The sequence below is a fragment of the Syzygium oleosum genome, unplaced genomic scaffold (genome assembly GCF_021117445.2).
Source record: "Syzygium oleosum isolate NSW1041296 unplaced genomic scaffold, Sole_v2.1 Sole_v2.38, whole genome shotgun sequence".
NCBI classification, from domain to species: Eukaryota; Viridiplantae; Streptophyta; class Magnoliopsida; order Myrtales; family Myrtaceae; genus Syzygium; species Syzygium oleosum.
Genome location: NW_026607522.1, coordinates 2,544,266 through 2,616,354, shown reverse-complemented (window position 1 = coordinate 2,616,354; position 72,089 = coordinate 2,544,266). Strand labels below are relative to the sequence as shown.

At 40.0% G+C, this 72,089-nt stretch overlaps 4 protein-coding genes and 1 pseudogene across 4 annotated transcripts; 2 read left to right on the top strand and 3 right to left on the bottom strand.

The window, feature by feature from the left end:
- Positions 1–2,628: 2,628 nt before the first annotated feature.
- On the top strand, positions 2,629–6,085 carry LOC130135823 (mitochondrial pyruvate carrier 1-like). The gene is made up of 5 exons (XM_056305604.1): positions 2,629–2,789; positions 5,237–5,345; positions 5,446–5,500; positions 5,593–5,728; positions 5,911–6,085. The coding sequence occupies exons 2-5, from the start codon at positions 5,253–5,255 to the stop codon at positions 5,948–5,950; spliced, it is 324 nt and encodes a 107-aa protein (XP_056161579.1). The 5' UTR covers positions 2,629–2,789; positions 5,237–5,252; the 3' UTR covers positions 5,951–6,085.
- A 3,231-nt stretch (positions 6,086–9,316) lies between these two features.
- On the top strand, positions 9,317–13,716 carry LOC130135814 (peroxisomal adenine nucleotide carrier 1-like). The gene is made up of 5 exons (XM_056305591.1): positions 9,317–9,724; positions 11,158–11,389; positions 11,734–11,880; positions 12,351–12,511; positions 13,145–13,716. The coding sequence occupies exons 1-5, from the start codon at positions 9,504–9,506 to the stop codon at positions 13,422–13,424; spliced, it is 1,041 nt and encodes a 346-aa protein (XP_056161566.1). The 5' UTR covers positions 9,317–9,503; the 3' UTR covers positions 13,425–13,716.
- A 22,814-nt stretch (positions 13,717–36,530) lies between these two features.
- On the bottom strand, positions 36,531–37,574 carry LOC115663123 (cytosolic sulfotransferase 15-like). The gene has a single exon (XM_030585168.2). It carries the CDS (start codon positions 37,467–37,469, stop codon positions 37,026–37,028), a length of 444 nt encoding a protein of 147 aa, XP_030441028.1. The 5' UTR covers positions 37,470–37,574; the 3' UTR covers positions 36,531–37,025.
- Positions 37,575–44,589: 7,015 nt separating this feature from the next.
- Positions 44,590–45,969, bottom strand: LOC115667534 (cytosolic sulfotransferase 15-like). Its single transcript, XM_030589098.2, has one exon. The coding sequence runs from the start codon at positions 45,915–45,917 to the stop codon at positions 44,907–44,909; it is 1,011 nt and encodes a 336-aa protein (XP_030444958.2). The 5' UTR covers positions 45,918–45,969; the 3' UTR covers positions 44,590–44,906.
- A 3,237-nt stretch (positions 45,970–49,206) lies between these two features.
- Positions 49,207–54,044, bottom strand: LOC115664060 (F-box/LRR-repeat protein 17-like; annotated as a pseudogene).
- Between the last annotated feature and the right edge of the window lie 18,045 nt (positions 54,045–72,089).

The window sequence follows — 72,089 nt, the reverse complement described above, 5'->3', positions numbered from 1 at the left end:
ACTGCGTTAGGACACTTAATTGAACCAATCGAAACATTTAGGATCCAATTGCATTCCGTCGTAAGGTTTAGGACTTTCATTACACTTGTCCAATTAGTAACTAAATAGATATCTTATGGATCTAATATTTACTTAATTAATAATGGCTTCCTCGTCTTAGGAAAAAAAATGCAAAATGATAAATGCTCAACTCACCTTTGAATGAAAGAATATCCATGAGAATATTAAACTGAAGGCGTGAATGATAACCATTATATTTCTTTATTTTTTTACTTTTCTGTTGCCGAGAATAGGTTTGGAACAGAAATTCGTTTGGCAACGCAATTTCATTTTTTTTATTTCCAAGACATAAATTTGAAACAGAAAAAGAAGTAGATTTTTTTTACTTTTCTATTTCTAGAATAGAAATAGAAATAGAAATAATAACTCTATTTTATTGCTTGCCTTTGCCGCCCTTGTCGCCCCCCGCCACCACCCAACTGCTGGCCGTCCCCTGCTAGCCATTCGTCGCCTCCCGTGCCTACCGCTCGCCGCCCGTCCCCCGCTGCCACCCGCTGGTTAACCATTGCTATCGCCCATAGTTGTCAGCCTCCGCCGGCCGTCGAGAACATAAATTAAAGAATAATCTATCGAACGAATTTATATTCCGAGAACAGAAATTTAGGAATAATCTATCAAATGAATTTATATTCCGAGAACAGAAATTTTGTGTCATTATCAAACATTACTTTTTGATCAAAAGCTTGTCCTAGGAATATAACTAGATTTTTCTATTTCTAGCCAAAAATAGAGTCGGGAAAGAGAAATTTTATCATTCGCGCCCTAATTTGTCTCTCTTTTTTTGTTTTATTTTATTCTATTACTTCTCCATGACGACTTCTACATAACTACGTCGCTCTAGGATTGAAGAGAGCTTCATTATAACAGTTATAACTTTTTCTTGTGATTTTACTTATGCAAAATCCCCATTTGTCTCCGATGATATATTGCTTTAGTTAACATTATTGAATTAGTAGAATTTTTGTTAAGTTCAATTTTCATTCATCTATCTATAATTTGAAAAAAAAAGTAATTTGGAAGAAAAAGCAAAATGTTCTTAATAAAATAAATTTTGAACAGTCTTAGCAAAACTATGTAAATTTACTTGATTGTCACCCTTTTTCTTTATCGGGCGCGCATAATAATTATTTTGTTTCTCTATTTTTCTATTCCTAAGAACATATTTGGAACAAAAATCCGTTTAGAGCGCGAATGATAACCATTTTGTTTCCGTGTTTTTCTATTTTTTTGTTCCTCGGAACAGGTTTGGAACAAAAATCCATTTGGTGAAATAATTTCATTTTTTTATTTCTTCGACAAATTTTGGCCTAGAAATAGAGTTGGAACAGATAAGTTAAAATTTTCTACTTTTCTATTTTTGGAACATAAACAGAAATAATAACTCTCTTTTATTGCTCACTCTTGCTGTCCAACTCCGCCCACTCGCTGCCGGCTGCTCACCACCGGCCGTCCATTGCCGTTGCCCACCGCCGTCTGCCGTCGCTTACCGGCCGTATGTCGCTGCCCACCATCACTTGCTGGCCGTGCGTCACCACCCACCGCCGCTCACCGGCCGGCCGCCGGAAACAAAAATTTAAGAATAAATTATCAAATGAATTTTTACTCCGGGAATAGAATTTTGTGTCTTTATCAAACGCTAATTTTTGCTCAGAAACTCGTTCGGAGAAGACTATTTCTAGCTAGAAATAGGGTCGGGGAAAAGAAATGTTGTCATTCGCGCTTTAAGGGCGCGCAATTTCATTTTTCTATTTCTGGAACAAATTTTTAGTCTAGAAATAGGCTTGGAATAGAAATGAAAAGTAAAATTTTTATACTTTTATGTTTCTGGAACAAAAAAAGAAATAAAACATCTTCTCATCGCTCGCCCTCACGTCCCATTGCATGCGGCCGCTGCCTCCCACTGTCGCCTACCTGCTAGCCGCCGCCCCCTGCTGGCCACCGCCCGTCCCTTCCTATTGCCCACCGGCCTCTACTTGCCCCTTCCTGTCGCCACCCTCGTCAGCCACCACAACTCTCGCTAGCCGCCGCCCATCGATGAATGGAAAAGAGTGTAAGTGGGAGAAATTTTGTGTCGTCGTCAAAGGAATATCTATTTCGGGAAGAGAAATTTGGTATCGTTATCAAACACCTCTGTTCAAAAACACATACAAGGAATAAAAATAGAATAGTTTTTATTCGCACCCAAATGATATAACTAGTGCCTGAATTTTGGTCCAATGCACAATATAATGCCTAAACTTTAAATTTTATTTAATGTGATCTCCGAACCTTAGCCCAATATGCAATGTCATCACTGAACTTTTAATTTGTTCAATGTGGTCTGAATTATATGAAAATATTCAGCATTGCCCTTGAACTTGAATTAATGGAAAGTCAACATTGAATATTTTCACAAAAACTTGAAATAAATTGAAAATACATCAAAATTTTAAAGATCACATTACACATTAAATTAAAATTCAGGAATCATCTATGTCATTATCAAATTTTTTTTTTATCTTAGCAAGTTAAGAACATTTACTAAAATTAAAATATAATTACGAGTATTATATTTTAGCCAGCTTCTTCTTCTTCTCCCTCACACCTCAAAGTCAAACGATCGGTCGCTCGCTCGCTCGCAGCTTTCGAGCTTTGCTTGTCCCCGCGATCGAATTCTCAACGCGCGGCGACGCCGCACCGACGCAACCCTGGTAGCCATCGTCGCCGTCGCCGTCGCCGTCGGACCTCAGGTACCCCAGAAATCTGATCGTCTCTCTCTTTCTCGTGCCCTAGCTCGCCGATTCTCTCTGTGTGTCTAGTGCGCGTGTGCTGGCCGATTCTATCTGTATGTCTAGTTTGTGCGTGTGCGCACGTCGAAACTTGGTGAATTTGAATTTGTGGCAAAGATCGATGCTTGGCATGTGGATGTGCGATTTGTCTCTCTGAAGTTTGAGAGATTATAATTATGGGTCCGTGTTTTGAGGGGTATTCATTTGTGTATTTGGTTTCTGGGTCTAGACGGGTGTGTGAAAGGAAAGGCTAGAAATATAATTATGGGGCATCGATGAAGCAAAGGAGCTTCCATGGCTGAATAAGACTTGTGGTTGGAATTTTGCTCGAATGGGGCGGGCCACCGTTGCCTAATGACAGCTGCCCCGTGGGCGAGTTCTCCCGCTGTGGGGCAGGGCGGCCCCGTTGAAGTGATGCCCTTCGCCCCGTTTTCTTGGAACATTTGTATTTCATCAGAAGTACTCTCTGGCATGATACTAAAACATGTCTGATACATCCCCGAAAGCTCTAATGTTATAAGGAAGAATTGAATCATATGGATTTGGCAAAAACGATTCTTGCTTTTCTTGGTTTTGTATTTGAAAAGGACTCATAGTTGGAGTATCCCTTTGAAGGTGTAGCTGTTAAACCTTTCTACATTTTTTAAATCCTGAGTGTTTCAATGGACAATTCTTCTATGAAGCTTCTCGTTTCTTGCCTAATGGTGTTTTTTTAAGGAATTAACTTATCACGAGATTGTCAACATCCCGTGACCCGTTGGCAAAGAAAAGAAGTTCACATAAGAAGAACACTTTAAACCCTCCTCCATTTTTAACCTCATACCTCTTTGCATCCTCTATTTTATACAGCTTGTTCCGCATAGGCTACACAAGCCTTGCTCGAATGAATCGAAGAAGTTCTCAAGAAGCAGAATGCTTTGTAATTGAAGTTGAAGATAAAGAGTCAGTGAAGGGAGAAAGATTTGAAACCTACCATTTGGACTCGGTTCCTAGAGTCTAGTTCTCAAGGAGAAAGGAGAGGCATTCCGTGAATGTCTTGGTATGGTTAGCATCAATAGAGTTAGGGGTTTTTGAGCAAGGTCACCCAGTAGGCATCTCGCTGGCAAAGAATTTCCTCACGCAATTTGTCTCTAGTAGGAACCTGACTTCAACCTTCTGCCCACCGTAATTACCACTTTGTATCTTGAGTTTTCATCTTGGAGACCAAATTACACCTGACAAATAGTTGACATCTTCGATTTATTTACAAATTCACCATTTCTTCCTAAATTACCCCCGTTATAGTTCTGAAATTTCCCACACTCCATGAAAATCCTCCCTATTAAAAAATCATAACCCTAACCTCCCAACCTAGCTTATGCCGCCACTTCTGCAGCCACCACACCACCCACTGGCCCAATCATCTTTATTGACTGGCTGGTGGATTTCTGAAAGTTGTGCATTACTAGGACTTTAGCATCTATTCCTAGGTTTGAACCAGTGTCGCCACCGATGACAGAGTCTTCAGCCCTTCTCTTGTGGATTCCAGTTGGTCCTAGGATTTATTGAGATGCTCTGTGCCAGGTCTGGTTAAAATTCTGCAGTTGAATGAAGTCGTGAAGCTAATTTTGAGTCAATTAAAACACATGATAATGGAGTTGGAGTTTCAGTGAAGTTCTGCTGGGAAATTCTAATCTCGAAGTCTTCACCTTTTGTTTAATTGAACAAGCCATGTTTTTTGTTTGCCTTAGAACTGTTATCATCCAAGGACATTACTTGTAGAATGATGTAGTATTCTTTTATTGCTTGTTGTTTTGGCGATCTTTACACCATGTTTTTATGCCATTTTCTTTCATGATATTGCCTTGCTATCGTACATTAGTTTGTATTAGTGACGAACTGGCATCAATCGCCAAAACTCGATTAATGCTACTGATTCAAATATTTTGCATGATTAGCATAGGTCCTACACTACCTGTGGACTAGGGAAAGGCTATGCTTGCCCTTTTTCTTCGACCAGTAAATATGCTAGCCCTTTGTCCATGTAGTTGTTGCCTATGTAAAAGCTAGATTGTTTATGAGAAATCTATGCTTCTGTCGCCTGTGTAGCTGTTTCTTTATCTGAACTTAAATGAAAATAGTGGGCTTAACAATTGCTTTTGGAGACTCACTATGACATAGCCGTACAAACAAAGGTAGCCTTCCATAAGCACCTGATGAGCAATAGATGGCGATTTGTATAAGATTCACTGGTTTTAGATCTATGGTTATCTTCTGTCATTCAGAAATTTGAGCTAAGAGTTGTAAGATTATTATTCCAAGATAACCTTTGTATCGTGGTTGACCTTACTCCAAGTTTTGCATAAGAGTTATGTCTACATATAATTCAGAGGCATGCTTCTTATGAGCCCAATGTGCTTTTTCTGTAGGAATTACTTGCAGTAAATGGCTTCTTTCCGAGCTTTCCTGAACAGTCCTGTTGGCCCCAAAACTACTCATTTTTGGGGACCTGTTGCAAACTGGGGATTTGTGGTCGCTGTATGCTTCTCTTCTACTGTCTATTTCTATGTGCCCCAATGAAACATCTTATAGTTTTAGCTTTTCTACTGGTGATTTATTTATTTGGTGCTTCCAATAGGGATTGGTTGACATGCAAAAACCGCCAGAGATGATATCAGGCAACATGACAGCAGGTTAGCGATTTCTGATCCAAGAAAATGCATCAATTTTATCTTCTTTTCATGTCCTGCTAGACACAGTTTTCACCTCCTAGTCTTTGTTGCAGCTATGTGCATATACTCAGCACTGTTTATGAGGTTTGCATGGATGGTGCAACCACGCAACTATCTGCTTCTTGCATGCCACGCTTCAAATGAAACCGTCCAGCTCTATCAACTCTCCCGTTGGGCGAAGGGTCAGGGGTAAGTACCAACCACAATATTGGTTTAATAACTCTTTGGATGTTACCTCCAGTATACAATGAAAATTTCTTTGGCCTATTCATCATTATTGTTTTTATCTGATGTCAATTATTGTAGTGCACATGACTGGGAGATGCGTAAACAGATGAACATCATTTTACTTTGCTGTTTTCTCTATCTAGGTACTTGTCAGAGAAGAAAGATGAAGCCTCGTCACAATGATATGTTGCTGGGTCTATCTTTCCTCGTTCCATTTGTCTTGTGATTTTTTCACAGAAGTTCCTCAAAACAGTCTGCTTTTTATGCTATCAAAACCGCAATAGGCATGACTTGAGCGATCAAAACTGGATTTGCATATTTTGGTGTTGCAATTTACAATTTATGTTCAACAAATGATGCTTACAAGTTACGAGTGCACGTACGTGAATGGATAGGATCACGCTGTCTATTTGTGCTTGCAGTGAAAAATGACATCATACAATCTATGAATGTACTCTGCAATCAATTAGTCAAAGATTATTTACTTGTGGGGAGAGGAGTCAGGAAGCAATCTCTGTGGTTTAATGGTGAAATTTCCCCCATCCGGTTTAGTTTGGCATTTGGGTTATTGGGTCTGTCGTATAATTAGCAAAATCGATTCTCGTGGTCCCGCATTGATATCGATCTAGTCATCCTGATATCATTTGCTTGGAAAAATAGTGATTCATGTATTTCTCCAGATTTATAGACTTATAATGCATTGAATAGGCTTCTCGAGATTCTTCGGAAGAACAATCTTAGGTAAAAGAACAATCTTCTGTTTCCTATTTGAAATAAATTCAATGTACAAGTCCTAGATTCTAAGGGTGCGTTTGTGTCACGGAAAACTCAAAATTTGAAAAATATTTTTTAAAAAATAATTGGTTATATCATTTAGAAAAATTAGTTAATGGTAAATGTTATCATTATTAACAACAATTTATGATTAACTATGCTCGTGGGAAAATATTTTTCTTTTTATCATTTTTGTAAACTTCACAAGCTATTATTTTTCGAAAAATATTTTTCAAAATTTGAATTCACCCCCTCAAAATCTTTTGTAGCGTAGCTAGATTGAAAGCTTTCACTCTAGAATATAACCTAACAAATTTATCTCCATAAAAAACCCAAAATTATTACATTTATGACAAATTTGCTCTCTGTTAGTTTCCGTTAAATTTTACCATCAAATTACTGAGTTGGATGACACGTGACAGATGTACCAGTTTAGGGTTTTACCTTTCATTTGTCACAGATATACCAGTTTGTCATTTTTCGTTGTATTAATTCAATTTAACGGAAATTAACGAATGGTAAATTTGTCACAAATGTATCAATTTAGGGTTTTTGGCAGTAAATTTGTCACGGGTGTACCTGGATTGATGGTGGTCAAAAAATTAGTTTGGGATAAATTTGAAACAAATGTACCAGTTTTGGGTTCTTATATGATATTAACCCTATAATTTATCCAAGGCTAGTGATTTCAAATTAAAAACAAATAATTCGAAATGGGTTGTCGATTTATTGGTTGGTTTCGGTTGGGGTAAGTCAACAAATTGAATTCCAACTTTAGTTCTAAAATTTGAGTAAACTCCATTTTTTAGACAATTAACTAACATGAAAGAAGCGAAAGAGAAGTTGCACAAAGAGAAGCGTCTCATTCAGATTTTGTATCTTTAATGCTATCCTCGTAATCAGTCAAAATGCAATTTTCTTTTTCATGTAAAAGCACATGGGCTAATTAAAATTTCTTTAACTTGTTTGGATGCATATCGATTGGAAATGAAGAAAGGTTGTTCAATTTGTGAATGGACTCAATTATCTTTTGTCTTATTTATTCAATAAGTCATTATGAAAGAAAAGGGCAACATTTGCATTTTTTATTTCCATTTTCTATTTGTTTTTGGAAGGAAATAGAAGGTCAACTATAAGGATATTTTTCTTTCTGTTCAAAATAAATTTGGGATAGTGGTACCACTTTAGAGGTTTTTGTGGGTCCAAAAATGGTTTGGGATAAATGCGTCTAAACAATATCCATTTAGAATTTTCTGTAGTATTAGCCCTAAAAATAATAATTCATATTCCACTTTGTGAATTGAGAATTGAAATATTTCTTACTTAGTTATTTAATAAGTGTTGCGGATACTCTCATGAATTCCTTGATAAAAACACTAATTGAAATAAAATCACAAAGATATCAAATAAGATTTTCTTCAAACGACATCTTTTTAGTTATTTTAGGAAATTGAAATGGCTTTTGATGCATTCAAATGGTAATCATTTCATGCCCGGAAACTAATGCTAGGACATTAATTGTGTGTTTGGTATGGCTTTTTTTTGCAAATGCTATGGTTGTGAAATGAGGTGTTTTGGCTTTTCAAGGCGTTGCGTAATAACCACGCAACTGAAGTACTTTCACAGCAGCTTCCACAAAGGTGTATATAGTAGTTTTGGGTGTCGTAACTTTCAATCTTTTTAAAGATTACTTTATTAGGACAACAATATTGTGAATATCTCTCCATAGGACTGCCAATGATCTTTCCAAAGTGAAACTGACTTTCCGTTTCCAACAATACATTTGACACAAGACTTTAGAATTGTTAGAATATGTCTTAAGTTTGAGCAATAAAAAAAACCCCATTTTAGCAGATTTCCTTATCTGAGTAGGTTTCTTAATTTGAGATTGAATAGATCTTTTAAAAGGATTTTCTATTTTAGATATAAATATTATGCATATGTAAGATATAGAATTCTACTCGGTGAACACACACTAGAACATACAAAATGAGTGTTAGGTTTTCGTTCTGTGAGTTGTTCAATTGAGTTTTTCTTGAGAGATTGTGACACGCTTGTGGGTTTGATTTGGGTGCAATCTAGAGCTGAGAAAACTTTACCGATTGAGTAATTATAAACTAGTCCCTAAACTATATGAAAATATTCAATATTGTTCCTGAACTTAAATTAACGGAAGGATAAAATTAAACATTTTCATGTAGTCTAGATAATAACTTGAACATGTACAAAAAGTCTGAGGATTACATTAAACAAATTAAAAGTTCATGGACCACATTGCATATTAAATCAAAATTGAAGGACCAGTCATTTTCCCTTTCAACTAATACTTTCAAAATTAATGAGAGAACATGGTTAATGGCTATTCGAAAAATTTCATATTACGGGGACGAGACAATAAATTCTAAATAAGGGGCCACGACCATTGCCATCAGCCGTAGGTCCGCCAATGCACATGGTAGAAAGAATATTTTTAGGGTATTTATGAATTGAGGTCACACATTTTGTATAATCTCCCTCAAATAAAGTTAATCGCGGATAAATGTTCCGTCCTTGTTCGCCCGCACCTAATTTCACTTTGTCTAATTTTTACATCTAAAATGTCATATTTTATAAATAATTTAGGACATCTCATTTTTTTTTGTTGAAAGGTCATATCATTTGAAAATTACGATATATATATATATATATGTATATAAATCTATACATGGTAATAATAACGGTATCTCGACATCAATGGAACAAAAGGGAAACCCATTTGCTGACGTTCACGTTTTCGATTCCCAAGAAGAAGCATTGTCGCACGGCACACTCTCTCTGTAACCCAAGCCCAGCACTTCACTCCTCCATCACTGTCGCTCTCTCTCTCTCTCTCTCCTCTGTAATCTCTTCCTTGAAGCAGCTGCTAACCTCCCGAAAGACGACGGATGTCCTTCTATACCGAGTTCTTGAACTGGGCTGATGGATGCGGCACGTGAAGTGCGGCAGTAGCTCGGTTCTCCCTTTTCCCATCGGCAAGAACTCGCAAGACTTTTCTTGGATCATGGCGTTTAACCTGGAGTCCATCGCGGAGGCCACGTCCGGAGCCGTCGGAGCTCTGGTCAGCACCACCGTGCTCTACCCGCTCGATACCTGCAAGACCAAGTATCAGGCCGAGATTCGATCCCGCAACCATCAAAAGTACAGGTGATGAGATATTTCTCCCTCCTGGGTCCCGCTCATGAGCACGAATTTTTGATGTTGTTGTGTTTTATTTGAGCATAGTTTCATTTTAATCATGATGGTTAGCGTTGCTTTCTTGATGTTTTTGGATCAGGGTCTTGTGTTAACAATGATAGTTTAGCTTGAGAAGATGCTCTTGCGTGAATTTCTTTTAAGTAGTATTATGTGTAGTTTTCTGATTCAAATGGTGCGTGTGTTTTCAGTAATGTGATGTTGTTGGTATATAACAATGGAATGAGTCAGAATCAGCAATGGAGATATCAAAATTGCAGTTCATCTCACTGTTCTGTTTCTGCTTTTGACGCGAGTCGAGATGCTATATAGATAGAATGGTCGTCGGCGACTTCAATGAGATTTTTCAAAGTTAATGAGTGTCTAGATGGATCCTTGTACCATGGACATAGAAATGGCGCAATTGGCGTGGCCTTGGATTCGCCTGAGGAATTGTTTCGAGTTTCAACTGAAGGTTTTAAGAGCACAGACATCCGCTGGATGCTAGACTTTGAGGAAGCCTTCATTGTGTCAGGCAACTGTTTTTGCCGAGAAACGTCAGGTTGTATGCAGGAATCATGAATTCAAACTCAGTCCCTTATATCTCATGCTTCTTATAGCTTTCAGAAATCCACTGTCCATTTATTCTTTGATTTCTGCTGGAATTATTCCTCCAAGTACTCCATTGTACTCTTGCCGATGAATGAATCTGAAAAGTGCACCGTGGAGAACGTTCATCATTGATGGGATAATCTAGGACCAGGTCACATGCAAATACTAGGGGATTGTTTTGTTCAGAGCATATAGTCAAAGTGGGTAAGTGACAGTTCTCACACGGCTGAAATATCACAATCTATGCTTGCTGGACTTTGATTCCCAACTTGTGGGACTCTTTGGAGGTTTCTGTGTGGTTGACTATAAAACCCAGTTGTTCATTGTCCTTTAGTTTTCAGCATGTCAGTGTTTTTTTGTTTAAAACATGTTTGGTTGTTTATATATGTATCATGCAAGATAACTTGATGCTGTGCATTTCCTGGTTTCTGCTAAAACTGATTTGGTAGGTGTCTAGTGTTTATGTTAAGTGTTGATTGTACATTGCTTTTGCAATGTCCTTTGTAGTTGGATGGGTTTGAATTGTCATCAAGTCTGTAGAATAGCAAAAACAAGGTTATTGCTGACAAGATGTGAAGCCAGGGTATATGTGTTTTTATTACACCAAGGACTAACTAACTTGGAATTTTCGAACTAGTTGGAGTCAATGTTGCTGGTTCCTTCATGTTATTTCAAATTTCTAGACCTTCCATGCTTATGGAGATGCCTGACCTGTTTCAGTGTTCATATCCTCATCCAAGTTGCTGACATGGAACTTCTGAAGATAGCTTGTATTCTGTGTTTTGCTTCTTCAGAAACATTTCAGATGTCCTATGGGAGGCACTATCTACTCGTCAGATTCTTTCATTGTACCAGGGACTTGGGACGAAGAATCTCCAATCTTTCATTTCACAATTTGTCTACTTTTATGGATATAGCTTCTTTAAGAGACTTTACTTGAAAAAGAGCGGCAATAAAAGTATTGGAACGAGAGCAAACCTGATTATTGCAGCGGCAGCTGGAGCTTGTACTGTCATTGTGACACAGGTAGTTAACATGGGCTGTTCTCGTGTCTAAAATGATAGACAATATGAGAGGAAGGGATTGGTATTATTTATCTTGAAAACACAAGGGAAATATGGAGAGGTGTCACAAGTAGAATGCTAACAAAGGAGTCAAACCATTAGGTTAATGTCTAATGCGATGCCTACAACATCTGCTAATCTTTTTGTACCATTGATGAACTCACAGACATTGAGACGACTGAAAAGGCACTTTTTCGCCAATTTGTTTAAAATTCACTTCTTCCATAATAGTGTTAATGTCAAGAGTGAATAGATCTGTTTCCATTTGATCTTTTTCAGTAGTCTAATATCAAAAGCATGATGCAGCCTTTGGACACAGCATCATCCAAGATGCAGACAAGCGAATTTGGTAAATCTAAAGGACTTTGGAAGACCTTTTCAGATTTCACATGGGGGGAAGCATTTGATGGTCTTGGCATTTCTCTCCTCCTAACAATAAATCCATCTATTCAGGTAGGTGATTCTCTTTTAATATGTAGTCACATGTAGAGAGCACCTACTTTACAGGGCTGTGAGAATCTCGAGGTTATCATGTATAAAGATGACTATGGGCGTTCTGTCCTAAAGACAAAAAATTGGCATCTAATGCATTCTCACATCCCCAAGATCCGTCTTAATACATGATGTTACTGGAATAGCTGATTTCAGGAACTTATTGCTGTTGTATAATTTAATGTTATTTGATTCCAATTCTGCAACTTTTTGAGAGAGGGTTAAACTGCATATCAACTGTTACATCCCAAGGAAACAACCTGATGGCAGCTAGTAGAAATTAAAATCCACCTGATAGAATCATTCCAAAAATGAAAAAAGAATCCACCTACTGGAACTATAGATATATGTTTTTCTTATTTTTATGTCTAGTTGAAAAGGTTAAATGCAGACAGCATAGTTAATAATGGAAGTACTTTTGTATTCTACAGTACACTGTATTTGATCAGTTGAAACAGAGATTGTTGAAGACAAACCAGAGCAGAAGTAGTGGCACAGGGTCATCTCCTGAGTCTCTTTCTGCCTTTTCAGCTTTCGTCCTGGGTGCAGCTTCCAAGTGTGTTGCGACCTGCATAACATACCCAGCTATCAGGTGAACTTATTAATTTTTTCTTTTCCTGACACATGGTCTAGTTTAACCTAATTCTTGAATACATAGTTATGTTACAATAGTCAGTTGGGATGAACGAATGGTAATAATTACAGATTTTTTCTTCGTCTTGTCTGCTGATTCAGTTTATGCAAAATACGTTGATAGGAGGCCTTTCATAAAAAAAGTTTGATGGAAAGATACTGCAATCGCAATACTGATCTGTATAGATCACTCCAATTTTCTATAGAAACCAAATACTTTGATATTGTGATAAGTTGTCGACCTAAATACGAGCTTAATAACTACTATCTGCTTGGAATAGTTTTCCAGAAGCTTGATAGAAGATATTTTGATGATGCCTTGTAAGTGATGGTTCATTGAGCGATGTTAGTCTAAAAATGAGGGGCTTCTTTGGTAATACATGCTTGTTCACATGCTATCAGTCAACCTTAATTAAAGGAGCAGTAGTAAATCTATGAGATACTTAATTCCACATATTTTCCAGCCCTTTATGAGGTTTAGAACTTCAAGACTCTAATTGTGTGTTCCTTGGTTGTCCTCAACTCCCTTTTGTTTTTCTGTGACTTCTACAGTACCGTCGACAAAACTAACTTCTATCTAATTTTGAGACAGGTGTAAGGTCACGATTCAGGCCGCGGAATCAGATGAAGACGAGACAAAGGAATCTCAGCCTAAAGCCGAGAAGACAGTTTCTGGTGCAATGTACGCGATTTGGAGACGAGAAGGCTTGCTGGGTTTCTTCAAAGGGCTGCAAGCTCAGATCCTGAAGACAGTGCTAAGTTCAGCATTACTCTTGATGGTTAAGGAGAAGATCACAAAGAGCACGTGGGTTTTACTGCTTGCACTTCAAAGGTATATTTTGGTCAATCGTATCAAATTAAAGAATGCTTGATGATTAGTGCATGTCATCAAAGTAGCCGGTTGTAGAACGTCGGGATCCCGAGGTTGTGATTGAGGGCCTGTTCCGGGGGAAAGGGAAGATAAATCAAATTTCTAGCCAATGGCAACGTCGACCGTTTCCCCTTGTTTAATAATGTGGGAATGGTTTAGGTTTGTTAAAGGATCATAAGTAGATATCTTGCTAGCTTTCTCTTAATGCATATGTGATGTTACTTTCCTGATCGGATGTGATTTGCTTGCGTGCTAGAAAATCAAGTCCAGAAATTCTTTCTTTGTGGAGAAAATGAGCTCTGTCAGCCAAAGAAAAGAATTCATATTGCCTCGCATCCCCCAATTTCCCCCGTATCTTTGTCTTCGCTGGGGGGAGGGAATACTCTCTTGTTGCTTTACATCCTAGGGATCCCGAGATACGGACGAGCCTAGGATGAAGCAGTTTAAGGACATATTTACATCCAAGAGAAAATGAGCTCTGTAAGCCAAAGAAAATAATTCATATTGCCCGTATGAATGCTGATACTGATCCAACCGGGTATTTGCACTTTTAGATTGATGCCATTGGCATCTCCCTCGTGTGATTTTTTCTTAAACAGGTTCTCTTCTCTTGTTTAAAATGTTTGAGGTAACTTTCGGCTCACCATATGTATTATATGTTGTGATATAACGCGAAAGCTAATGGGATCTTGCAATTAAATTAATACGAAAATCACTAGAGAAATAAATGAGGAATAATAAAGGACACTTAGAAATTTACGTGGTTCGATTCGGGTATCGGTACTTATTCTACGGGGAGAGTTAGTAACAAATAATTCATTGATCAAATCGAAAAGTCAGAGTTACAGTCGCTCACGTGCTTGAATGTTTTCCCACACTTAAGTTATATACAAAACCACAGTGTTTAGCCTTACGGAGAATTATTTCGCAGCTCGAAACACTCGCGTCTCCATCAAGGAAACGTCACAACAGGGCGTAGGATCTCTGCACAAATCACCATGTGTTTATGGTCAAGAAAGGAGAAAATTATCTAAAAAATTCTAAATCTATTACATTTTTATCAATTTAGTCTTAAATTTTTTAATTTTATCAATATAACTAAACATTTTCACGTTTTGCAAAATAAATAATAAGAGAAAAGAAAGGAAAAAAAGAAAATTAATAAAAAATTCGAAAAAATATTAAAAAATGTCCACGTCAGCAGCCATATCACGTAGGACGGATTTCCAATCAACATTGGTCGGATTGACTCAATTGGCAAAACATAAAAAGACTTAGGACTTAATCGATATAATTAAAATGTTTAAGATTAAATTGACAAAAGTATAAAAAAAAATTTAAGATTTTTTGGATAATTTTCCCGCTTAAAATGTCCCTGCTTGAAAACTTCACCGGGCGTGACCTTGAACGATGAATGATTTTTCGGTTTTTAGTAAAGACGTCTGTTTTTACGCGGCCATAAGGTGATGATCCCCTTCTTTTCTCCTCTTGCGGCTTTCTTCAGTCTCCTGCGCGGCTTCGTAAAATGAGAGCCCACTGTTCGGCAATCAACAAAGAAAGTCAAAGCTCAAGTTGGGATCCTTCTTTTATCCGGTCAACCTTGGAGATTAATCTCCAATAGATAACAAACCCTCATGTGACTTTGTGTCTAATTCAATTACGAAAGTGATCCGTTGGGATTTCTTTTATTTTCTAACGAATTCGGTTTAGCAAAACGACCTACATTCTCCAACCGGATCGGGTTTCGTACACGGGGCTCAAACTCGACATAATATTAGCAATCTTCATCTTGACGCAACGTTTGCAGCCCAAGTCACGGTGTTTATCAATCATGGTAGCTCTCCCCACGCACCGATGGTGCACTCAATTACCATGGACGTTTATCAAGCCCAAGCAGAGCTTGAACTTGTCTGGAGGAATGAACTCGGTCCACAGGATTCTTTGACGCAAGAAACTTCTTTGTGGTCACATTCTCTCTTGACATGTTATATCCGACACAGAAATTTCGATCACCAATAAACTCGATACTCAAGTGATATCCCTGATTTCTATCGAACACCACATCAACCGGATGTCTCACATCAACATTATTAACCAAGTCATTAGACTACACCACATCTTCAACTCCTTCCATTGTTACCACATTTCAAGTCTCAATTGTCAACGAATCCATTGTGTCTCCCAATGACGCCTTCCAACTCAACTCATAGCACAACTAACATAAGTAGAGGCATAGCTGCTCAGTAGTTGACCATCTTTCAAGTTCCTTGTGTGACCCTGGTTCACAAATCTAGTTACAGCCACACTGCCAAAACAACATCCTCCAAAAGGTACCCCAACGTCTATCATCCTCATAAATCAAGAGAATCCACTTGACACCATCAAAATGCATACGTAGATTAATCGTCTAACTTCTCCTGACTGCATGTGATAGATCAAGCTTAGTACTATCCATGGCATAACTCAGACAACCAACAGTACTAACATTGAAGCATGGGACAAATGCTCCACCTCCGTCCAAGTACACAATGACACATTAAACAATTTATAAGATGTAGCGAAAGGGGTACTTACAGAATTTTGAAACTGCATGTTGAAGTGCCTCGACGCTTTTCTGACGTAACTCTTCTGAGTCACTCGCAACATTTCAGCATTCTCTCTCTACATCTCCATACCCAAAGTTGTCTATATTGCACCCAAATTATCTATTTTAATATCTGCATACAATTGTCGTCCTATCTCATCCACTTCTGCCGACCACCTCGAAGCTTCATCAACTACGACCTCGAAACAACCATCAACTACTATGAAATCTAGTGACTTTGCAGACACTGTCACGTATATTGTACTCTGAACATCTAGGCTCTATCTGAAGTTCCACTTGTCTAAACACTGTCTAGATCTTTCTCCAGAATTGATCTCTCACTCCTCTTTGAAACAGAGCAGATTCGTCAAAGATGATATCTTTGCTAAATATAAAAGTGGGTGAATCCTCTTCAATACACCGTAGCTTGTATCCCTTCACCTCACTTTCTTATGCATAGTTACAATGCACCATCACTCACGCGAGCATAAGTAGGGCAAACGAACACGATCAATTTGGTCTCAGGAGTTTCCAATCAATTGTTGGAGATGGTGAATTGTTCAATAACCAACAAATGGTATTTATTGCTTCAGTTCAGAAATCTTCATCTAATCCAATATTGAAGGGTAAAGGGCGAGCTCTTTCCAATATAATTCTATTTGTTAGTTTTGCCACTCCGTTTAGCTGTGGTGTGTTGGTAATAATGTAATGTTTCACTATGCCTTCCTCTGTGTAAAATTGGCCAATCTCATCAGTTAAGAATTCCAACCCTTTATTAGTCCTTAAGCACATGATCTTTCTTCATATAAGCTTTTCAATTATTGCCTTCCACGACTTGACCAAGCACCTCACTCTTGTGCTTAAGAAAACAAATGCAGAATTTCCTCGAAATGTCATCAACAAAAGACAACACATACCAGGCACTCCCCTAGGACAAAACTTGAGAGGGTCCGTATAAGTCTGAGTGTACACAGCCTACAATCTTCTAGGTCCAGTGAGCTGCAGTAATGAACTTCACTCTCCGCTGACTACCCATGTTAGAGTATTCACAAAAGTTTAGTTTCTCAATGTATGGCCTCCTAATAAACCCCTATGACTTAGAACAATCATCTCCCTCTCACTCATGTGTCCAAGTCTCTTATGCCACAACTGTTGTATCTTGACCTAAAGCATAAAACAATCTAGTAGATTAGCCAATTACTGCCTTTCCCTCGAGGCTACACAACCAATAGTCTATCTCTCCCGCATCACAAAAAGCACGACTTGAGAAACCTTCAAAACTCCAATTTCAGTAGGAATTCGGTATTCAAACTTGTTAAGAGCACTCAATGAGATAAAATTCTTTCTCAGCTCCAGTAAATGCCTTATGTTAGTCAATGTTCTCACCACTCCATGGTGCATCTTAATATGAATTGTTCCAAGCCTTACCACTTTACAACCAGCACCATTTCCCATAAGCATCTTACCACCCTCTGTGTATTTATAGGTAGTAAACCAGTGTCTATAAGAAGTCACATGATAAGAACATCCATAGTCAAGTACCAATCATCACCTGACGAACTCGTGGTGATTATTAACACAACATCAGCATCACTAGAACTATTATCTGCTGTGGTAACATTATTATTATCGGCTACAAACTTTACCTTAACTCCTTTACCGTTGTACTTTGGGCATTCTTACCTGTAGTGCCCTACCTCATCATAGTGATAACATCCACGATATTGGACCTCGCTGTAGAACGGCTGTTCTTGCTACCTCCAGACTCTTTTTGTTCGTCTCTACCTTGGATAACCAAACCTCACGCCGTATTTTGGGCTAAGTTATCTTCTCATAGTCTCTTTTGCCACACTTTAGAAAACAATAATCCAATAATCGTAGTGAGCCCGTTTAGCAGTGAATCTATTAAGTGCTCAAAAGAATTCGGTATAGATGCCAACAATATAATACATTGTTTCTCATCAGGCAAAGCTTCACTGACATTCTTCAAGTCCATGAGTTTATTAAACTCATCTAAGTGGGCCCTGAAAGCAACCGTCCATAATCGAAACATCCTTTTCAACATATACAAGCGATTATTCAAATCCTTCATCAGATAAAGTGCCTCAAGTTTTGTCCACAATGCTGCAACATCCTTCTCTTCGGCCACTTCAACCAATATCTCATCCGATAGGTTCAACATGATTATACTCCTTGTCGTCCTCATTAGCACGTCCTTTTTGGCATTTTTCAACGTTTCATGCAACTTAGGTACTGCATGATAACCATTCTGGTTCAGTCCAGAACTGATTTTTTGTTCCCGGAATCAGTTTTGGACCAAAAACCCGTTTGGTAACGCAAATTTATTTTTCTATTTCTGGGACAAATTTTTGTCCCAAAACCGGTTCTGAACCAGAAATTAGAACAAAAAAAAAGTTGGTTTTCAATTTCTTGAACAAAACTCAGAACCATTTCTGAGGAACTCGTTCACTGAGATCTGCTGCCCGTCTCTCTTGTCTGGAACAAAACTTAGAATCACCCGCCTGTCTCTCGTCTCCGGAAGACTCTCCGTCTCTCTCTGTAGTCTCTGTCGCCGTCGAGAAGCCAGCCGCTCGTTCGCTTGCTCCGACCGAGAGGAAGCCATGGCCGCTCGCTCGCTCGCTCCTGCTCCACGTAAGCTCCGATCTCCCCTCATCTCTCTCTTTTCTGGATTTTCCAGTCGCCTTCATCGGGGTCGGGTTCGGCCTCGCCATGGCCGGCGGTCGACCTCGCCGTCGCCCGGATCGGGCGACGGTGAGGTCGACCGCCAAACTCGGGCGAGGCGCTCGGCTCCCTCCCCCTCCTCTCTCTCTCTCTCTCTCTCTCTCTCTCTCTCTCTCTCTCTCTCTCTCTCTCTCTCTCTCTCTCTCTGGCGTTTGTCTCCCATTTGGGCGAGCCCCCTTTCGCGTTTCCGGCGGCCAATTCACCTGCGAAGGACGAGGACTTTGTGGCGGCGCGGGCTTCGGCGTCCGGGGTACGCGGGTTGGGTTGGGCCGGGGCGGGCGTGGGTCTCCGCGTCGCCGCCTGGGTCCGCCGCCTAATTCCTAGGGTTTCGGCTTCCGGCGCCCCGACGAATCGGGATTTCTTTGTGGGGGCGGAGAGAGGTACCCGCGGCTGTTATAGGTTTCTTTGTGCTGCTCGTGGGCGAGCAGCACGCCCTCAAGTTCAGCCAGGTCTCACTTTCCGTGTCTCCCCCTTCTCCCTTCTCTCTCCGTCGGTTGATTTCGCGTGGATCTGATTCGATGCGTGTCGAAAGAACTGCTGTTATTTGTCAGCGTTAGGCTCGTCGGTTTGTGGAAGCTAGCGTTTTGTTTCCTGTCTCCCTGGCTAGATTTACGGCGTGATCGGCGCATGTGGTGGTGATTCGACCGATGAATTGAATCCTTTGCTCTGATTTGCTGGTATCATGTTGGCTTGACTATTTTGCATCAACGATTTTCTCGCCTTTAATTTGTTGCGCTTTGCAGTGTGTCTGGGTTAAATGACATTGGATGCGATTCTCTGGTAGTAATTAGCATGGATTTGTTTCTTTGCTTGCTGTCCCATCTCTGTTTGATTGTGGACGAGCCAGTGATCTTGCATATTGTAATTTCTTCTGTTTATTCATAGAGATCCATTTGTATTTTATTAAATTGTTTTTGAGTGTCAAAGGGTGGTTTGGATGATGATCATTAATTGATTGAATATCACCTAATGTGATCCGTTCATTCATTGTTAACGGATTACATGTTTATAAGATTTATAGCGAACAGAATTGTTGCTTTGATGAGCTTTCAGAAAAAGGCTATCGTTGCTATTTCTTTAGGGGCATCGAGATCTGGCCGTTCTAGTATGTTGCCACTTCTGTTAATATGCACATATTTTGGTCTTTGCTCTGGCATGCCAATTGACTCCTCTTGTTTATGCGGTTCGGTTACTGGGATGAAAAGTTGTAACTGATATGATATGATAAGATCTTTTATATTCCAATCTCTTGTTTATAAAGTGGCTTTATGTAGGACTGTATATGGCTCTACTAGGACCCACCCTTTGTTTCATTTATGGGCTTGTTTTGACTTATGCTACTTAGGAGAGTGAGAGTTAAGAATAACAAATATAAGCTTGGCACCGGTTGGCAACTAGTGATGGCATATTGGCGGAAAACACCAGCAGGATGCTCATTGCCTCCGGAACTTTAAAGAACTGAAGAATTTCGGCATGCATATTTTCTGGTTGGACGAGATTGGAAAAATCAGATTTAATTGTTGCTGCTTCCTAGTTTGGGAATTAGACATGGTCCAATCTCTAGTGTACATGACTGGACAATGAGACTATGTTTGAAAGAAAGTTGGGAGGGAAAGAGGGATGATGAGAGCGCATCAGCAAGATGGAGGGCTCACAATGTCAACGGCATCCTTCGATGAGAGCATCTCCAGTGTAGCCCACAACATTGAATGAGTTTCATTTTCCGAATATCAGCCTCAGTTCTTTGGCTGCAGTTTCATTTTCCGAATATCTTTGGATTTGCATTTGTTTTTGTGCTGTCCTAGCATAATGTTTTACTTTGTGGGAGTGGTAGTGTTTCCTTCTGTATTGGCATCTTTGGAGGATACATGCCCTTTGTTATTCTATTTTTTGGCGCTGGAGGAAGGGAAATATTATAATGTAGTTTTTGCAATAGTGTCTGTATTTGTTATTCTTCACTAAGGAATGTTATTGAGAGATCATTTGCGGTGTTAAAGAATCGCTTTTTCATTTTGAGACACATGCCTTCATTTTCAATTCAAAAGGAGTCATGTATTGTAATTGCGTGTTGTGCTATTCATAATTACATCCGTGATCAAGACAAGATGGATAAGAACTTTTCCCAATATGGTGATTCAGAGTACCCGTTTGGAAGTGCACAAGATGAGTTTATTGACGATACATCGACTGAGGAGGATATGGAGATCAACATGCTTAGGAAAAGAATTGCCAATCAATTGGCAATTGATAATAATATGGCGGAGATTCCATGAAAATGTGTTTCCAACTTTTCTAATGTATTTCCATTATTTTGTATTTGAGGATTTTTTATGTTGGCTCTTGTAATGTGACGTGGTATTTTGGGATCTCCTACTATATTGGCTCTTGTAATGTGATGTGCTTGGTTTACTTTTCTCCATAAGCATTTGGGATATTATGAGGAACGATGGATACTCACAAATATTGAGAGCAAATATCGAGAGCGATGGTGGTTGAATGCTAAAGACCCGTTCCAATGCTTGACCATTTGCATTAATTTGACTGGAATTTGTGTGCGGGCGTACATAACGTTACGAATCCAATGTAAAATTTAATTTCAAAACTTCATAGAATGGCTTAGAATACATGTGGCCACCCACTTTGAGGAAATTTAAAATTTTTAGGTGTCGAAAAAAATAAAAAAATTAAAAATTTTAAAACTTTACAGAATGGCTTAGAATACTTGTGGCCACCCATTTCGAGAGAAATTTAATTTTTTTGAGATTTCGCAAAAAAATTAAAAAAAATCAGAAATTTCAAAACTTCACAGAATGTCTTAGAATACATGTGGCCACCCGCTTTAAGCGAAATTTTAATTTTTTTAGATGCCAAAAAAAATTAAAAAATGAAAAATTTCAAAACTTCACAGAATGGCTTGGAATACCTGTGGCCACCCACTTTGAGTGAAATTTAATGTTTTTTTAGGTGACAAAATAAAAATTAGAAAAGAAAAAAATCAAAAATACCATTTGGGCACCTCAAAAATTTTATATTTAACTCAAAGTGAGTGGCTACAAGTATTCTAAGCCATTATGTGAAGTTTTGAAATTGTTGATTTTTTAATTTTTTTTTGCACCTAAAAAAATTTAAATTTCGCTCAAAGTGGGTGGCTACAGGTATTCTATAAGCCATTCTATGAAGTTTTGAAATTTCTAATTTTTTTTAATTTTTTTTGAAATCTCAAAAAAATTAAATTTCTCTTGAAATGGTTGGCCACGGGTATTCTAAGCCATTCTGTGAAGTTTTGAAATTTTAAATTTTTTTAAATTTTTTTGGGCATCTCAAAAAAATTAAAATTTACTCAAAAAGTGGATGGCCACTGGTATTCTAAGTCATTTAATGCAATTTTGAATTATTTTTTTATTTTTTTATATTTTTGGGCACCTCAAAAAATTTAAATTTTACTCAAAGTGGGTGGTTACAGATATTCTAAGCAATTCTGTGAAGTTTTGAACTTTTTTATTTCTTGATTTTTTTTGAAAAAAGTCAACAAAATTCATATTATCCAGAAATCTGAATTTTTTTTTATTTTCTCGACATTTTGATGATTTTTTCTGGAATTTTTCAATTTTTTGGGATTTTCTGAATTTTTTGGAGATTTTTATGAATTTTTCGGATTTTTTAATTATTTTAATACAATTTCTAAAAAAATGGATTTCTGTTCCTGGAAATAGAATTTTCTGTTGTTTATCAAACGGGTTTTTGTTTCAGGAAATAGAAATTTTGTGCTGTTATCAAACGGGTTTCTGTTCTAGAAATAGAAATTTTTGGTCGTTATCAAACGGGTTTTTTTTCTCAGAAACTCATCCAGGAACCAGAAATAGAAAAATCTATTCCTGGTTCAGGAACTCATTCCGGAACAGAATGGTTATCATTCGCTACCTTAGTCTTGCTCTCCAATGCTTTAACCAAACCTTGAGTCCTTAACAGCGCCTCCATCAAATGATGCTTCATAACCTAAAGTTGTTCCTCTCGTTAAATTTCTAAATTTGTACTTTTGCTTGAGAGATAATTGCAACAACAAAATTTCCAAATAATAATTAGACAGGTAAAAGCCCTTAATCAAAATTCAGAAAATCCCATCCTCAATATGATCTTGCAATTAAATCAATGCGAAAAATTACCAGAGAAATAAACGAGGAATAATAAAGTACACTAGATATTTACTGGTTTGATCTGAGTGTCGATACCTACTTTACGGGAAGAGCCAGCCATAAATAATTCATTTATCAAATTGGAAAATCAAAATTATAATTGCTTACGCACTCGAGTGTTTCCCATGCTTCTATAATACCCAAAATCAGAGTGTTTAGGCTAACGAAGAATTACCTTGCAAGTCGAAACGCTCACGTCTCCGTAAGGGAAATGTCTCAACTGGACGTAGGATCCCTGCACAAATCATCGTGTGTACAAGGCCAAGAAAGTTCGGCTCGAAAACTTCACCGGACGTGACCTTGAACACATAGTTTTTGTGCGGCCATAAGTTTATGATCCCCTTCTTTTGTCCTCTTGCGGCTTTCTTCAGAGAGCTCACTGTTTTGTTCTGGCTTCATAAAGGAGAGCCCACTGTGCGGCAATCAATAAAGAAAGTCAAAGCTCAAGTTGGGATTCTTCTTTATCCGGTCTAACCTTGGAGACTTATCTCCAGCAAATAACAAACCCTTAAGTGAATTTGTGTGAAATTCTAATTCAATTAAGAAGGTGATCCGTTGGGATTTCTTTCATTTTCTAACGGATTTGGTTTAACTAACCGATCTTCATTCTCCAATGGGATGGGGTTTTGTACGCGGGTTCAAACTTGAGACATAATATTAACAATATAAATGAAGAATGGATTTCAGCTCTAGTTTTGATCAATAAATTCGAACGTCTATTGTAAAGTTGGTGTCCTTTTAATTGTTTCCGATATGTCAAATCCTATTCTTGGATTGCTCTAGTAGTTCTTGCGCACACAAAAAGTAACTTGGATGTGCAAGAACCAATACAAAGAGATGAATCACTCAGCAAGATAAGAAGGCGAAATATATTAAAAGTCTTTTATGTTTCGTTGACATTTGCTACACATAATAAAAAACTCATTACGATTCTAAACATATAATAATGTAGCAGAGTTGAGCTCCTGTTTCGGCAGTCGATACTTTGGAAAATGATTTCTTAATGCCCGGTCAAGATTAGGTCGATAAGTCCAATTGTTTTGACCAAAAAGAGAGGGTAGTCATCAAACGGACCGAGCTATCTGGTGAATGAGAGCTGCTCCTCAAATGATCGTTCTTGCCATAAGCTTTTCTTAGTCCAAAATTTAAACTGTCAGGATAACAGGGTAGGTTAAAATTATTCAAAAACGAGTAACATGAAGTATGACCGGCCTCATATGAACTCTTTCTTCTAAATGACATCATTATTCATCATTTTATATGCCCAATTGTTACAAATTTTGGTTAACGTTGACATAGGGAAAGCAGAAAGAAAACCAAATGGGAAGACCTTCACGTTGTTTCTCAAGCAAGCTTGAATTCAATGATCGTCTCCTGCGAACCGCCAAGAATTCCTTCGGCAATGATTCACGGCAGCATCGCCTTCTCTTTCTCTACCTTTCGAATCTTCTCTTTCACCCTCGTATTGGTTTTCGGGTTATTACAGTTTTCTTACTAAAGTTTCTGTTATATCCTCAGCCAATAGAGTTGTTTTTTCCATTGATCTGCCATTTGAACATCTTTGATCTAATTAGCATCATAATTAGTTACCCAAGTGCGTGTGCACACATGACAAATCTTTACCATTGTTGATCACATTCGTATTATCAAATTCTTCAAAAAATCCAGGCTTAGAAAGATGGATGGTATAAATGTGTGCAAGAGCGACTTTATCTCTCGACCGGGGTTATTAGCAAGATATACATTCTGAAGTATCTAATTGGAAGAGCTTGGCAATTGCTTCGGTTGACATTCAAAATATAAAAAATACACTTTAAACTTCAAAGCAGTGCATTACATTGATACAGACACAGACGAGAAAATGCATTTATTTGCCCCAAAACCAAAGTTAGCTACTTGCTACTTTTGGTTAGGAGCCACATTATTGTTTCTTATTCTTTCACAAAACCAAAAATTTCGAACACACAAGCACACAGCATTATTGCACACAAAGGCTCTTGTTTCTTTGAGGGCCACACCAACTTAAACAGATCCCATCAAGGTTTAACTGTGAAGTCGAAGTTGGCGCAAGTAGTGGTGTAGCCCAGCAGCGAGGAACTGAACCCCAACGTCGATTGAGCCAGATCGAACACGAGGAAGTTGTCCTCCATTTGGTGAGACCCGATCGCCACTGCATGCTTGGCCTCCTTCCCTCCGTCTACGAAGGCCAGGCAGGCCATATCCTTGTTCACTTGCTTCATCGAGTTCGCTCCATAGATTGTCCAGGTCTTCCCACCCGCCACTTGCAGACTGATCTGGGGAACCTGTAAACCTAACCGAGTCGACGCAATCGTGCTTGACTCGAGACAATACTCAAAAGGCTTCACCTTTTTCGTTTCAGGAATGCCCTTGGTGGCTATCTTGAACTCCTTGACGAAGACATCGAAGATATCGCTCCTGAGAATAGTGTAAGGAATCACTGTGCTCAGCACCATGCCTCCTCGGCCAACAGAATCAATGGAAAATGCTTTTCCCGGGATACGGACCGCCTTCCCAGCAATTGATATGCTGTCAAGGCCGATGTAGTAGTCAGATGATTTAGGGTTCTTTATCAATGGGGTGTAGGAGAGAAATCTGGATACATCAACCAAGGCAGGGCTCCTAAAGAAATATGGACCGCTTCCAAAGAAAAGCGTGCCCTTACCATTAGGAACACTAGGAAGACACATTGCGAATCTCTTGGTTATTCCCAGCTGAGGAGGGGTTAGTTGTGTAGAAAGAGCGAGAGGAGCCCACGAAAGGGAAGCCCAACCGGTAGTGCCTGAAGGAAGAGACTTCAAAAGGTACCCAGGAGCACAAGACATGTATATGTCATTCAAATTTATAGAACTTGTCGGGTTTCCGCCATTTGTTAGATAAAGCGTGATGTTCTGGTACGTGAGGTCGGAGAGACCGCAGGTTTTGGTAAGTGGGTTGACGGGAGTCGTGATGCAATTTTGGCAAAGGTTGTTGGTGGAGCTGCTGGATGGAGGGCAAAGCGGGGAGAGGTAAGGCCTCGCCGACACACATGGCAGAGCCTTGCAAGTCACGAGAGGGTGCTTGTACGGGCAAGTGTACCACGAGAATGGAGCGCCGAGATCGACGATGTAGTTCTCCCGGAAGTTGAGGGTCGTGGAGTAGAGAGAAGTGGTGGTGTCTTTGGTTATAGGTGCAACTAGGGTTTTGTAGGGCTGAAATGCTGAAACATGAGAGCCAGCAAGGGCAAGTGCAAGGAGCACTAAAGCTTGAACTAGATACATTTTTTCTCTCTTCTTGGATTGGATTAGTGTTCAGGCCTTGAGGGATGATTTTGCGTGATTGGAGCAGGTGGCTACTTATAGGGAAAGATAAGCTTTGACTTCTTGAGATCGATCAAGGAAAGTATCGGTGGGACTAGAGAGCATATCCTCATGATAAACAGTGTGCTTACGCGAGCACAAGACTTCTACTGATTCTGACCAAAGCTACTAAATACGGGCAATTGCTGTTATCTAGCTGCAGCTGTATTGACTTCTTCATTATTCGAAGAGAGAACTAATCTCTGTACGTTGATGAGATGAGTGTATTAAATAATTCAAAAGAATTTGCTTGTTAACCATACTTAATCATAAAAATTCAATTTGCAAAATATTGTTCACTCGTAAAATGAGAAAAGTACTGCATTGAAAATCAAGAATTTTACTAAATTGATTGCTTAACAATTGCCCGGTAATCCCTTAATAGACTCCTAATAAAAAATGAATTATTAATTTTGCAATTATGAGAGTAGGCTTTCAAAAAGCTGTTGGCCAGCCCGTATGCCTCGGCCGAGCGCCCTAGGATCACCATAGCGAGATATTAACGGTACGGTAAAAAGATGGATTGAATTTGTGTACCTGTTTTGGATTCCATCGGCCTGGATGCGGAAATGACGATGAACCGGTGCCGTAGGTCTTCTCCCCTGTCACCCCCGAAGTCCCGGCGCTATGAGACCGCCTCAGCCAACTCACGGAAGCCGTAGGTGAGTTTGAGAGCGATTGGAGAGAGTTAGGTGCAGAGGAGGGACCTGAAGCTCTATTTATAGAGTTTCCAGCCAGGCCCTCTCATAACGGGCCGGGCCGAACTCGGCCCACACAAGCCGGGCCCATATCTGACCAATTAAGAATCCTTGTATCCAAACTTATTAGACCAGACCCGTAAGCGGGTAATAACAATCTCAATTAATGTAACCCACATTAGGAAAACGTTACATTCTCCCACTTGGGCTATATTAATTGAAATCGTACCTTATGTGCACCTTTATTTGGTCTATGGATAATTCTTAATAGTCAATCCGATCCCATAAAGTTTCAACCACCGAATCATGGCGGTAACTGCATGTAATCACGCAGAGCCTTCCATGGTCACAAGTGTCTTGGACTTTACTGATATGGATTCGATATGGTTGTGTGGCAAACGGATGACACCTCATTAAGAGTGATACCTCATGCGTCATCCCCTTTGTCAGTCCTCATTCTCTTTCCTTAAGTGTCACAAAAAACCTGATGTGTCACTAGAGAATATCTTTATGGTTCCAATGAACCTACATGTCTTATCCTTATTGTTAACATTACTTTATGTGTAATAAGACATATCCTTAAGGCCAATAACTGAATGCCCATAGCCTTTACTCAAGGTTTACACAGTACCTTAAGATTTTCACCTTATATGTGTATTTAACATGACAACAATGCATTCAGAAACACCTTATTGAATGCAAATGAGTTGAAACACATCCAAAATGTTACAAAGAGTAACAAAACACAGATGTAAACTTTATTAGAGCATAAATAAAAGCAGCTCCCACTAAACAACAGTATCCCATGATACTCCTAAGCCCATGCTAACGACATGTCGTTCAAAAATACAGGGGCGAAGGCCTTTAGTTAGTGGATCTGCTACCATATCATCTGTGGAAATGTGCTCTACTGTAATGTCACCATCCCTGACTTTTTCCTTTATGGTCAAGTACTTGACCTCCATATGCTTAGACCCCTTGAGACCTCTGTTGTTGTTAACAAACAACACTGCAGAGTTATTGTCACAATACAACTGTATGGGCCGATCCACAAAATCAAATACGGTCAACTCTCTAATGAGGTTCCGGAGCCAAATTGCCTGAGTAGCGGCCGAAAAGCATGCTACAAACTCCGCTTGCATGGTAGAGGATGTCATTGATTTCTGTTTCTCACTTTTCCATGATACTGCACCTCCTGCTAACTTAAAGATGTAACCCGTTGTCGACTTCCTTTCATCCTGACAGCCAGCAAAGTCTGAATCCGAATACCCTACCAGCTGAAGGTCTTGAACATGTCTGTAGATCAGCATATAGTCTTTTGTCCTCTTTAAGTACCTCAAAACCTTCTTGGCAGCAACCCAGTGATCGTGTCCTGGATTTGACTGATATCTGCCTAGAAGTCCTGTTGCAAAAGCAATGTCTGGCCTAGTGCAAACTTGAGCATACATGATACTTCCAAGTGCACTAGCATAAGGTACATCCTTCATTTGGGTTTTCTCAACATCCGTATGAGAACACTGTGACAGACTCAGTTTATCACCCTTTATGACAGGAGCAATTCCTGGCTTGCAGTCCTGCATACTGAATCTTTCCAGAATACGATTAACATATGTTCTCTGAGACAAATCCAATACTCGGCGAGAACGATCCCTATGGATCTCAATGCCTAGGACAAAAGACGCCTTATCAAGGTCCTTCATGTCAAAATCCTTCGACAACATTCGCTTTGTCTCATGTAGTAATCCAATATCACTACTCGCAAGCAAGATGTCATCTACATAGAGTATGAGAAAAATAAATTTCCTCCCACTGACCTTGCTGTATATACACTGATCCAACTTGTTCTCAACAAAACCTAATAAAGTGACAACACTATGAAACTTCAAATACCATTGCCTAGAAGCTTGCTTAAGGCCATAAATAGATTTCTTCAATCTACACACAAGCTCACCTGAATCATCAGCTGCAAAACCTTCGGGTTGCACCATATAGACTTCCTCATCAAGGTCTCCATTCAGAAAGGCAGTCTTAACATCCATCTGGTGTAACTCCATGTCAAAATGAGCTACTAATGCCATAATCACTCTGAAAGAATCTTTAGAAGAGACTGGAGAAAAAGTCGCCTCATAGTCTACTCCTTCTCTTTGAGTGAAACCCTTAGCTACCAGTCTGGCTTTGAACTTCTCAATCTTTCCTTTGGAGTCCCTTTTAGTCTTGTATACCCATTTGCAACCGATGGGCTTGTAACCTTTAGGCAATTCAACAAGCTCCCAAACATCATTATATTTCATAGACTGAATCTCGTCTTTCATTGCATCCACCCACATATCTGATTGAGGACAAGAAATTGCATCTGAATGAGTTACTGGATCAACCACGCAGCCTATATCATAGTCATGCTCTCCCAGATAGACCATATAATCCGGTGGTATAGCCGATCGTCTCTGCCTGATAGATCTCCTGAGTGGAGCTACTACTTCCTCATCCTGCACCTGAGGGGTTTGAAGTACTTCATCAGGAGCTGTTTCAATAATAGGATCCTGGACCACAACATGCTCAGTCTGTGGTGTAGGGGTCTCCATTATCGTCTGTACAGGTAGAGAAATCGACACTGTAGTACCTACCATATTATTATCCTCAATGGTCTGAGAGCAACTACCTCCTTCGGCCACATCAAATTCCAGAAACTTCGCTGTCTGTGATTCGACAATTCTTGTGCCTCCATGGGGACTGTAAAACCGATACCCCTTTGAATGATCTGGGTAAGATACGAAGTAATATCGAGTGGTTCTGGATTCCAACTTGCTCAATGTTGGATTGTATAACCTTACTTCTGCAGGACACCCCCAAACTTTAAGATGATTTAGGCTAGGTTTACGTCCGGTCCATAATTCAAAAGGAGTCTTCGGAACAGCCTTGGTAGGAACACGATTTAGAATGAAGAGAGCTGTCCTCAAAGCTTCACCCCACAGAAAATCAGGTAAGTTCGTCCTGTTAATCATACTCCTCATCATGTCCATAAGGGTGCGATTTCGTCTTTCGGCCACACCGTTTTGTTCAGGACTCCCGGGCATAGTAAATTGAGCCACTATTCCAGAATCTTCCAAGTATTTGGCAAATGGCCCTTTCAGCTGTCCAGCATCGCCATGCCTGCCATAATACTCACCACCTCGGTCAGACCTGACAACCTTTATGACTTTTCCCAGCTGTTTCTCGACTTCAGTCCGAAAAATCTTGAACTTGTCAAGAGACTCAGACTTCTCCTTAATCAAGAACAGATAACCATATCGGGAATAGTCGTCCGTAAATGTGATGAAATAGAAATTTCTACACAACGTTGCCGTATAGGGTCCACTGATGTCAGTGTGAATGACTTTCAACAGGTCAGAACTACGGACTGCGGTTTTCTTCTTTATCTTGGTCATCTTACCCCTACAACAGTCTACGCAAGTATCTAGATCACTTTCAAGAGTAGGCAGGATGTTTGTCTTTATCAGCCTTTCCACTCTTTCCTTAGAAATGTGACCAAGTCGTTTATGCCACAATACATAAGACTGTTCCTTAGGTAGAGGTCTTTTGGAAACAACCATTTCAGCTGTATAAGCGACATATATATCATTGGGAGATAAACACAATCTGTACAATCCATTCGATATGTTGCAGCACCCAATCTTATTTGAATCAAAGAACATAGAAACCATATTGTTCTTTATTTCAAAAGAGTAGCCACAGACATCCAAACTTGATACGGAAACTAAGTTCCGTCTGAAGGAAGGCACATAAAAAGTGTTTCTTAACATCATATTAAAACCAGAATCCAAAATTAATATGACATCTCTCACGAACTCAACGTCGACTCTTTTGTTGTTCCCTACAGTGAGCTTTAATTCATCCTGATTTGGCTTCCTTCTGTTTGTGAATCCCTGTATGGTATACGCAATATGATTAGTTGCACCGCTATCTAGTCACCAAGAACTGGATGGAGCTTCTAATAGGTTGGATTCACAGACAAGTGCCAAAAAATTAATACCTGACTGCTTACGCTTGGACAACCAAGCTTTATATCTATTGCAGTCTTTCTTCATGTGACCCTTCCTCCTACAAAAGTAGCAGTGAACACCATTCTTCTTCAAGGGTGTTTTCTCAGGACCCAGATGGTCCAAATGACCGGTGGTTTCAGGAGTTCCTTTCTGAGTACGATTCTTGAACTTACTACTCTTCCTGCTACTGGAACTAGAGGCATAGAAAGCATGATTTCCTTTATCTTTCTTCAGTTTCTCTTCCTCTGCCACAACCCTAACTATCAGGTCATTGACCGACTACTTTTCATCTTAGGAATTATAGTTGGTCTTTATAATTCCAAACTCAGTAGGAAGGGTATTCAGGGCTTGATGCACAATGAAGGCATCAGAAAGGATGATCTCATGAACCTTTAGTTTTGTCTGGAGGTCTACCATCCTAAGGACGTAATCCCTAACCCCACTTGAACCATCATACCTCATATTATTGAGTAACTGCATGTATGTCCCAGCCTCAGCATTAGACGAGTCACGGTTCCTTGCTTGCAAGGTTTCCATCATTTCTTTAGCAGTGCAGTCAGCTGGCAAACTACTTTTCAAATGGTCCTTAATGGATCGCTTCATCAGTAACAAGCAAATCCTATTGCTCTTTGCCCAGGCGGCACTCAGTGCCTTTTCCATATCCGTACTTTCAGCAGTGACATCTGCTGGCTTATCCTCAGTAAGAGCAATATGAATATCTGCCAGCTCCATACCAAACAGAAAATCATCTTTCCATTTCTTAAAGTTTGAACCAGTAAGAACCTCAATACTTATGGAGTTGCCGTTCAGGGAGAAGGTGACTGTTAAAAACAAGCAATATCTATAATCAGTATCATGTGAGTACTTTCCTGAGAGTTACACATATCATCATATAATCACCTTTGGGCAGAATACATGACATGCAATTGTATACCCTCTACATGACAACGGCCATGAGAATGTATTCCAATCTTTTATGAATTCACCACCTTTGGGTGTATGAACCACTAGGATCAGTCATTCCTCACGCATGCTGTACATGCATCCCTCCATGAACCAATACATAATCACCTCCTTTGGGAGTATGACAACACATTAGAACAGGAGACATCCTAACAATACGAGACTGATATTTCTCAAACTCAATTAAGTGTGCCACTTTGGCGGTCACTACCAAATTGAATCATTGAAACTCTCTCATACTAAGGATATAAACTTTATGTCTCACATATACTATATAGATGTAATTCTAGACTGGAAGACATGGGCAATGTCTCTAAAATTACATACCATGCTAATTACATTGCTCTATACATTGATATATGTCGAACCTTATACATACTATCAATGATACATGATCTACATGTCCTTATGTCATCATATACATGTAAGCTTTAATCTGTATCTCTTAAACCAACAGGAAAATACGAAAATATACCCTAAAAATACGCGTATATAGGGTTCCATATGTATTTTCACATCCTTAAAAGTATCAAACATGTAAAATAAATATACCACAGTGTAGATAATCCTTATACGAGCACGCCGGTACCTTTCACGCTCCAAACGGAGGCCGGACGCACCCTCACGCGCCTCCTGAAGGTGCGGCGCGTGGGCCTCACGCGCCGGCGCCTAAACCGGCCAAAAAGGCCGGTCCGACCGGTCTGACCGCCGACTGGTCTGACCGCTTACCGGTCCGACCGGTTGACCGGTTTGGTCAATCGGTCGGATCCGGGTCGGGTCAATCCCCGGGTCGGGGTCAACGGGTCGGACCCTGGGTTGGGTCAACGGGTCGGGTCTGGGTCGGGTCCGGAGTCGGGTCGGGTCAGCCGGATCAACCCGGCTCGCGGAAACCCTAGCGCGTGCCTTGCACGCGCCTGGGAACACCCGCGCGTGTGCCGCCAGGGCTCTCCGACGCCCCGGCGCGTGGCGGCGCGTGCGGCCACTCCCGGCGGCCCCTGGTGGCCGGCGACCACTCAAAATGCTCGTCTCGCGACGATCTATCCATCTATGTGATTTATTCTAACATTTATCCGATGAAAAAATCGAAATCACATACGAACAGTTCCGGCCCGTTTCTCGACTATGGCGGCTCTGATACCACATGTTGGCCGGCCCGTATGGCTCGGCCGAGCGCCCTAGGATCACCATAGCGAGATATTAACGGTACGGTAAAAGGATGGATTGAATTTGTGCACCTGTTTTGGATTCCATCGGCCTGGATGCGGAAATGACGATGAACCGGTGCCGTAGGTCTTCTCCCCTGTCACCCCCGAAGTCCCGGCGCTATGAGACCGCCTCAGCCAACTCACGTAAGCCGTAGGTGAGTTTGAGAGCGATTGGAGAGAGTTAGGTGCAGAGGAGGGACCTGCAGCTCTATTTATAGAGTTTCCAGCCAGGCCCTCTCATAACGGGCCGGGCCGAACTCGGCCCACACAAGCCGAGCCCATATCTGACCAATTAAGAATCCTTGTATCCAAACTTATTAGACCAGACCCGTAAGCGGGTAATAACAATCTCAATTAATGTAACCCACATTAGGAAAATGTTACAAAAGCATCATCAGAGCATTAATAAAGAATTACACAAACTTCTTTTTAGAACAAAAATAATAAGTAAAATATGAGCAGGTATTTATATGATAATATCAAAAGTATGATTAAGACATAACAAAATGATGAAGAGTATCAACCTATTGAGAATTACCTCGCAGCATGAAACACTCACGTTTATGTAAAGCAAACGTCTCAATCGGACGTCGGATCTTTGCACAAATCACCATGTGTTTGTGGCCAAGAAAGGAGAAAATTATCCAAACAAATCTTAAACTTATTGCACTTTTATCAATTCAGTCTTAAACTTATTAACTTTTCCAATTGAGTCATAAACATTTTTACATTTTGCAAAAAAAAAAGGAAAAAATTGAAAAAATATTAAATTATTATTAAAAATTATCTACGTCAGCGCCGGCCGTGTCACATAAGACGCCCGATATCCACGTCAGTGGTTTCCGGCCAAATTAGCCAAATTGACTCAATTGGAAAAACGTAAAAATGTTTAGGACTCAATTGAAAAAATTAAAAGGTTTAGGGTCGATACCACGAAAAATCTTAAACTGATACACGTGATAAATTTACTTAAAACTAATTTTTTAGCACGAAAAACCCCAAACTGGTACACCTGTGACAATTTTACCCTCCATTAGTTTCCGTTAAATTTTACCGTCCAATTTCTGAGTTGAATGACAAATGACGGTTGACGAGTGTACTAATTTGGGGTTTTACCCTACGTTTATCACAGGTGTACCGGTTTGGGGATTTTTCGTGGTATTAATTCAATTTAATGGAGGGTAAATTTGTCACAAATGTAATAGTTTAGGGTTTTTTGTGATCAAAAAATTAGTTTAAGGTAAATTTATCACAGATGTACCAGTTTATAATTTTTTATAGTTAATAAAATTAATTTTGGGTAAATTTGTCATAAGTGTATCCGTTTGGAATTTTCGTGGTATATATTTAAAGATTTATGACTGAATTGATAAAAATATAATATATTTAGCAAATTTTGCTGCCAAGAAAGTCCCGCTTGGAAACTTCACCGGGTGTGACCTTAAAGACATCGTTTTTATGCGGCCATAAGATGATAATCCCCTTCTTTTGTCCTCTTGCGGCTTTCTTCAAAGAGCTCACTGTTTTGTTCTCTCTTGTGCGGCTCCATGAACGAGAGCCCACCGTGCGGCAATCAATAAAGAAAGTAAAAGCTGAAGTTGGGATTCTTTCTTTATTCTGTCAACCTTGGAGATTTATCTCCGACAAATAACAAACATACTTGTGAATTTGTGTGGCCTTCAATAAAAGAAATTCTAATTCAATTAAGAAAGCGATCTGTTGGGATTTCTTTTATTTTCTAATGGATTTAGTTTAGCAAAATGATCTGCATTCTCCAATCGGATCGGGTTTGATACACAAGCTCATATTTGAGAAATAATATATTAATAATTTGCACATTGGCTCGATGTTTGCAGCCAAATCACAGTGTTTATCAATCATGTTAGCTCTCCCAATGCTCCGACAACCGCTTAACTATCGCAGACGTCTATCAAGCCCAAGCAGAGCTTGAACTTGTTTGGAAGAATGAACTCGATCCACATGTCCATAGGATTCTCTGACGCAAGAAACTTCTTGGTTTCTCTCCTGACATGCTACATCTGACACAGAAATTTCCGTCACTAATGAACTCGATACTCTAGTGATATCTCTTATTTCTATCGAACACCACATCAACCAGATTTCTCATGTCAACATCATTAATCAAGGCATTAGACCACACCACCTCTTCAACTCCTTTCGTTGTTGCCATGTCTCTATTCTCAATCATTAACGAAACCATAGTGTCTCCCAACGATGCCTTCCAACTCATAGCACAACTAACAGAAGTAAAGGCATAACTACTTAGATTTACCTTCTTTTAGGTTCTTTGCAAGAACCGGTTCATAAACCTAGTTACAGCCACACTACCTAAATGACATCCTTTGAAACATGTGCCACCATTTGTCATCCTCAGTAAAATCAGGAGGATCCACCTGACAACATCACAATTTATACCTGGATTAATAGTATACAATCTCTTGATTGCATGTGATAGATCAAACCTAGTACTATCCTTGGCATAACTCAAACAACCAACAATACTAACATGCGAAGCATGAGACAAGTGCTCCACCTCCATCCAAGTATACAATGACATATTAGACAATTTATAATGTGCAGTAAACGGGATACTTACAGAATTTTTCAATTACATGTTGGAGTACCTTGACGTTTTTCCGATGCGACTCTTCTGAGTCACTCGCAACATTCCAGTAGTCTCTTTATACACCTCTATACCAGAAGCTGTCTCTACTACACCCAAACTTTTCTATTTCAATATCTGTGTACTATTATTGCTCTATCTCATCCACCTTCGTTGACCATCTCGAAGCTTCATCAATCATGATATCGGAACATCTGTTAACTACTATGGAATCTAGTGACTCTATAGACACTGTCACATTTATTGTACTCTGAATATCTCTAGATCCTACCTGAAGCTCCAACTGTTTTTGAATACCTTCCAAATCATTCTCCACAATTGATCTCTCACTCCACCTTTGAAACAAAGTAGATTCATCAAAGGTAACATCTCTGTTGAACATAAAACTGGGTGAATCCTCCTCAATGCACCACAACTCGTATCCCTTCACCTCATTTGCATAACCTAGGAATATGCACTTTCTTACCTTCGGCTCTAGCATGCCATCACTCACACAATCATAAATAGGGAAACCAAACACTCTTAGTCTAGTATAATCAGCAGACTTACCTGACTATGTTTCCTCAAGAATTTTCCAATCAATTGTTAGTGATGACTAATCTGTCCACTAACCAAAAAGTGGAATTTAATACTTCAGCCCAGAAACCTTCATCTAATCTAGCATTGAAGCGTAAAGAGCGAGTTCTCTCCAATATAATTCTGGTCATCATTCCTGCCACTCCGTTTAGCTGTGGTGTGTCAGCTACAATGCGGTGTTTTACTATATTTTCCTATGTGCAAAACTGGCAAAGCTCATTATAATAGAATTCCAACCATTTATCAGTTCTCATGAACATGATCTTTCTTTCTATCTGCTTTGATCATCGCCTTCCATGACTTAAACCGACCAAGCACCTCACTCTTGTGCTTAAGAAAATAAATCAAGAATTTCCTTCAAACGTCCTCAACAAAGGACAACAAATACCTAGCACCACCTTCGGATCGAAGGGTACCCATAAGTCTGAATATACACAGCCCACAATTTATGAGGTATGGTGAAGTGCAGTACTGAACTTCACTCACTGCTGACTACCCATGTCTTAGTGTTCACAAAAGTTTAGTTTCTCAATCTAATGACCTCCTAGTGGACCCCTCTAACTCAGAATAATCATCTCCCTCTCATTCATGTGTCCAAGTCTCAAATGATCCGGCAGTCCAACTGCTTGACACACTTCGGCAAGCTTGAATAAGGGAGGTGCGTAGAGAGGAGCCTCGGTTCCTCCATGTCATCAAGATCGAATCTCGGGTTATGCACGAACAAGTCAAACTCGAAGCAAGGGATGAGTTCATGGGGGCTTGAAGTGAGCGAGGGCATGTTTGAGACGTCGAAGCGGGAGCGATTGACAATGGAGAATGCTATGGCCATTAGCCAGGTGCTCCCCAATTTGGGGTCAGAGGCAACAACAATGTCTTTGTCTTTGGCCTTGAAGTGCCTCTGGAACGCGACCACATTAGGAAGCACGAAGATCGGGCACCAAAAGTTTTGGAAAAGGCAACAAGGAGGAAGGCTTGGAACTTTCTCTTGGGGAAGTGAAGCAATCAGCTCATCAATGCCCTGCTGCTCGCCTTCTCCCATTCCCATGGTGTTTCCGGAGCGAAACTCTCAATGGTTTTCATATCCTTTTTCACTGTTTTATAATTGTTGCATACCCCCAATCACATGAAAAAAAAACGACATTATGAGCCCCATGTGAGATTATTATGATCGAATGGCTGAGATAAAAAGTCCCAATTGTACCGCATTCACGCAAATCTTGTCTATTGACTTCTTGTGCATGCGCCTTAATCATGTTAAGAAAATGCACGTTTCTTTGGGGGACCTCCGGGTGCTTTATTAGCATGCTGGTTGAGTCATTGCCACATCTTTGATTGAGTAGTTGATTGGGTTTGATTTGAGATGTCTCCTGCTGCTTTTTTTTTTTCTTTTCCTTTTGGGGTCCAAAAGTGGCAATTCGATCGCTTGATGGATTCAGCAAGCATGGGTAGGGAACGGGTGAGGAGAACATCCTTGGTTCCGGGAAGTCATGAGATTGGTTCTCGGTTTATTTGCATACCAGGTGAAATCCAAAAAAGAGACAAGTTCGTGGGAATTGGAAGTGAGCAAGGACAAGTTTGAGATATTGAAGTGGAGAACACGGGCTTTTAGCCAAGCGGTTCCTGCTTTGGGCTGAGAGGCTCGAAGAATGTCCTTGTCTTTGGCTTTCAAGTGCCTCCATTGGAATGATGATGATTGGGTACCCAAAAGTTTTTGTGAAGGCATAGATTAGTAGCCAGGAACCTTCTCTCTTTGTGAAGTGCTTACACTAGAAAATTGCCAACCTTTATTATTGATGAGTGGTGAACTCAATTGCCTATACTAAGGTTTGGTCAGGATAATCAATTAATCATCAAGGCAATTGACTTGAAGAATCGACGGATCAGCAGTAAAGTCATTGACAACGAACATGGAGTAGATTATCAAGAAAGACCGTTGCCAGTCGACAAAGCTCATCACTAGTCCACTACTTCAGTTTTTTTGCCGAGTGTTTGAGTTAAAAGACAGCAATGATGTATCGACTTCAATATCAAGTGGTGGTTCCAGTACGAAGTGACAGTTGGTTATCTCGGTGATCTTGGAAGTTATAAATTTGTTTTGGATGAAAATTACTAGAGTACAAAAAGCACGTCTAAAAACTCAGGGAACGTGTAGCATCAATTGTAATTAGTGTGATAAATATTTATCTGTAAAGGCTGCGTTTGTTAACTGGATAAAAGCCAGGATAGGATATGTTTTATCATATCCTGTGTTTGGTGGTGGTCCAGGATAGGATAAGGTCAGATATAGACCGGATATAGCCCAGATAAAAAAATCCGAGGGGGGGTGGGATAGATCTGGATAGGATTTTTAATGCTTATTTTTCCAGAAACCCTATACTCCACTCGCCGTCATCTTCATCCCCACACCTTGTGCGCTTTCACCAAAAAAATTTCTCGGCTTTTTTTCCTTCACCGACTCCTCCGGACCCGTGAATAGCAAAAAAAAAAAATATATCCTATCCGACTTAAATCCGTAATCCACCAAACAGTGGATAGAATATAAAGAAATCCTAGAATTTCTTATCCTATCCTATCCAGTCCTATCCTGTTTAGAAATCCGGACAACCAAACGCAAACTGTTGTTAGCTGGGATATAAATACCGACGGTGAACTCTTGTAGTGGCGATCAATCAACCATCGATACCATAACACTATTATTTACAGTTTTAAGCCTTCGTTTATCTTCTTTAACTTTATAGTTCTTTAAATTTCATAACTTGTCTTTTACTTTCTTTTGGTATAAGCCATACAGATTTTCCATCCAAAAATCAACAAAGAACCCGTTTTCATAAAAAAAAACCAAAATCAATTTTTTCTTTTGATATAAGACATGAAGATTTTCCATCCAAAAATCAGCAAGGAACTCCTTTTCATTAAAAAAAAAAACCAAAATCAATTTTTTTGGTGAATTGTCTTTTACTTTTCGGGTGAAATATCTTTTTAGTATACACGGTGGGACCTCTATTGTTAACATGAGGAAATTGCCATGGCAAAAATATGATCAATAGGAAACCGACAATGCCGCTGGCAACAACCCATTGCCAACATGCGAGGGGGTTGTGCATTTTGAATCTTCAGCCGCTCCGGGAATGAAAGATCCTTAATTGTATGGCAAGGATTAAACTGGCATGGTAACGAAGCACCATGGATCCCCCAATGAAAGGCCTTTCGGGATTGTACCTTAATCAATCTCAAGAAAAGAAATTGATCGCTCGTGGAATTTCATGATGGGTAATGACACAAATGGTCTATAAACTTTGGCTCGATGTGCAATGTAGTCACTGAACTCTTAATTTCTTCAAGGTGGTTTCTAAACTTTAACACAATGTGCAATGTGTTCCCCGAACTTTTAATTTGTTCAATGTGCCCCATTAACTTGTGGTACATATTCAACTTAGTCCCTCAATTATATGAATAAATGGAAGGATGATATTGAACATTTTGATATAGTTGAGGGACCAAATTGAATATGTATCAAAATTTTAAGCATCACATTAAAGAAATTGAAAGTTCAAGTACCATATTGCATTTTGAGCTTCAGTTCAGAGGCCATATTGAATAAATTAAAATTTTAAAAATTATATTATATATTAAGTCAAAATTTAAAGATTATTTATGTAATTTTTTCAGGACGATTGGGACAGCGGGTTGGCATTTAATTGTCCGTTAATTGGTGACATGACTACTTGGTCGGTACATTGATTGCCTTCTATCGGGACTACCGGCAACGGTGGGTCCATATCAAATTGCTGTGGCTTTCGTTGTCTGGTTTACGTGAAGCGACCATAGCCATACATTGGAGCTAAGTGAGCTACTCATATTTGAGGGCCCATCAAGAAATAGCTGCAAGGTGTCGAAATAATCTTGCTAGGCCTATTTTAAGAGGTATATTATTGTCTCGACAAACTTCACTTTCTTTTTCTTTCCTCACTCTTTATGTCCAACAAGACTCAAGATTTGGTGTATCGTGATGATTAATCGTTCGTTCACGCTTTGTGGAATTTTGGTGCATTTCCAATGTGGAATTTATATCTTAAACTTTGTGCCATATTGTTTCACATGTTTTAGGCTATATATGACAATCATTCTGTGCCGAAAAATAGATTCTGGGCAAAAATAATTCTTTTTGATTCCGTGCCCGGAAATTTCTAAGCATTTGAAGACATTTAGTAACTGCCCAAAATTTTTGTTCTTAAAATAGAAAAAAACAGAAATGTGTTTAGTAACTACACAAAATTTCTTTTTATTAAAATATTTTGAATTTTTTAATATCTTTCTTTTTTTTCCTTTTTTTTTTTTCTTTTTTTCCCCTCCCTTCACTGGCCATGGCCGGCTGCTGGAGCCGGTGACCAGCCACAGGCTAGGGCCGACGAGGGTGTCGCGGCCCTTGCCGCCGCCCTCGCCGGTTGTGATGGCAAGGTCGGCCTCGCCTTGGCTGGGCGAGGCTTGACCTCGCCGAGATCTGGCAAGGCCAATCTCGCCGTCGCCAACCCAAGCGACGGCGAGGTCGGCCTCGCCAACCCAGGCGACGACGAGGACGACCTCAGTGTCGCCACCCAGGTCCATCGCCTGGGTGGCGACGACGAGGCCGGCCTCGCCTTGGCTGGGCGAGGCTCGACCTCGCCCAGATCTGGCAAGGCCGACCTCGCCGTCGCAAGGGTTGGTGACGGCGAGGCCTCGCCCAGGAAAGGCGAGGCCAGCCTCGCCGTCACCACCCAGGTGACGGACCTGGATGGCGACGGCGAGGTCGGCCTCGCCATCGCAGTTGCGAGCCGCCGTTGCCCAAGCGGCAAGGGGGACCCTTGCCGGTCATGATGCCCTCACCGGCCCTAGCCTGTGGCCGGCGGGGCCAAAGAACAACAACAAATAAAAATAAAAGAAGAAAATCAAGAAGAATCAATTCTGGAAAAATTGTTCCAAAATCAATAAGCTACTTTTTTTTACTTCTTGATTCTGTTCCAAAACTGATTCTGAACACAATTTTTTGCAAAATTCTGCCCGGGCACAAAAAATTTAACAAATGGATTTCTATTTCAAAAGTGATTCTGGAAACAAAAGAACAGAATTAGTTACTATTTGGTAAGTTGTCAAATGCACTTGTTGACACCCGAAATTAATTAGAGATTTCATCGTGAGGATATATGTATAAAAGGACAAGAGATGACATCACCCGTACTAAAATGGCAGCTGGTAGGTACGGACAGTCATAAGCGGGAAATTTGAAATTCAGATAGAGGGGGATGAAAAATACTGAAGGTATTTTCGTCAAAGATATCAACAAAGGAGAAGACGGAGAAGAGCTATAAAAGATTCGATGAAAGCCTTTGCTCCAGAAAAGACAGATGTCCAAGTGCTAAAAGTGCTTCTCATCGATGAAATCGATGAAAAGGGTGATGGATGTTAAGTCAGAAAAGCTCGATGAAGGTCCTTATCTCTGTTGAATAAGTGCCAGACGGAGAAAAGCTATAAAAGATTCGATGAGAGCCTTTGCTCCAGAAAAGACAGATGTCCAAGTGCTAAAAGTGCTTCTCATCGATTAAATCGATGAAAAGGGTGATGGATGTTAAGTCAGAAAGCCTCGACGAAGGTCCTCATTTCCAATGGACAGGTGTTAAGCGGAGGAAAGACTCGATCACGGTTATCATCCCGAAAGACATGTGTCAAACGGAGAAAAGGTTCGATGACGGTTATCATCCCGAAAGATAGGTGTCAAACGGAGAAAAGGTTCGATGACGGTTATCATCCCGAAAGACAGGTGTCAAACGGAGGAAAGGTTCGATGACGATTATCATCCCGAGAGACAGGTGTCAAACAGAGGAAAGGTTCGATGACGGTTATCATCCCGAAAGACAGGTGTCAAACGGAGGAAAGGTTCGATGACAGTTGTCATCCCGAAAGATAGGTGTCAAGCGAAGGAAAAGCTTGATGACGGTTATCATCCCAAGAGATAGATGTCAAGCGGAAGAGAGGTTCGATGATGGTTATCATCCCATGACAGGTGTTAAGCGGAGAAAAGTTCGATGACGGTTGTTGCCTTAGAGAACCAATGGGCTCGATGACGGTTGTCGTTTTCAGAGACTAAATAGGCTCAAAAGCAATTATCATTTCATACAGAAAATAAGATCGATAACAGTTGATGAATAGGTTCATGTAAAGATGAAATCAACGGTAGAGACTGGATAAAATACCAAGAACGGTTACCAGGTCTGCACTATAAATAGCATCCAATTATCAACAGAGGATCCCCCGGCACACATGAACAAAACAAATGTTGTCTTTTATCTTTACTTCCCAGTTTCGCACTTTCAGCTTTCATAGTTATAGTCTTTATTCATCAGTTTCGCACTTTCAATTTCTTTAGCTGTAGTTGCTCAGATCTTTGTAAAGTTTGGACGCCACCAGCAATTGGATGGATTTGTCTAAATCTTCTGTGAAAATCAAGTTCCTTATTTACGCCTGGATTGCTCCTGTCCGGAATTAGATCTAGAATTCAGCCTCCTCTCATTAAAAGCCGAAGAACGACTTTCGGTGAATTATATTTCATCGTAAAGAAAATTTTTGCGACGAAACAGCACCCTTAGTTGTGCCGTGAGAGCTCCCACTTTAATTTCCATGGAACTACCATTATCCTCGTGATGGGTGGACACAGTTTCTTCTTTGTCGTTGCTCCTTCGAAACCCTTTGTAACATACTCTATGGCGATTGATTGATTTCCACGTCAACCCAACTATTAAACAAGCAACTTGCGCCACATTTATTTCTTCGACAGCTGTCATATTTTCTTTCCCGATTCTCCTGCGTACTTGCTGTTTTTAGAGGAGATTTCATGCCACAGTGGTAAAATACAGTGTATCATTGTTGATTGAGGGACGGCCGTCATTTATTGCGAAGAATTTGTCGATCTCTTCACGGATTTAGATGTCGCCAAGACAAGGATTGGGGTTTCTTTGGGGAATTAGGGTTCAAGCACGAAGGATTGATTTGGAGATTTTGGAACTAATTTCAGGCTATTATGCAAAGCCAAGAGACAACACTGTTTATCTAAGCAAAAACAACGTGGTCTTGTTGCAATTAAGTCCACGTCACCCCGTTGCTATTATACCTAGATAGTCGGCTTTTACTGGACTACCATGTTAAAAGATAAGATATGTTCTTTTAGAAATAAGAGTAGCGGGTAATTAAAAATAAATAAATGTTGATAACTAACTCAAATAAGAGTTGTTAGCCCAAAACGAGTTTATAATTTGATTAGAGGAAAATTGGTTACCACTCTAAGGTTGATATTTCTTAAAAGAGTTGTTTATTTAACATGTTGGTAGGAAAAAAATAGAAGCTGGTAATTCAATAAGAAAGTTGATAATTACACAATTGTGAGCAACTCAAATGAAAGCTAGTAAAACGAAGTTTGTTGGTAGTCTAATAAGAGAAATGCTAGTAAGTCACACAAATAAAGATTGATAAATTCGTATAAGAGTTGGTAAATTAGGAAGTTGATAAATGACAAAAAAATAGTTGATGAATCTAGAAAAAAATCAAATGAGCGGTGGTAAATAACTCAATGATTAGTATGTCACATATACAAAGATGAGTAAAATAATATAAGAGTTGATAAATATAAGGAGTAGATAAGAAAAACAAATAAAAATTGGTAAGAGATGAAAAGCTTGTAAATTATCCAAAAAAGTTAGCAATTTAATAAAAATGTCAGAAAGTTATCAAGAAATTACAAAAGAAATTAGGTGATCGGTATTACCAACAGTTTTTTCACACTTATGAACATTTTCAAATATTTACCAGCACGAAAAAAAAAATCCTAATATTTTTAAATGGATCAGTAGAACCGTCCTTGCTCATAAAATGGGATTCTTATTTGTCAATTATTCGCAGTTTTCCGTTGGTCGATATTGTAATTTTGGGACACGAGACGTAGAGATAGTAGTTTCAATATTAAGATTGCAGATCAGGAAAGTTTTAATTGAACAAAAGAATGCATTTGATCAGCATCCGATTCTTGTCTGATCTTTAGCCCATAGAAAGTCGGGGTTTCTTTAGTTCAATTGGGAATGATTCTTTTTCTTTCTCTATATTAACCAAATAATGAAGAGAAGCCCGACATGAGAAGCTGATTGCGAAAACCATTCGATTTAGCTTTCAATTATTTCTACTTATCCATAGAGAAAGAAGGGGCTGAAAGCAACCAACATGTTCAACATGTGTTGAACTCCAACCCAAAAGGGCTCATCTTCTCTTGCATGATGCTATTGAGGTGATCCACTATAGAAGGAGTAAGATGGTTAACCCAATCATGGACCTCGCCTTTCTTAATAAGCTTCTCTTCTCAGCAGTTCTATATACTACACCAATCAGGAGGATTGAAGATCCATCCATTATTAATTTCGTTTATTTCTAATGACACACATACGGAAAGGAAAGTAATTAACACTCAACATGTTTTGAACTCCAACCCAAAGGGGCTCATCTTCTCTAGCATGATGCTATTGAGGCGATCCACCATGGAAGGAGTGAGATGGTTAACCCAATCACCCACCTCGCCTTTCCTAAAAAAGCTTCTCTTCTCAACCTTTGTATTTATAACCAGTACTTTGTTGGATTGGTTGGCCTCTAGGTCCTTGAGGGTCTTGAAGCTGCACATTTTGGTTATCTCTTCAATCACACCTCCCTCCTCTTCCTCCTCAGTGAAGGGAAGCCCCACAAACTCGGCCACCTTTTTCAGCTGCCCTACAATATCTTCCTTCAAGTCCTCATACTTGAGGAAAAATACCTTGTGTGGCCTCTCCAAGCTCTCCTTCCAATAGCCCATGATTTGTTCCCAAAAGGGTCCGTACCATATTTTCCCTTGGCAATAGGTCTCGAAATGCTCTTCCAAGGACCACTCCGGTTGGCCCTCCAATCGCGCTATCGCAAGGAAGAAATGCCAAGATGAAACCATGGTGTCCAATGGGTTCCGACAGATGTAAATAATCCGGCAGTCCGACCGCTTGATGCACTCCGGCAAGGATGGGTAAGGGATGTGCGTCGCAAAGAGCCTCGGCTCTGCCAAGCTATCAAGGTCAGGCCTTGGGTTGTTTCCGTACTGCTGGGACTCAACGTGAGGGACGAGTTCATGGGGGTTCAAAGTGAGCAAGGGTGTGTTGGAGATGTCAAAGCGGGAGCGGTTAACAACAGAGAACACCAGGGCCTTTAGCCAGGTGGTCCCTGCTTTGGGCTGAGAGGCCAGGACAATGTCCTTGTGTTTGGCTTGGAAGTGCCGCTGGAACGCGATCACGTTGGCAATCCTGGAGGTCGGGCACCAAAAGTTTTGGTAGAGGGACAGGAAAGGACCAACCACGCCTTTCGTTTGGGGAAGTGAAGCAATTAGTTCGTCAATGGCCTCCTGGTCATGTTCTTCACTACCTACTATGGCGGAATGTGAAGAAAGTTGCTGGCATGCCATTGATGTTTGAGTAAGAATCGAAACAAGCCGATGAATGTGAAGCACTATTCTTCGTCACTGCTTTATATAGGCGAAGAATGACCACAGGCCCCTAGTAAATCCCGGCTCATTTATTGCACGATACGAGTTAAAACACTTGTGTCGGCTTAGGTGACGTCAAAGAGGGCACCAAACTCATGATTAACATTGTAATGGACATTTCTAACATTGTGTGCGCCACAGAACAGATTTGTTCGGCGCATGGTAAATTTCAATAACCGATAGTGAATTTGAAATATTGTTTAAGGTAAAAAATTATTGATAACTTATTGGTCCAGTCAATTGTTTGTAAGATAACAAAGAAATAATAATTTTAACTTAAATCCATTATTAGATTACCAATTGTTTTTAAATTTTCCTAGTAGACTTTTTTTTTGGCTTCAAGATCACGAATTGCTTACCTACTTTACTGATAATACTGGTTAACGGTTATAAATAACGATCTAAATAATTATTTTCACACGGTAAATTCCTAGTAGATTATTATCATTGTTTCAAGATTTGATGAGTAACGTGTATCTATAACATACTAAGGAATTAGTTCATTTACCAAGTTGAAATACCCTTGTAGATTACGATAATTATTCTTTTTTACAAGTGGGCATGTATTTCTGCTAATAGATTACTAGTTGCACAATACTCTACTAATGTTGCCATTTGATGGTTGTTTGTAACTTATAAAAACCACTATATCCATAGACTATTGACATTTGTGTCGTTTGACAAGTAGCAACGACTATTTATCAGTAACATGCTAAGTAAATAATCGATTTGCTTCTGAGACTATGGGCACAAAAATAGAAGTCCATAGGCAAGCAAATCTCCTATGAAGAAAAAAGTATGCAAGGAAGTGATATGTGCAAAAGTTGACCATTGCAAATGTAAAAATGTCTGCATGGAAATAATTCGTGCAAAATCCGATCATTGCATTGTTCTCATGGAATTTCATTTCTGCCAAGCATGTCCACGATTACAAAACGGGCACAAAACATGTATTACAACTCATACATGCCTTTACACAAGCAATTTCGACCAACACAGTCTATGGAAAACTCAGCACATCTTTCCCCTTCAGCTTTCCACAAATGTGAGCTAAAATCACACTAACAATAAACACCCAGGACAAAACCTTATCTTCAATCGAGAATTTTCTTTGTTGAGCTTTGTCGCATCTTGTTTTGCACGTTTCAGTTGTGTTTTGAGGACTATCACTTCAGCCTCTATGGAGCTGCCATTATTCTCGTGATCGGTAGACACAGATTTTTCTTTGATATTGACCCTTGGAAAATTATTTAATACAATCTTTGGCGAATGAGTGATTTTAGCATCAACTCAACTGATAAATCTGCATCTTGCTTTAAATTTTATATCTTTGACAGCTATGATATTTTTTTCTTCGATTCTCTGTTTTCCTTGCTCTTTGCAAAGGAGATTTTAGGCCACAAAATCAAATCACAAACGTACCACTGTCGATTGGAAAGGGAATTGTCCTTGATTGCGACAACTCAGATGAATTTTTTGTGGATCTGGATGTCGTTGGAACTTCTCCGGGTCCCGCATTTTATACATCATATGTCAGAAAGCTAACCAGTGGCTTGGCCAGGACAATTGGACAGCTAGTCGGCATTAAACTTTCATTACTTTGTAACAGGACTACACAGTTGGTGCATTGATTGCCTTGTGGCAGACCCCAAGCAAATCTTAGACATGCATAAAACGTGGGCACGTTCCACGGGCGGGTCCATATCAAAAGCAGCCATACCCGTACGTTAGAGCTGAGTGAGCTACTCATATTTGGGGGCCCATCGAGTAATAGCCACAAGGTGTCGAAATGATATTTTCACTCCTATATTCTCCGATTGTTTGCCTTAGTTAGCAAATCAGTAAGATAGACGGGAAAACTCCACTGTTGCCTGTTCTTTAGGGAGCGCTTGAACAGATTCTAGACCTGTATGATGGACACATTTGCTCAAACTTTAAGGTTCATTTGATTTCCTGTTGGAGGTTAGGAGAATGCTGGAGTTTGTGCTCATTAAATTGAACTTCCACTTGTTTGCTGATTCTTAGTTAAAACTACGGTAATGCAATTCAGTGACTTAGTTATCGAATATCTAAATTCGACCCTATCAACGATGCAAGAAAGTAATGAAAATTCGCACAACATAAGAATTTACGTGGTTCAGCAAGGGAGATGTTCCGACTACCTATGTCCACGGGGAGAAGAGAGATCCGTTTTACTAATAACGTAGAAAAGTGTACATCCACTCTTTCTCACCTCCTGCCTCTCTTCTAGAGACCCGTTTCGCCCTAAATATATATAGTGAAACCCTACATGGCGTAAATTACAAAATTGCACACATAGCCTAAAATATTTAGCTTTCCCATATAAATCATTCTATGACTGAACATAAAACGCCTATGGAATTAGCGACGAATTTGAATCCGTCGCTAATTAGCGACGAAAATAAAATAGTCGGGAACGTGCCGCGAATTTTGTAGTTCATCGCTAATTTGAGACGAATTTAGCGACGAAAATAAACTTTCGCCGCACATTCGTAACTATTTTTATTGTTCGTCGCTAATTAGCGACAGATTCAAATTCGTCCCTAATTTGCGATGGAATTAGCAATCAATTTTTTTTCGTCGTTAATTTTTCGTAGCAAAATTCGTCGCTAATTTGCCACGAAATTTTTTTTTCAATCAGTAATTTGTGACGAACTTATTCGTGACAAAACTCGTCGCTAATTTGCCACGAAAAAATTTTACTTTTGCCACGAACATTGTTCTAGAATGAATTTAGCGACAAATTTTTATTAATTCGTTGCAAATTAGTGACGAATTTGAATCCGTTGCTAATAAGCGACGAAATTAGCGATGAAAATAAAATAGTCGGGAACATGCTGCGAATTTTATAGTTCATCGCTAATTCCATCGCTAATTTGCAACGAATGTAGCGATAAAAATAAACTTTCGCCACACATTCGCAACTATTTTTATAGTTCGTTGCTAATTTCGTCACTAATTAGTGACTAATTCAAATTCGTCGCTAATTTGTGACGGAATTAGCAATGAATTTGAATTCGTCACTAATTAGCGACGAAATTAACGACAAACTATAAAAATTGTTGCGAATGTGCAGCAAAATTTTATTACAGGTTGGCCTCCTACTAGTCAAGATAACCACGTGTGTTGTAATCACAACTGGCACAGTGCAAACTATATCTAATCCATGGCTGAAACCTGGTATATCTACCACAAACTCAGCATTGCAGAGTTCCTTCTAACCTCTAATATCAAGTACATGAATATTAACAGCAACAATTCATGCTCTAATATAAATTCTCAGTAAATTACAGTCTTTCCATGAAACTCCTGGTACGAAGACAGTTTGCACAGAAATTACATAGGTTGATAACTTTAATTTAGAATGGTGAAGTTATGCTGCTGAAGCTAAGCTCCAAAGTGTTTTCTAGTATAGTGACTAGGGGGCCACACAATGCCTTAAAGAATTCTACAAGGCATCAGCAACCGGCAATAATGTTGGGAACCCGCAAGAATTCAGTCTAGAGGGCCTTGCCTCAGCAGTAATATGACATCAAACAAGTGAAGCTATCACCATGTCAATTGTCAAAACTATCCACATGATAATCATTCTGCAAGCACATTACACGGCTGCCTCCTTCTCTGCTTCTTATCAACATCAAATTGCTGCTTGGAAAAAAGAGAAGAGTAAAGATGGTTAACATGTGAGGCAATGTTATGATATGATTCCCTATTCTATTTCATCACCAGTAACAGAATGCAAATACAATGTTTCAAGAAACGGCATTGACATTTAGGTTACAACCACTAGAAGATATGTAGGTGAGGAACTTCACCTGTTGGCACAGAAAATGGGGAACCCGAACTCTCTTGGAACCATCAGCCAGACGTTTAAAGGGCAAATGGTTTTCCACGGGAAAAGAATCATTGTTGACCTACAAGTAGATGCAATACAAATGTTAATGCTTTCCTCAAACCATTGAATCTTTGAGATCAAACAATTTATTTAATATATAAATAAATCTTAAGTTACTGTAAGAAGGACAAAGAAAAGTGGGGGATAGAGCAAGGTATAACTTCTCACATATAGGATTCTCAAGACAAGGGTCTCAACAAGAAAGTGCGACATATAGACTTTCACGTCAGTAGAATATCACATCAAGTTTCCAGCAAGGTTAACATTGTCTATGAGGTAGGTTTGTTCCGCAAATTCAAGTTTTAAAGTGCTTGATGATGTAATCAACAAGCTCATATAGGTTATAGAAGCATATTGACAAGCAGCACAAATTGATGTTAATGCTATATTCTGATTAAATTCAGATCGTACCTGATTTTGAATAACCTCTATTAACAATTCTTGACAACCTGACGCATATACATTCTCTAAACTGGGGCACTGAATTAGCAATCGATCTGAGAATGCAAAGAAAATTAAAGTTAGATTAGGATGCAAATTAGGAAAGCATGCGAGATGCATCAATATCCCATTAATTAAAGTAAGCACTCAATCAAGACCAATACATTTTTTAAAACGTACCAGGGAGCAAATTTTTACAGGCATTGAGATTCAGGTCATTCAACTCTGGGCAGTTCAAATACAGGGCCTGCATTTCAATCAACAAAATAAGAACCACAAGGAACCCATGGTAACAGAATGCAATATACAAATTATAGGATCTGGGAGTCTCACATCTAAGCCACTACAACCCCACAAGCTGAGTTTTTTTAATTTGCTGTGCTTTATAATAAGCTTCTGGTGTATGAGGTGAAGATTGCTGTTGGGCCTTTTCTCCATCCCATGGTTGATGGCTTCATCAGAGATGAGGCTTTCGTCGTTACTATCACATACAGTCATACCACAGTCCATGAGTTCAAGAAGAGGCAGCTGAGCTGTGGCAAACTGAATTCCACCTGAGATATATAAACTGTTAGTGAACCAAAATAAAATGCAAGAAATGATTTAAATAGATTCACGTTCAGCATGACAAACAATGAACCTATAGTGCTAACTGAAAGGAAATGCCATTTATTTACAGAGTAGTCCAGGAAGTTGCTTGAAGAGATGTTAGAACAAAGGGCAAGTAGGAGTCTTGATAATGTTTCAGGAAACACATTGCATATCATCCTGATGCCACTGTCATGGTTAAAAAAGAAGTGCAATTGTTGGGGTTGATGATTAAATTATATTCCTTCATGCTCTAAGCTTTTATGGTCATTACCAATGCGCCTTATTTGTCACACTATTTGAAACCAAATGTGCTTATATCATGTATGGGAACTTTTGCAAAAGAAAAAAAAACCATGAATTGACACGATGAAGCTCAATTTTCTATACCACTGTGATATCTCATAAATCAAACAACATAGGACCTCACAACAGAACATACCCACTGAGATTAAGTAATTCTAAATCCGAAAAGCTTGAAGCTATAGCAGCAACAGATGCATCAGTGATTTCTGATCCAAGCACCAGTGATAGCATCCGCAAACCCCTGTACAATGAAAAAATTTAGCAGTGGTCATCAAAGCTGTATCTAATTAATGATGCTTCAATGCTCTTATGGAAAATTTCGGTCTTTAGTATCTAGGAAGTGAACTTAGGATCTATATGATCACTAGACAGCAAAATGTGTGGAACAAGGACTTACAAAGCTCTAGAGCTTAAAGGAAATAAATGCCTGTTTGAAGCTGTTATCATATGCAACATGCATGACCAAGTTACAGAACACACCTTAAATTTGAAGCTGTAAGAGCTAGTACAACCGCATGAGAAAGCCAAACCGACGCAATGTGAATTATTTGTAAAATTGGACAACTCCTTCCCAGACCATGAACTGTGGCAATCAAATCTGTACAATCATTTCCATTGCGAGAGAATTCCAAGGAGATTTCTCTTAAGTTGGGGCAGTTAAATACCTGTAGGGATGTGAAAATGAGTCAGCATCATTTGTTACAACTATCAAAGACAGGAATAAACATGCAAGATACAGAGGAGAGATCCTAGTACATAAAAAAGCAAAGGGATGCAATCACCATCTTTGAGAGGGAGTTTAGATCAGAAAGCCAGAGTGTAGAAAGACTCGATGAGCTGAGAACCAAATCCCCAAGGTTAGAGCAACCTTCCATTTTAAGACACGTTAGGCATCGTTTGTCAGCAACAAAACGACCCAATTCATCTCTGCAGAAGTTTGCACAAGTTAATATCGTAAATGAAAAATACATTTCCAAGATTTCTGCGTGCACGAATAAGAAAATGGAGATCAAACTGCTTAGATATTACTAAAAACCATTAAACAGACTATGTAACCTCCTTGCTGGAAACAAACAAGATGTTATTTAAGCTGTAAAATGGATATTTACTTGCGAAACTAAGATGTTACAAGCATGAGCAACCAAGAGTAAGATCTCAACATGTTGTTCTCTTAAATAGTTGGTTCAAAAAGCAGCATAAAAAACTGACAGCTTTCCTCTCCTAGCCATTGCTAGTCAAAGACGAAATAATGATGCACACACCACAATTGGAAGAGCCATCACATTTTCTAGTGGCCTTCCTAGATCATGGAGATGCAAACAACTTTGCAAATCACAGACAGGTGATCAAAACCTTTACAACCAGAGTAGACTCCGCTAAAGTCTATCCATTTCGAACAAATGTTGCTCGCAAATTACATTTGCCAGTGCTTTGCAAAAAGTTTTCTCAAGGAACATCATGCTTGAAAGTGATATCCATTTGCAACCATCAATTGAGCAGTAATACAGGGATCTTAGGGTTCTCCGCAGCCAGAAATGCCTCAATACATATATAACCAAGATCCAAACAAATCTCATATGAAAGACCTAACCCACAAAGGGGGAACAGAAAGTTTACCCTGTAATCCGGTTGACAGCATTAGAGGATGTTGAGATCTCCACAGACTCCAGATTAGGGCATGAGAACGCAATGCAAGCCAGCATCGTCGCATCTACATCACTGCGAAAGCCAACAAATAGAACAAGAACCGAATCAGTGTCATAAATCCAGAAAAATTTGACGAAGCTCAAGCACATGATCTCGAACTGGAATTAATTGTGAGATCTAATCAGGATGCTCACAACTGATTCACAAGTTCTAGTCTTTCCTTAAAGGGTTAATGTGCGAATCCTGAAACTCCCTAATTCATGAAAGTTTGTCCATAAATGCTGATCAAGCAGCATTTCCACTACTCGCAGCATACTTTTCTTTTTGTTAATTTTAGCTTCAATTCAATTGATCAAACAGTTCACTTGCGGTTATTAGCTCGTGCATCGACTTCGGTCCTAATTGATAACGCCCAGATCAACATTGTCTCACCAGTGCATCAACATCAACCGATCCTTTCCACCTCGCAAAAAATCATCGTAGATCCGAATCCATGACTGAGTCCTAACCTTTCCATCCTCAGAGATAGCCTAACGAGCTCAGGGCACTTGTTCAACACCGATCCGACGAAACAGAGCTGAGCTCTCGAGGGAACCCTGAGCTTCAGATCCTCGGCAGCCCTCCACACCCTCCTCGAGGTCTCCCGCCACCCCTTGCACACCCGCGTCATCACGAGCAGCTCCGCCGGTGGCAGCCTCCTCCGGACCTGCCACAAGCACCTCGCGGGCAGCCCGCCGGCGTCCGCATCCCCGTCCACGAAATCCCGATCCCGCTCGTCGAGATCCGGCTCGACCTCGTCGAAGTCCTCCTCCTCCTCGTCAGCGCGGACGTCGAGGTCGTTGAAGGAGAGCGCGCGGCGGAGGTGCGAGATCGGGTGGCGCGACAGGAGGGGCGGCGGAGGAGAGCGAGGACGGCGCGAGGGCGACGGCGGACGCGGAGGAGGCGGCGGCGGCGGCGGCGGCGGAGGAGGAGGAGGAGTCGGAGGCGGGGGAGGGGGAGGAGCCGGCGTGGCAGGAGTGGCGCTTCTTGGGGCGGCCGCAGTTGTAGCTGCCGCGCTTGGCGGCGGCGTCGTCGTCGTCGTCGTCGGAGGAGGGGGCGGCGGGGGAGTCGGAGGGGGGGAGGTGGGGCTGGTGGAGGCGGCGGTGCATGGCGGAGGAGCGGCGGAGGAGGCTAGAGAGAGAGAGAGGAGGGAGCGCGGCGGTGGTGGGGGAATAAAAAAGAGCGAGCGAAGGGGAGACGATGGCGCGAGAGGGGGAGGCGGGTTCGCGCCTTCGAGTTTCGAAGATTTTTTAATTATTATTATTAAAAAAATAAAAATAAATAAATAATTAGTGTTTTTTTCGTCGTGAGAAGAGGGGGAGGAGCGTTGGGACGTGGTGGAATTACGGAAATGGGCACGCGCGCGGGTTCCTGAAAATTTTCGAAAAACAGAGGAAAAAAAATGTGCGTTTGTCGTTGCTGTTGCTGTTGTTGTCTGAAAAGGCAGGCATCGAAAAGGGGGAGTAAGATCTAGTCCATGGACACAGGCTGGATGGTGTTTTAGATATTATTAACTTTCTGAAGTCAATTGGGTCTGACAAAAAACAAATATTAATTGAGTCGGACCGTCGGAACAGGCTCCTTATTTTTTGAAACTTCGAACCTACTCTACATAAGGGGTGAGCGTGATTCTAGGTAAAACCTGGAATCGGAAAACCGGACCGGTGGGTGTTCGGTTCCAAGGTATGCCGAGTAGATTTCAGAATCCAAAAATTTAAAAACCTATTTCGACGAATAGGTTCCAATTTCTAAATATATGGAATCCGGAACACATATTTTTTTGTCAATTCTAAATGCACCGTAATTTTCATTGAATCATTAATGAAAAGAAAATTATCCACTGCAATAATAACAAGTTGCATATGCAGCTTAATAAAAGATATTGTTCATTCAGTTGCTTGGCTCCCCTGAAAAAGGTTACTCTCTTGAAAAAATATTTTACCTGAATTAGACAATAAAAGTTTTCAATTGCATCAATAGGCAAGTCATTATTCACTTAAAACACGTATATATTAGGAATAAGTTTCAATGTTTAGTGCAAAAAGCACCAAATGAACTTGTTGACATGATTGATTATTGTTCTGCATTCGCAGTTTCATCATCAATAGATACATTTAAGCAATTTGGGTCCTCTTCAATATTGTCTTCCAATAAAATATGAGTAAATTTAGTATAATGCATTCATCAACCACAATATTCAATCTTTGAGTAAATTTTCGTAAATTTGTACCAAAACTCAAAGTCGAAAAATTCACGATCATGAGGATTATTCGGGGAAATAAAGTTAATAATTGTTGGAATAAGTTTAGAAGAAGACAAACATGAAGGAAACCTTGCAATGAATGGGTGTGGAAGATGAGGCTAGAGCGAAAAAAATTATTTGAAAGGAATGTGAGTAGTTTAGTCTTTTAATATAATATAAAGCAAAAGAAAAAGAAGAAAAAATGCAAGAAATAATCTTAAATTAAAAGTGAGATCCGCAAAAAATAATATAGTCAGTTCAATGTGATGGAAAATGCCAGAAACCAATTACGGAGAGAGTTTGCGTGTGTCACTGAACAATTTTTCCCTCACATGGCAAGGAAAGTTAGGATGTTATTATGTGATAGCAAGTTTTCATGTAAGAATGGTATTTGCCTCAATTTGAAACCCAAAATCCATTGATCTACTCTTTCTTAAGAAAAAATTACTAAATAGTTTGTTGAATTTCTACAAAAGAAAACTTGTGCATTTTAACTTATTGAAAAGCTATTCTATTACGTCGCAACACGAGAAAAACTCATATATCATACAATGAAGTACAAATTCACTATATTGATAGCAAAACCCAATGATATTGCACAACTAAAATACAAAATAATTCTACGAGTTTATATTAAAACTTGTACCTAAAAAGTAAAACAGCAAGTAATTACTATATTCTCGTACATTTTTGGTATAAATAATTATCTGAAAGGACCATCTGCCGTATAGTATGCACGAGTAAAAGTTATAATGAGGATATGATATAGTTATGACTCCATATCTCGAAGCTTATCATATACTCTAAAGTTCTAATGGTTCCATCGATTCCACACATTTCTATGGGTTCTTATGCACACCCTTAGTAGCGGCTCCGATATAATCACCTTCTCAATCCATCCAAACCCTTATAAACTTATAATAGGATTTCAAGCTGCAACACGGCTTTGCGATCTCATTTAAAAAAAATTGAATCTACTATTGCTTTTCTAACTTATGTCACTACAAAAAAGTAAGTTTTAGCGATGAATTTTTCAACGAAAAAAATGGAAAAATTCGTTGCTAAACGAATTTGCGACGAAAAAAATTTCGTCGCCAATTCGGCGTTGCAAAATTTAATTTTTCGTCGCTAAATTGCGACGAAATATATTCGTGGCAAAATTCGTCGCTAATTTTTTGTGGCAAAATTCGTCGCTAATTATTCGTGACAAAATTCGTTGCTAATTTACCACGAAATTTTTTTTTTGGTCAGTAATTTGCGACGAACTTATTCGTGGCAAAATTCGTCTCTAATTTGCCACGAAAATTTTTTACTTTTGCCACGAAAATTGTTCCGGAACGAATTTAGCAACGAATTTTTATTAATTCGTCGCAAATTAGCGTTGATTTGAATCCATCGCTAATTAGCGACGAAAATAAAATAGTCGGGAACGTGTCGCGAATTTTATAGTTCATCGCTAATTCCGTTGCTAATTTGCGACGAAAATAAACTTTCGCCGCACATTGGCAACTATTTTTATAGTTCATCGCTAATTAGCGACGGATTCAAATTCGTCGGTAATTTGCGATGGAATTAGCGACGAATTAGCGATGAATTTGAATCCTTCGCTGATTATCGACGAAATTAGCGACGAACTATAAAAATAGTTGGAAATGTGCAGCGAAAGTTTATTTTCGTCGCCAATTAGCGACAGAATTAGCGATGAACTATAAAAATAGTCAGGAACGTCCCGCCAAAGTTATTTTCATTGCTAATTGCGTCGCAAATTAGCAACAATTTTTTTACAGTCACAAATTCCGTCGCTAGTTAACGACGAATTTTTTTTCCGTCGCTAATTAACGACGAATTTTTTTTCCGTCGCTAATTAGCGACGAATTTTTTTTCCATCGCTAATTAGCTACGAATTTTTTTTCCGTCGCTAATTAGCGATGAAATTTGTTTTTCGTCGCAAATTCATTGGCGACGAATTTTTTTTCGTCACAAATTAGCGGTGAGTTTATTTTTCGTCGCAAATTCCGTCGGAAATTAGCGACGAAAAATTTTTCGTCGCTAATTTTCCGTGACTAAATCCTTATTTTTTTGTAGTGTATATCCTTCGAGATCGTCATCCACAACAGAGGCGTGTCCGCCCTCATTACTCACTGCCCTAGTGCCGTCCACTAATGGATCTTCGTCCACTTCTTCTTTGCCCATCCTTACCCTAGATCGTTGGCTTTGACATCAAGTGGCACCTGAGCTTCACGTGTGGCATCCGCCACCTTATTGCCACCCTTATATTAGCCATTGTTGCCTTCTCTGTCAGATCCTCATGGTCGCTATCCCCTGGTCGCTCAGCGACCAGAGGGTCATCTTTGCCGGTGTTTGAATCGCTTTTGATACGGTGAAGCTAGGCGGGGACTATAGTCTAGAGGTGGAGATGGCAATGGATCTGGTGTAACTGGCGATGAAGGAGACGAACGGGAGGGAGTTTAAAAGAGCGGGTTCGAGATGCTAGTGAGGGAGATCTCAGCGGTGAGATCTGGATATTACGTTAGATTGCTATAGACAAGTGAGACTTTCAAAGATTTTAAATTCTATCTTGAATTACACCAAACATGTGATTACACCAAACATGTGATGGGATTTTCTACGATTCAAAGGATATTTGGAGGATTTATTAACCCACCTTATCCGATCATATCCCAATCCAAATTTGAACGGCCAAATGCAGCTTTAATATCTAGAACTCTGTAGCTCAAGGGTTGTGGACACAGGACAGGGTTTGCCATATAAAGTTTCCGGTAAATTGGAGTAGGCTTGATTGGTTTTGTCACTGCCGGTGCTTGTTATTGTTTGTTGGATTTTTTTGTTAAAGCAATAGTGAAAATGTTTCATATCTATATGGATGATATTCATATTGTTTTACATGTGCCATTGAATGAACGAGAAAAGAGATTGTGTTATCGAATGCGTATATCAAATGTAAATATGTAGTGGTTTACACTACTGGATATAGGCTACCATCATAACCAATAGGGTTAATACTATGAAATATCCTAAACTGGTATACCTGTGACAAATTTACCCTAAACTAATTTTTTGATCACAAAAAACTCCAAACTGATACACCTGTGATAATTTTACCCATTATTAGTTTTCGTTAAATTTTACCATTAAATTTTTGAGTTGAATGACATGTGATAGTTAACGGGTGTACCAGCTTGGGGTTTTACCCTCCATTTGTCATAGGTGTACCGGTTTGTGATTTTTCATTGTATTAATCCAATTTAACAGGGGTAAATTCCCCAGAAAAATCTACTAGTTTGGGGTTTTTGGTAGTCAAAAAATTAGTTTGGGGTAAAATTACCACAGGTGTACTAGTTTGGAATTTTTGGTAGTCAAAAAAATAGTTTGGGGTAAATTTGTCACAAGTGTACCAGTTTGGGATTTTTCGTGGTATTAACCTTAACCAATAAACCTTTCAAATTTTTTTTTTGGTTATCCATGTTCTAGATAAATGCATGTAATGTCTGAGGGAAAATTTTCAAATAGGGGACAGATAAGTTGTTTTTTTTTGGCCAATGGGACAGATAAGTTGGATCCCAATTATTATTTCTATTTTTCGGGTGCTTTCAGGTCACAAATCTCCCAATTCTGGAGTTTCTAGGTTATCACGCACTAGAGTAACTCATCCCTTGTAACGTAGATGTTGGAGTAAACTGATCTTTTAGGGTTTAGTGCAAGAGAGAAAGACACAGGATGCTTTCCTTATATCTAGTCCTCATCTCATTTTGATACTTGTTTACTCTTTCAGCAACAGAAAAATCGAGGTATCTCAGCGCAATTGCTCATTGAATCTTTTCCACACAGTCTAGTATTTGTGAGGAGATCCAAGACAAAGAAAGATCGATTTCAAATCATAAGAAAAGTACTATAATTTTTTTTAGTACCAAAAACTAACTAGACAATTAATATGGGAAGGAGGAGTAGCATGTTTTGAACTTTAAGCCAAACATACTCATCTTCTCTTCCATGATGCTATGTAGACATGCTACCATGGGAGGACTGAGATTGTTAACCCAGTCACCCACCTCTCCTTTCTCAAAGTAGCTTATGTTCTCAAAGTTGGGCATGAATTTGCCAAATTTGTTCACCTCCAGGTCCTTCAACTTCCTCATGCTACATGCTTAAGATATTTCTTGAATCACACCTTGCTTCTCTTCCCCAATTAAAAGATGGAAGCCCCATAAACTCTGCCACCTTCTTCACTTGCGCCACGACATCTCCCTTCAAGTCTTCGTATGGTGCGGCCCATATTCAAGACCAACTCAATCAACCGAGAAGGTTAGCACTCATTTAAGCTCGATGAAACTCTCATCAATAAGCCTACTATCAATAGACCTCATCGATAATTGAAGCTGTTGGGACTAACTATGCAACCTAAAGGGTGGTGAATAGGTTGCTTTGGAAGATTTTACAACTTTCGCGGAGAGCAGTGTGTAACAAAGAGATATCACAATACACAAGCTGTATGAGAGGCAATGTATCACTTGTATGCTAGAAATGATAAATAGAAGAATAAGCAGCTGCACACAAGGATATATAGTGGTTCGGCTTTGATTCCAAGCCTACGTCCACTCTCACCACTAACAGCCACAAGTCGTGCTGGATTGCACTAGTAATTTACTGATCAAGTTACACTCAGCAATCACCACTCCTATCAGTTTGTAGATCACACTACCAGGAGGTGGATGCTGCTATCACTTGGTACACTTGAAATTTTAACACAATTACAATGTAGCAAGTGCTATCGATAAGTAGGAGCTTTTACCTCAGTACATAGCAAGTAAGATATTTCGAAAATATTGTAAGCACACTTCTCTCTCTCTCTCTCTCTCTCTCTCTCTCTCTCTCTCTCTCTCTCTCTCTCTCTCTCTCTCTCTCTCTCTCTCTCTCTCTCTCTCTCTCTCTCTCTCTCTCTCTCTCTCTAACTTGTTGGCTTCAAGGACCTTCTCTTTTATAGGCATCTTCAAACTAGTCGTTGCTGATGTCCTGGAGAGGTAAAATAGCCGTTTGAGTCGTTGGAGCTGCTGTCCTTGGAACTGACTGCCTATATAGCCTATTCCTGAACTTTTGCAGACCTTCCTGAAATAGCTTCTACGACTATACTGGAGTTGCGATTCTGACTACCTATCAGACTGACTGATCTCCTTTTTGCCAGGTCTTTTGTTGTGCCTATCTAGTCCCAACGGCTACAATAGTGACATAACGGTCATATTAAATGAACCGTTACCTAAACAATACCATTTGCTAGATCTCTTCAGCTTGAGCACGACATCGTCATTTGGCTGATCTTTGAGATCGATGGTGTTGTTTAATTGATCATTCAAGGACAGTCTTGTGATCTTTTCTTCAATGAATATCATTATGAGGATCACTCAGTCCTTTGAATATATCTACACTTAGACAATGTAGATATTATATTAAGGATAGTTTGGGTATCATCAAAATTCATTTGAAGATGTTTCTCCAACAATCTCCCCCTTTTTGACGATAACAAAACTATCCTAAAGATGTGAAACAAATATATTGAATTGAACGTGTTGTTAATGAAAATCTGCAGAGTGAAGATTTTTCATTGAGAATATACTTTGCAGAATGTCTCTTAAAAAGTGTTTGCAAGAAATATTAGAGACGATATCTAGATGACCTTTTAATAATATACCAGTTTAAGGAGCAGATCTTCTAGATTGAAGTGAGTGAATATCATCAGAAATAGATTGCAAGAGATTAGAGTCTATCTACGCAGTTCCTTTATTTATCCTGTTTCGATGTTGCTCCCCCTGTTTCGATGCGATTTAGTATTTCGCCATCTTTCACATCTAGGTTCTCTCTCCCTTTTTGTTATCAGCAAAAAGACAGCGCAAATAGCAATAGATATCATATGAGAAAGAGAGTACTTGCATTGATAAGGAAGTCATACATAAGTAGATAGGTATAACAGAGCTAACATCAAACACAAGCAAAGAAAAACATGAGCAGATAATAGAAGTTATGTGCGAGGGCGTTTTCTTTGCTGAGTGGTGGAGGGTTGAGCGGCTGGTTCCTTAGGGTCAGGTCGGGCAAGGTTATAGCAATCTAAGCCAAGCAACGTTCATTCGATTTTCACCAAGTACTTGGTGAGAGAAATGATGGAGCTGTTGATTTCCTGAACATCAGCATGAAGCCTCGAGATTGTAATAGCAGGAGTAACCGAAGGTTCGGCTGGAGAGGGGGACCTCTCTGGTCTGGGTGGACGAGCAGACTGCCTCTATATATGTGCCTTGCCTTTCCCTTTGCTAGATGATGCAGCCTGTGCTGCTAACTTTTCTTGAAGAACCTTCTTTGCTCTTTCATCATCTCCGTGTCCTACGAGAACAACTTCATTCTTCTGATTGACCTATCCTTCAGGTGTCATTCTCAGCATCATTTTGTCCAAAGTCTTTTTCCCGATCTCCACATGAGGCATGCTACGATGGGCAACATCATAGAAGTCGATGTGCTTGTACTTGAAGATGCGAGTGATGAGGGCACCATAGGGTAGCTTGCCTGTCTTGCGCTTGGCAGTGCGGTACATGTGGATGAAAATCATGTGTACCAGGGAAAAATCTTCATATTTGGTGAGAATGGCCCAAATGACCCGTGCTTCATAACGACATACATCGTTGATTGAGGACAATTTTGGGTGCAGGCAGAGGGTCAAGATTTGCTGAATGAAGTTTGCTTTGAGGGGCAATAGGTACAAGAGAACAATTTCTCTAGAGTCTCGAGTAAAATCAAGAGTTTCCAAATGAAGCTATATGCAGTGTCTGGCTCAACAGGAGTCTTTTTGAAAACATTAAACTCGGTGTTGATGATCTCAGCTAACTCATCCAATGTAACAATGTAGTTTTTCTTGGCAAAAGAGAAGATGAAGGTGTCTCTATTTGGAAAATGTAAATTTGAATAAAACAGGGCCACGAGAGTGGGGTGTACTTCATCTTGCATGGTACAAAAAGATTTTAGCCAAAGATCTTCAAACAGCTCAGAGAGAAAGATGCCATGTGCATCAAGATAGTTGAAATTCATAAAACGACGTGGAATAGTACCGCGATTGTCAAAAGATTCAAAAGCGTCCTTGTGTTCTTGATTGAAAAACAGTTCAGAATCGAATGAGGGGTCGAGAATGAAACCTTTGCTAGGTTTAAAATTTTGAAATACCCTGTCATCGTCATCTTCTCGCTTTTTGTCTCTAGCAGTTTCTTCTGTTTTAGTCCTTGAGTAGCTTTGTTCAGTAGGAGCAAGAGATTGAACAGGTGGTGATATCTCTTTTTCTGCTTCTAGTTTCTTGGAGGGTGTAGTCTCTTCTTCTTTTTCAGTGGAAGATTTTGTGAATGCTGATGTTGGTATTGGTTGCGAGGACTCCCTAGCTGGTAGAGCAAGGGTTTAACCCTCATTTGAGTTATTTGCCAAGATTACTTGTCTTTTCAATTATCAACTTTTCTTACCATTTACCAAAATTTATTTACATTTGTTAACTATACTTTAAATTTATCAACTACTATAATGACATTACTCACTTTAAAATGTATTACCAACTTTTCTCTAATGCAATTATTGGCTAATTGGCTACTAACTCTCATATGAATTAATTACCCAAATGCATTTTTTTTCATTTACCAACTTTTCTTTTGGGAAAACTTAAAAGAAAATAAAGTTGGTAACTAATTTGTATGAGTACGGGTTTTGACACATAATCTGGCGGTCCGACCGCTCGATGCTCTCCCGGAAGGATGAGTAAGAAATGTGCGTCACGAGGAGCCTGGTGACTTCACTGCTTTATAGGCTTTCCATACCCTCAAAACACGTGAAAAATGACGAACCTCCTAATTAATTCCTGGTTAGTTATTTCTATTAATTTCTTGTGCGCACAACTTCATTAATTTTAATATGGTGCTAGGTAAAATTCTCATCGCCGATTGCACCAAACGCATGATTCGCGCATTGTAATAATCCGGAAGGCCTTTCTTTGGGGGAGTCGAAGGTGCTTCATGAGCAAGGTTTAGTCAAAATTGGCATATCCATAACTCAGTTTTCTTTGTCATTAAAAACATATATATTTTTTTACTTGTGTCCTCTGCAGGCATAAACGCTGTCGCCCTCGATTTCTGGTTTTATATAATACGAGGTGACCCATATGTGGAGCTACTAAGATTTGAGGTTGCATCAAGAAATACAGGGGTGAAGGATTCTAAATAAGCTTCTGACTGAAACCCCAGAATTTCTGATCATTTTGTACATTGATGGGGCGGTACACATCATGAGCTACCTTTTGTGCATTAAAGTAAGTCCACATCTCACGTATGATCAAAGCAGGCCATCCACGTTAGATTAGGGAATTTGCAAGAAATCGAATAATTAGTAAATAGGTTCCCTTCCATGATTTTGCGACATTCGGTTGGATCGTAATCGTTTTATGTCCAGCATGAATCGAATCGAGACAAAATTGATATGCATTTCACATTTGGATGAGTAGACTACACAAAGTTAAGGCCGGAAAAAATGAATTAGGTTTTGTGGTATTATTTCCCAGTATGGCAATCAATATTATGTGATTAAACCGGATCATTTGCGATAAATGGCTTCTTAATAGGCCCGATGGGATCACTCCATTGTTGTCTGTTGTGTTGGGAGGGTTTGAACAAGTTTTAGACCTACATGGACAAAGCTGCTCAAGATTCAAGTTTTGATTGATTTCCTGTTGGAGGTTAGGCAAATGCCCAATTTTGATTTAGTGCCCGTGGAGTATGACATGCTTATTGAGTCGAACTCTTGATTCTTTATTTCGTTTTTAATTTCCCAATCTTCACATGAACCCTTGTCATCGTAGGGACTAGTAAGACAGTTTAGTGTTTTCTTTCTCTCTCACCCCGAATTTCAAAATTCCTCTGAGGGCAAAGCAGTGGCTGGGCAGTAGGCAGGTGACATTAAAAAATGGAGTCAGAGCTATTGTTCGACCAGTCTTATTGGTCAAGAAAGCGTTGAACGAGTCACTAAAGCCATTAGTAATGACAAGTACATGCAAAAATGAGTCGATCGAGTCTTGAGGAGGGGGAGTGACAATATTGACTTGCCTCTTTTTATTTTTGTCTAAACTAAAGGGAAGATGGGAAGAGTCATAGGATCATCATGTTCGAAAGTAACAGGGTTTTGCCATAACAAGGTTTGAGGCGCATTGGGGTGGGCTTGCTTGGTTCCTTTGCTACTGTTTCGCCGAAATTTCTCTCATGACGAGATATTTTTCACTGAAAGTAATTCTTCGATTATTAATTAAAGGAGATCAGGATCATGTGGTGACTCTAAATAGGAAATATCCAGGTAACTGAAGGAATCGACAACTTTATACGTAATAGGACTGTACAGAAGCAAACCTTGCCAGAATTTAACTGACGACAAGACTTGGAAAATAAAGACTTGATGACATAACCATATGTTAATAAATTATACTGGAATTGAATTGACAACATAGGTTGATAACACAAACTAAGACATTACGTCAGAATTTAATCGATGACACAGCACCCAAAATAGAGATTGCACGCCAGAATTTAATCAATAACACGAATCAGAAAGCTACAACTAAGAAAATAAAGTAAAGTGCAGGAAAATAAAGAAAAGATAGTAAATTGTTCGATTTGTGTGCGGGGGTCCCTAGTTGGCTGTCTAGTGGTATTTATAATGATACAGTGGTCGTCGCCTTTCGACGGTTTCCAGCAGTTGCATTTCCTTAAGTGGTTTCTATCGATGGCCTTCATGTTCCTCCATTCCTGAAAGTTCGTTGTCCATGTGTTCATGATGCTATAGTTATGCTTTTAAGTCGTTGCTTTTGTCATACTACATGATAACTGCCCCGTGATCTTGTCTTCAATGGTTATTGACTTTTTCATGAACCTATCTTCAAGCAAAAATTGTTCCCTTCAAAAGTGTCATCTCATTTCTCCTCGATCTCAACGGCCTAATACCCTAAAAAACTTCCAATTTTAGCTTTTGTCCAAATTTTACCTTTTGTCTTATAAAAAACCTCCAACTTTAGGTGCAGTCCCAATTCTAACTCAAAATTTCTTTTGTCCTATGAAAGACCCCAAACTTTAGGTTTTTTCCCAATTTTATTGTCCAGTGCCAAGTTTATTTTTCCCAATTTTATTGTCCAGTGCCAAGTTTACCCAAAAAATTTTACAGTCTCATAAAAAATCACAAACTTTTACTCGAGTCACAAATCCGCCCCCATTAACCTTTGGTCCAAAATTTCTTGTTGACAACTGAGAGATGGAAAACTCTTGAGCATGTGCAGTTCAAGCATCCTAAGCGTGAGCCCTCCGACCGCGAGAGATTGATGAGGGGTGATTTTGACGGAGGGTTATTGAAGAGCAGATTTGGGATTCAAATAAAAGTTGGTGATTTTTTTTAGTCAAAAATATTAGAGTGATTGAAACTGGATCTAAAGTTGATATTTTTTTACGAGACAAAAAAAAAGTTTAGGGTAGAATTGGTATTGGATCTAAAGTTGAGGGTTTTTTATGAGAAAAAAAAAAGTTTATGGTAGAATTGGGACTGGACTTAAAATTGAGAGTTTTTTATGGAACAAAAAAAAGTTTATGCTAGAATTGAGACATGTCTAAGTTGAAGGTTTTTTATGAGACAAAAGGTAAAATTGAGACAAAAGTTAAAGTTTGAGGTTTTTTAAGATATTAAACCCAATCTCAATTGCTTTGCTAATTTTGAACTTTGTGGTCACATTTCGCTTGTTCTTCAAGTAGACATTTGCTGGTGGCTCCGTCATCCTAATTGCTCCATCTTGATTGTTGCGTCATGCCTTTTCCACGGGCCTATGGAGGTACTTTTGTTTGTCACAATTGAGGAAACTGTCCCCGAATAAGCTACTAAGGTCCGAAACGGATATTTCGGCCAAACATCTCACAGATATCTCATCATGAGGGTCTCTCCCAGACCATACCTCATGAGACAGTGGGTATTTGTTTTCTAATCTTTTTTATTTAACTTACGTTTTGATTTGGAGTTGCCACTACTCATTATTGGTAGGTTGACTAGAAACCTAATCGAGGTACGGGAGAAATATCACGATTCTGCAAACCAGAGATTCCATGGGTACGGGGACTTGGTTACGCTAATGATCCCGAATTGAAATCCCTAACGTCCTTTCGGTACCTAAAACAATACGAAGTGTCTAACGTGTCACGCAAGTTCGCAAGGCCTATTTACTAATTCTAACAATTTTAATCGGGAAAAATCAATCAATCAATGATTAAATGCACAATCAATTTCAATCACACAAAACAATCCTAAAATGGTCTCTAAAATGAAAATCAATCAAAACACCAAAAACTTATTAAAGCCCTCTAATGGCTTATTCATTTAATGAATTGTGTAATTTTGGGTTTTATAGGCGTTAAGACCCCTTTTATTTCTAAAGTGAGGATTCTTCAAAAATACCACTTGGACACTTCAAAAAAATTCAATTTCACTCAAAATGGGTGGCCACAAGGTTTCTAAGTCATTTTGTGAATTTTTGAATTCTTTTATTTTTTTTCGGAAAAATTTTCTTGAAAATTTCTTTTCCAGAGAAATTATTATTATTTTTATTTTATTGGAAAGTTTTTATTTTATTTTTTATTTTTTTAATTAATTTATTTTTATTTTTGGGAAAAGTTTTTCTGAGAATTTCCTCTTTCCCGAAAACCTTTTTTTTTTACATTTTCTGAATGTTCTAATTTTTTTAAGATTTTCTGGATTTTCTGATTTTTTAGGATTTTTCTAATTTTTCTTTTTTTTTTATATATTTTTCTGAATTTTTCTATTTTTTTATTTATTTTGATTTTTTAAAATTTTTCCGCCAAGGGATTGAACCGGGTTGAGCCGGTTCAGACCAGTCTGACTGAGTCAGACTGGTCGGCACCGGTACCGGCTATCTCCCTGGCGGGCACAACACCGAAACAACGCCGTTTGGCCTCTTTTTCTCTTCGGTATTATGCCGAATAGGTGGCGGGCATGAAACTGAGTTAAGAGTTCTTGAGGCTGCCGATTTGAACTCATCGCCGACGACCTTCCGGCGAGTTTTCTACCGTTCTTTTGAGTTCTAAGTAGAGTATGCATCACCCCATATCAACCTTAGCCTACTGATTCTCCGCCGGACCACCGTCGGCCAGCGAAAAAACGATTCTAAAAACTCTAACTTGCAAACTTATCCAAAACAAGCTGTTCAAGCCTTCAAATCATCATACAGATCGCCCTAGCCGTCTAAATCGTTCAAAATGAGCATAAAATCATCAAACAAAGTCAATGATGACTAACTTGGGTGGCCAATGGCCACGGGAGGCTCTCCGGTAAGGATCTCCGAGCTCTGGCGAGGGGGTTTAATGATGACCGACTCGATTCATGCAGATTTAACCAATCAAAATGCAATCAAACCATAAAAACGTGATAAGAAACTTGTTTTAGACATTAAGGAACTCGGAATCACCAAAGAAATTGCATGATTAATAATATCAAGCTCAATCTCATTTTCTGAGATTCTGGAAAACCGTGATGAAGATCAAACATTAACTGCTTCGACGGAGGGTAAATAGGAGTCTCCGAGCTAATCAGCAGACGTGAAGCGGTTCCCTGACACTTGATCTTCAAGTTTATGACCTCGGTTCCATCGGAGAACTCCGGGACTCGCCGGCCGGGATCGATTTTCAAGGCTACTCAACTAGCCTCGTACTGACCACCTGAGGAGGAGATCTTATCACGCCCTGAACCCTATCGAGCTCGCAACATCCCTCTTTGATCAAATTAGTGCGACGTCCCAGGAAACGTCGCCGACCCAAACGATCACATTAGAGTTTGCACACGGCAGAAATAAGAACATAAACCCTGACAGTAAAATCATTGGGTAATACGGAGAGATAATTCACCAAGCCACCAAACATAACATTACACCTCGATATATATACAATATCCATTCTCATCCATTACACAACCAATAGTCGCTTCGTGCACTCACCAAATTTACATCAAACTATGATACACATACAAACTGGCTTCTACGGGTCGCGTCATCAACTCCAAAAAGGTTAGTAGTCTGGGTATATTCTATTTCCAAAAATGGGACACTTCAAAAGGCTTGGCTACCCCTAGTCTAGCCCCTACGCCCAGTAGATGGCGTCCATTCCGATTCGGTCTCCCCAAAATCCGAATCTGAGTCCTCCTGAGGCACGTGCTCCTCTGAAGTCTCGGAGTCTGCCTCGATCACGATCGGGTTATCCTCATCCCCCGACTCTAATGGCACCTCAATCCGTTCCTCTAATTCAGACTCCTCCAAATTCTCCTTATACTCCTCTCCTGGTTCCTCCTCTGACTCTGCTTCTGGTTCCTCCTCTGGTGTCTCCTCATACTCCTCTTTGGGTTCCTCCTCCGGGGCCTCCTCATACTCCTCTTCGGGTTCCTTCTCCGGGGCCTCCTCATACTCCTCTTCGGGCGGCTCTTCTACAGGTTCCTCCTCCGACTCTACATCTAAGTCCACGTCCATCGGGTCGTATTCGGCCTGCGACTCCTCCAGCTCCGGATCCAGCTCCGCCACTAGAGGCTCGGGTGCTGCAGGAACATGCTGATGCCCTGACTATGCGAGACTAGTGTCTAAGCTAGTCATCTCGCCATCGGGAGGGGGTATAGCTGACGGGTCCCAGTCCCCCACTCCATCAAAGGGGACATCAAAACCTCGGACATGGCCAAATTCATCAAACCCATCCCTAAAACACCAGGCAGTATAGGTGTGGGCTTGCCAGAGGGGTTGCCCTATGTCTACCCAGACTACGGTCGTATGTTTGATCCAAGCCATATTGTCGTCTACCGGATACTCTACAACTGAATGCTCGGTGTGCATCGGTATACCAAAACGCTGGGGCGGTGGTGGCGGTGGTGGATTCATGGTTCAGGGCGGGGTTCTGAAATGATTTGATTAAACAATCATAAGACGAATCTCAATAAGTTGACAGCCTAAACCCCACTTAAGCTACCACGTATCTCCAGACATGTCCAAACACACAATCATTCAATACATACATATCACACACACAAATGCACTTACCTGGGCTCGACCTGCACATTAGTCTCAAATACACGAATTAAAAACCACATGAACATTCCAAGCTATTCTTATGCCCAAAAGCACATGTCGTACACGTGACATTTCCGAACTCCACATTTCACACTCATTTATACACTACCACACCATTTTCATTTAACTTGCCAACGACCCACGTAAACACGCCTCAGGTCCGATTTCACTTTCACTTGCCACAACACACGTCTCATTCTCATTCTCTTTCCACAGCCCGCGTAAACACGCCTCAGGCTACATATTCTTATCGCGACCCGCGTAAACACGTATCAGGCCCGGTCACGTTCTCACTTGCCACATCGTACATCTCATTCTCATTCTCTTTCCATAGCCCACGTAAACACGCCTCAGGCTTCACAGCCGTATCACGACCCGCGTAAACACGCCTCAGGCCGGTTCAATTCCCAGCGTAAACAAGCCTCAGGGATTTAGTGATCACGCAAACATGCCAACACGCCGTATTTTATCTATACCCCGCGTAAACACGCCTAAGGGCTTTTTAGTGATCACACGCACATCGCACGCCTCAAATCTCACACATTCAAATACTCGGGCATTAAGTACATGCACTCAAACGCACTCAGATCGACCGTCACAATTCAGGCCACATACATACGTACAACCATCATATAGTACGCTATTTTTCACCACAAAAATCATGGCACAACAATCACGGCGTTACACGGCAATTTCACGCAATTAATTGCCGAATCAAACTATCCATTCCACGCGCCAAACAGAATTTTCCAGCATTCAAACCAATCATTCTCAGCCCTTATTTGGCCTCTAATTTTCCCCCAAAATGCCACAATTTCATCCCTAAGGCCCCTCATCCAAATCAGCCCCTAAACTACACTAAACCACGTCTAAACGAGTCCGTTAATACCCGATATCCTAAATAGGGTTTAGATTGTAACTTACTTGAAATCCTAAGCGCGTCCAAGTAAGAGAGAGAGGGTGGCGAGCCGGCGGTCACGCGGCGGCTGAACGGCGACTACGGCGATCCGGCGAGACGGCGACGGCGGCAGCTTTGGCCGGTTGGCCACGGTCACGGCCACGGGAGGGAGAGAGAGATCGACCGAGAGGGAGAGAGAGAGACGGCGGCATGAGGGTGGGGGTGCGGCTGCGGCAAGCCGATGCCAGCGGCGGGACGGGGCGGACGCCGAGAGAAAGAGGGAGAAATGAGAGGGTGAGAGAGAAAATGGCTCAATATACCAATAATTGTCCCCCTTTTGGCAAAAGGACCATCTTGCCCCTCTCTCTACTTTCCAATCGACGGCCACGATTCATTCTTATCTTGAGATCAACGGCCGAGATCGAATCTTTTCCAAAAATATCCAAGGGTAAAATGGGAATTTCACAAAAAGTCCAAGGGAAAAATTGTCCAAAAATTGTCATTTCTAAAGTGAGGGTGAAATGACCAAAATGCCCTTCTCCATTTACACTTGGCCTTAACAAAGTCCCAAGGGTAAAACGGTCATTTTTCATTTCTCGTCGAAATTCGATTTTTCTGAAGGATCCGGATAATTCTAAGGCTGATCATGCCAATAACAACGTCGTCCAAATGTTCTGTCGTGACTTTTCAAATTTTCAATGCCCAACTTGGTCTCTAATTAACGACTAAATTTTAAATAACATAACTTGAGCGTATCTCAGACTAACGGGTGGCTTTTGGGGAAATTCGCATATTCAACCCATGACCGATACTAAATCAAGCCACGTTTAAACTTACTCGGATTGTGACGACCTCGGTTGTCATGTAATCGCGAGGATCGATCGCTAGTTCCGACGGGCGCGATCTTTGGTGTAGGTTCAGGGTCATTCGTCAATTCATCTCGTGGTCAAACGGAATCACCCGTGATCCACTCGCATGACAGCGACGAATTGATCCCTAGCTATCCTTAGATCGGCCTACATTGGCTCAAAATGTCACCTTGATAATTTCTATGATCGAAAGTCGGTTCACGATCGAGTTTCTTTGGTCTCGCAAATTTAAATCCCTAATTAGCCTTTCCCTAACGGTTAGTATCCTAGGAGTGATCAGTTCCGAGCGAGATCTAACTACAAGCACGTCTATAAAATTATCCATTTCATAAATCCCAAGTGGGTAAAATTTCAGAATGTCACAGATCTTCCCTGTGCGATCGATTTGCCGGCGCCATTCAATCGATCGGTGCTGATCACTCGATCTGGGGATCTCAACTCCTCTCTCTCTCTCTCTCTCTCTCTCTCTCTCTCTTTGATTCTACTATCTTTCTCTCTCTCTAACTCTCTCTCTCTCTCTCTCTCTCTGTAAAATCATCGAGCAGGTTCTGTGCTTTTGGAATAACTTTCCCACCTTTTTGTGGCCCTTACTGGGGCAGCTCCCACCTCTAACTGACTTCCCAGTCTGTTAGAATCGATCAGGTTGGACAGCTGGAGTTTCTCTAGCTGTCCAACTCGTTCATCACGTGCTGGATTAGCCTAGCTAAGTCGGCGAAGAGGCGAGCCAGGAAGATATTTTCTCCTCTCCTTCGCGGGCGAGCTGATCGGGTGAAGGAGAAGGCTGATCGGGTCGGGTCGATCCGACAGACCAGACCCAGCAGGCCCGGTTTGGTCCAAATTTGCGAATTAAGCCCAATTTTGTAGATTTAATCCCAAAATTGGATTCCTCAACACATTTTGCATCAAAATATGGGATTTGTCCTAATTTTTGCCACAATTAAACCCAAAATTTCCAAATTTTGAATTCGGATC

What these genes read in the sequence shown, in the direction of transcription:
- LOC130135823 (XM_056305604.1), top strand. Translation starts at nt 5,253, where the DNA reads ATGGCTTCTTTCCGAGCTTTCCTGAACAGTCCTGTTGGCCCCAAAACT. An exon ending in ACTGGGGATTTGTGGTCGCT is followed by an intron (nt 5,346 to 5,445) that starts GTATGCTTCTCT and finishes TGCTTCCAATAG; the next exon opens with GGATTGGTTGACATGCAAAA. An exon ending in CGTTGGGCGAAGGGTCAGGG is followed by an intron (nt 5,729 to 5,910) that starts GTAAGTACCAAC and finishes TTCTCTATCTAG; the next exon opens with GTACTTGTCAGAGAAGAAAG.
- LOC130135814 (XM_056305591.1), top strand. Translation starts at nt 9,504, where the DNA reads ATGCGGCACGTGAAGTGCGGCAGTAGCTCGGTTCTCCCTTTTCCCATC. An exon ending in CAATAAATCCATCTATTCAG is followed by an intron (nt 11,881 to 12,350) that starts GTAGGTGATTCT and finishes TGTATTCTACAG; the next exon opens with TACACTGTATTTGATCAGTT. An exon ending in ATAACATACCCAGCTATCAG is followed by an intron (nt 12,512 to 13,144) that starts GTGAACTTATTA and finishes ATTTTGAGACAG; the next exon opens with GTGTAAGGTCACGATTCAGG.
- LOC115663123 (XM_030585168.2), bottom strand. Translation starts at nt 37,469, where the DNA reads ATGGGAATGGGAGAAGGCGAGCAGCAGGGCATTGATGAGCTGATTGCT.
- LOC115667534 (XM_030589098.2), bottom strand. Translation starts at nt 45,917, where the DNA reads ATGGCATGCCAGCAACTTTCTTCACATTCCGCCATAGTAGGTAGTGAA.